At 36.4% G+C, this 66,259-nt stretch overlaps 2 protein-coding genes across 3 annotated transcripts; both read right to left on the reverse strand.

Annotated features, from left to right (window-relative positions):
• Window positions 1-29,483: 29,483 nt before the first annotated feature.
• LOC113231280 lies at window positions 29,484-38,514 on the reverse strand. The gene is made up of 3 exons (XM_026465523.1): window positions 38,123-38,514; window positions 32,534-32,754; window positions 29,484-30,634 (listed from the first exon to the last, which is right to left on the reverse strand). The coding sequence occupies exons 1-3, from the start codon at window positions 38,238-38,240 to the stop codon at window positions 29,726-29,728; spliced, it is 1,248 nt and encodes a 415-aa protein (XP_026321308.1). The 5' UTR covers window positions 38,241-38,514; the 3' UTR covers window positions 29,484-29,725.
• A 1,136-nt stretch (window positions 38,515-39,650) lies between these two features.
• On the reverse strand, window positions 39,651-56,495 carry LOC113231371 (class E basic helix-loop-helix protein 40-like). 2 transcript variants are annotated; one of them, XM_026465665.1, is made up of 3 exons: window positions 56,382-56,495; window positions 41,433-41,581; window positions 39,651-41,071 (listed from the first exon to the last, which is right to left on the reverse strand). In XM_026465665.1, exons 2-3 carry the CDS (start codon window positions 41,568-41,570, stop codon window positions 40,007-40,009), a joined length of 1,203 nt encoding a protein of 400 aa, XP_026321450.1. In that variant the 5' UTR covers window positions 41,571-41,581; window positions 56,382-56,495; the 3' UTR covers window positions 39,651-40,006. The 2 variants fall into 2 exon arrangements, with proteins under 2 accessions (XP_026321450.1, XP_026321449.1); XM_026465664.1 differs by lacking the exon at window positions 56,382-56,495 and adding an exon at window positions 41,766-41,905.
• Window positions 56,496-66,259: the final 9,764 nt, after the last annotated feature.

Here is a 66,259-nt window from a genome sequence, read left to right on the forward strand (position 1 = left end):
CCTGGATTAGGAATGCGGGCATGGCTGACTGAGTGACTGATTTGGAACTTTGTGTATTAATGAGACGCATCGAAAGTTTAGAAGAATTTGTTACTTTTGTCACACCTGTGATTCCTATGTTTAGTATTGTTACTCAACTAACTAAACTCGGCATTCCAAAGATGATCATGGTGTTTGTTATTCAAATTTTGATGAATTATAAAATTAAACCTATTGAGGTATGTGTATAATATTGGATGTAAGATTTCTATGTTTCTTTTACACTTTTTGTTATTTTTTTTTATTAGACGTGACGATTTTATGTGACGGGACGAAGTAGGTGATAGTTTGCCCGCGGTTGCGGGTGATCGGAGTAGGGGCTCCGTTCGCCAGTAACTTTGGCAGCCGCGAGGAGGACGACGGGGCGGTGTGACCCGCTGCGTCGTGAGGAGGGGAAGGGGAGGACGTTGGTCCTCCTAGGTGCTGGTGGGGTTCTGGTGCGCAAAGTCGGTCCCACATCCCTCCCATTAGAGCACCCGAGAACGGTGGCCACCGTGGCCGGTATAACCTCTCAGCTGCCCCCGAGGCGGAGGGTTTTCCCGCAAGAAAAGAAAGGTGATAGTTTGTTATTTCTACATTCGCATATATTAACTTGGTACAATCAATCGCGATTAATTTACAAAGAAAAAGGCATCATGAGACGATGCTCTTTTAGACAAGCAGGTTTTCTTTGATACTAAGTGACTGGACGAACGGGCCCCGGCTGGTTGTAAGCAACACGTCTGTCCACAACAGTTGCAGTGCCACTCAGAGCTTTAAATCACAAAGATCTGAGGCACCGCCACGTGGAGACATAAGTTGACAAATCCCATGTGCTTGTTGTTTCTCCAGTACCATTACCCTTCAATACCGAAACGCAGTAATGTGAGCATTACTGCTTGGCGGCAGAAATAGATATTGTGGTAGCACTTTCCTGGACGAGCTCATTCACAAACAGCTCTACTGCTACTAAAACCTTTAAAAACTAAAATGTTTATGACGTTGTAACTCTGATTACAAGTGAGCTCTATGTTTTTTTGCTAGAATTATAGTTTTATAACAAAAAACTTCCTTTAAATACCACTGACACTTGTGCAAATATTTAATTATACATTAAAATAGTGAACGTAACCAAATGGTAAACATAAAATTAAATTAATTAACTCGGAAACGAACTCAATTTGGTAACGAACATCAAAGTGGGTGGTTTCTTTCAAAATAATACACATAGATAAGCTAACGATGTTTAAACATTAATTCATAATTAACATTTAGATAAGTTTTATTTGACTATAATTAATAAATTTGTCTGAGAAGCTTTTAATCTGACTAATTATATAATTAGTTTTGGCAGTATCAATATAGAGTCCTTGTAACATGTTTAAAAGCAAAAATAGTTATTTGTTTTGTGAGTAGGTACTTTTTTTTTTTTTTTTTTTTTATTGTGACTCGGCAAAATGACTGCACCGCGCCTGATGGAAAGTGCGAATACAGTCCAGAGATGAGAGTAACGGATGGAAAACACAAATATCTTCACTCCGTACTTGTTTTGATTGAAACCTGAGCAAGCGAAGGAAGTTAAGATCTGAAATAGATTTCTGACCATAGCGAGGGTTTCAAGACACGATACGTAAAAACAACTTTGCTGCCGAGCGAAACACACAACTTTTCACCTCACTATAGCGAGTTATATGGTAGATGAAAGAAAAACGATAAAACATCAGTTTTTCTAATTAAAAGAAATGTTTATCTTCGGATGCGTTCTGAATTTACACCTCATAATTTTTTATTCCTGCTTGTTCTTTAATTTTGTGTGATTAAGTGATTATTGAAATTAGTTTAGTTCTTCGACGAATCAATATAATTTAATAAATACAATTAGCTATCATTGTCAATTTAATGTTAACAATAATAATAATAAAATACACCAACGCATTTATATTACATAAAGAAGTAATGTACGACAAATCGCGTAGTTGAACGTGTTATCATCTTTTTTTTTCACCACAGTCCATCGTTCGAATTACAAAAAACCTTTTCCATAATGAGAAAGATAGCCTTTCCGAGCTGGTGAGATGAAAATAAACATTAAATTGTTTAACTTTACGTTTACTTTAACAAAGATAGCAAAATAGAACACAATATTCTGCAGAATCAGCAAAAAAAATATGTAAAGCAAATTAACAATCTCACGTATAATCCCTATCCCACGTCTCAATCGTAAATAACAAAATACAAATAACGGTAAAAGAACATTCAGACGTTCAATTATAGAAAAAAACATTACTCATCCGTTGTCCAAAGACACCACCCCTATAGACATAGATAAAGGTACAAAGTAAATATGAAAGTAAAGGTGGTCTCATTAAAACGACACTATGGTTGTAAAAAATGGTATTTGAGAGGGGATAACAATAAAACCCAACCCTAAGAACGATATCCGAATAAATTGCATTAACCATTTACGCCACACATGCAAGAATAACGGTAGACGCTTTTAAAATAAATCGTATTTTAAGATGCTAGTAAGACGATATCACATCCGTGGGAAACCAAAAAGCTTTGCTAGGAGCCAATCATTTGCATGAACTATAAACTAGTATTGCACAATGAATAGATGAAGTGGTTGCAGTTATAAAGCAGTAATGAGACGGAAATAGAGCTATTGTTGGCGTTGTTAGAATTCATTTGACGGTATTCAAACTGGTTTTGTGATTATTTATGAATATGAAATAGGGATGATATTTGAGCTGTAATTCCTGTTTTAAAGTTGATGATATGGTATCAAAATTATCACTATACCTTCTACTTATATAGTATGTTCTTTTGACTTGACATCGATACACACTTACAATTAATTATCACTTACATTTAATTTCGTTAGTATATGGTATTCTGTACATTTTAATTAACAGTTATTTTTAACTTACTCTTATATTATTTAACGTATATTAATAATAATAATATCATATAACAAGTTTTAGCAGAAGTAGGGCTCCTTGAAAGAGTTCGTCTTGGGAAGTACTACCCAATTTGTGCCGCCAAGCAATAATGTGAGCATTACTTCGTGTCCGTTTTCAAGCGTAAGGGTAGTGATGGTTTTTTTAAAATAAAATCAAGTGACAAGACGAACAACTCGTGCGCCTGGTGGTAAGCGACTTAGGGTCGTATTCTAGAACTCTACTCAATGCTCAAGTCAGGATTGCAAGTGAAACACAAGCACTGGAAATACAACCCTAATGGCAGGTGCTTGAGTATGATTTCAAGTGCTTTAAACCACACTCAAATCCTGACTTGAGCATTGGGTAGAGTTCTAGAATACGACCCTTAGAGTTTTAAATCGCAAAGATCTAAGGGACACTGCCACTGCGCCCGTCACTCAGAGACACAACTCCCACGTGCCTGTAATTTCACCAGCATCCTTACCCTTCCAAACCGGAACGCAGTAATGTTCACTTTACTGCTTGGCGGTAGAAATAGGTAAGGTGGCAGTATCTACTTCCCTTGACGAATTACAGGCTCATGGGACTTGTCAACTAGACGGTGCCCTTCAGATCTTTGCTCTGAGTGGCACTGCAACCAGGGCATTCGTTCCGTCACTTAAAATCATAAACAAAAAAGCTTAAAAGCGGCAAGATCAGCTTGACAACTGTCCATATATTAAAGTATTTACCGACATTTAGTGGTCAAATCACTATTTAGCAACACTATAGCTGTTGCCTTCCTTATCGTAACTAACGTAATCAAAATTTTATCGAAATTAAGTTATTAATGTGTCTGGGATCAGTGAAACGAGATCTACAATTCCCTCTAATCGTTTTTTTTAATATCTTATTTACTTTCAGTTTTATTGTTAAGCAAAGCATTTTTTTAGGTGTCAATAAAACTTTAGGTGCCAATATTTTGAAAGTTACCGATTTTTTTTAAATTTTTATAATATCAAGTACCGGGACGGACAAGTCGTGCGCCTGATGGTAAGCTACATAACTGTCCATAACAGTTGCAGTGCCACTCAGAGCTTTAAATCGCAAAGATCTGAGGGGCACTGCCACTGCGTCCGCCACCTTGAGACATAAGTTGACAAGTCTCATGTGCCTGTAATTTCGCCAACACCCTTACCCTTCAAAACCGGAACACAGTAATGCTGACATTACAAATATGATAACGCAATTTACATTTAGTATAAGTATACTAAATGCTTTTTAAAACTATCCAATTAACCACGTCCGTGTCCAGTAGTAGCCATCCGTGCCCAAAATACCCGGCATCGTGGTTCTCAAATGGCAGCAATTAAATTATCTTTACGGTTATATCAGAACTCGGATATCATATATCACCAACACTTTATCCATCTAACTATTACTCAACCGCCTATCGTCGACTCTCGGTACTGCACGGTAACGAGCCACCTGCACGCCTGCGCGCGCGCGCTAGTGAAAGTGCTCCATTCGTCATAATAGAGATTATTGTTTTTAATGTACGTTTGTGTCTCTTTGTGCATGGGGCTACTGTGTATTATAGATTTATTGATGTCTACTATCATTATGTTGATATTTACGTTTCAAGTCTTGATTGGGTATTCAAGATGTGCTTTCTGGTACTAGCCATAAGGTCGCCTATTGCACCCTCTTATAATAATATGAAATAAAGATTTATAAGGGGCGGTCATTTCCTTTACCCTGTCAATTCTTAATTATAATATATGACATTATAATCATAAATTTATCGCTGTCTATTCGTCAAGTTGCGTGTAATGATAATAATAGTTAGCCTATATATAATCCCAGTGGTGGGCATAGGCCTCCTCTCACAATGCAGGCTTGTAGTTCACACATAATTAAATTGCTTTATAGAAGCATGCAGATCTCCTCACGATATTTTCCTTCACCGAAAACTCATGGTAAATTTCAAATGAAATTTCTAAATGTAAATTCCGAAAAACCCAGAGGTGCTGCTAGCCCGGATTCTTACCCACGCACTCTGCTTGAGAGGCGGTTGGTAATTAGGCTATTACGACTAATTTTTTTATGGTACGATGTGACGCGATGAACTAGTCGTGCCCTTATCTAGTGGACATGCTTGTCCATAACAGTTGCAGTGCCACGCAGAGCTTTAATTTGCAGAGATCGGAGATCACTGCCACCGCTCCCGTTAGACAGAAGTTAAGAAGTCCCATTTGCCTGCAATTTCACCAGCACCCTTCAAACTCGGTATACAGCAATGCTCGCATCGCTTGGCGGCAGAAATAGGTAAGGTGGCAGTACTTCCCTGGACGAACTCTTTCACAAGGAGCTCTATTGCTACAACTACAAATATACCTACCATTTTGAAATGCAACATAGTTTCGTGTGCTTGCGCATGTAATATATGTAAGCACTCGATTTTTATGTTTCACTGACTCAGTCGACAATACGTTATGCTCCGTTTCAAGCGACCACATTATTGACGCAAAACTCACATGTTTTAATTACAAATTAAAACCCAAGTTACCACCTGTAATACAATTACCCCAGGTCGATATCATCTACGTTCAAGCGCAATTTCATAACATTAAATTATACTGCTAACCGAGCCGTGCCAAAATTTGAAGAAAGTTGCGCATTTCTCATTTCGTTTTTTTTTTCATAACGTGGGCTGGTCGCTACTCTAATTTTGGTAAAAAAAACGAATAATACCATTGACTTACAAAATAATACCTTTTCCATGTGTACGGAGAACGTTGTCCAAAAAGATTTTATTACCTTGTCAATGTCATAAAAGTGTTAGGTTTAATTAGTTTTTCGTAGAATTAAAAAGAAAGATAGAGAGAAATTGGAGTCATTTGAAATGAGGTGCTGGAGGCGTATGGAAAAAATGAAATGGATTGAAAATATATCAAATTTGGAAAGGGTTGCGGAGGAGACAAATCTTTTGAATGCAATAGCGAGAAGAAGGGGGTAAATTTTTGGACATTTGTTGACCAAGACACAAAACAAACCAAGAATGGCGTATAGCGAACAAATAAAAAAGAAGATCAAAGTGAACAGCTACAGAGAGGCCAAAGATCTGGCTACTAACCGTGAGGACTGGAGGATGATGATGATGAAAAAACGTAAACAAAGAAGCAGTGATCCTAAATCTTTTTCTTCAGTCCACAAATTACATTATAGGAAAACATCATTGAATTTATTGATAATAAATGACAGTTTCAAATGACACGACATTAAGTATATTATTATTTAGGAAATTAAAATGGAAATTAAACTATTTTTCCGGATTTAAATCGCATATATTTGTTTTTTCAAACAAAGACGTTTCGGGCCCTTTACAGGTCCTATGGTCACGGTTGACTGAGGTGGTACAGTCTTCAACCAGTTATGTCATAACTGGTAATGAAAAGCTGAAGAAAAAAAACTGGTGGTTGAAAAAACAAATATACGCGATTTAAATCCGGAAAAATAGTTTCATTTCCCATGTGTAACAATCGCGAAAACCTAAGAACTCGATATATTATTATTTTCTATAAAATTTCGGTTTAATTTTTGGAAGCTCAATTTATTTAACTTCCTTAAAGTAAGTCTTTGAACAGCTTTTTCTGCTCATGGTATTAAGTAATACAATGAGCAGGTATTAATTAAATTAAAGTAATTTTACAAAATGGCTAAATGAAAACACGCCACACTGGATAATGTTATGAAAAATTAACTATAGTATATTCAATCCCTCTAAACATACGTTTTACTTTTACTGTCATTTATGTTAAATATTCTTTTTGAAACTTTTATGCTTTTCAGGTCAAAGTAACAAAAAGTTTTTCTTTTTAGCAAGGAGTTTGTCTAACAATTTTGTTTGACTGGCCCTTAGTGGTTACAAAAGAAAGTGAAGGCTATTTACAAACAAAAGTGTTTTACTCGGCACGATGTTTGACTGTTTTAATTATTATCGCCATTCATTGCAGGCACAAAGCCGGTGCGCCAGCGCATCCATTACTCTCACTTTCAGCGTAAGTTGTAGAGTTACGAAGAATATATCAAGGTCAAACGAAATTCACGCGATTGTGTCGAAAGTCTTTTAAAACAAAACCTTATTGTTTTAAAGAAGTTTCGGCAGGCGTTACGACATTGATTCAATTTTAGATATAATAATATTCTATTAAATTAACCTATCTTGATAGATAATTACTAAGATGAATTAAAATCACATTTAATTGCGCGTGTACCTTAAGTGGATTCAAAAAAAAAAAAAGAACACGAATACAAAATGCAATCGATTATATAGCAAGGACACAAATGTTTAGAATTATTTGTTACTTCTATGATTGATTTGTATTATAACAACTTGATTAGAACATTGACCGCATTGTTAAGAATTTGATTTGTGACCTTACGCAGAAGTAGTGACAAATCTGAATAATGCATTCCAATGATTTTTATTGAGTTGCAAAACTAGATACTCTATACTACGAGTAATTCTGAGAAAACAAAGAATTTTATATTATCGAGTATTATTACAAATTATAGGAAATGAAACTATTCTTTCGGACCATAACGCACACATTTGTTTTTTCAAAGTTTCAAGCCCTTTACAGATTCCGTGGTCTTGATTGACTGAGACGGGAAAATAATCAACCAGTTATGTGTAATATTAATGCAAACCACCCACCCTAGTTTTAATTATTGTACCATTTGTTATTTATTAAACACCTTAATTATTAATTTTCCAAAGAGCTTTCCAGCTTACTCAATATACGTTTAAAAAAAATATTTTATTTTACTACAATATGCATTTTTATTAAACTAAATTTATAATTAATCAATAATGGAAATTATGTCTACTCCGGATTTTTCTTCAGCTTTTCATTACCCGAATATTTGTTGCAACTCTAGTATTTATTCCTGAGCTATTTACTTCTCTCATAACCATCTGTTGTTTTTTGAAACGAACGTTGGTTTGTTTCATTCAAATTAATTTCCAATGTGTGGCAATCGCGAAAACCCAAGAACTTCATATATATTTATTCTATAAGCAAATTATCACTATTTACTACTCTCTAAACTCTAGTTGCTGCAGCAAGGGCAATAACTAAACGAATTCGTCATTTAGCTACATTTTAGCTACCACAAGTGTAGAAATATAAAATTGGGTAATACATTTCCAGGTTAAGCTTTTTCTGTTTATTTTTATTTAATCAAATTTACGCTATTACTCATTCGTAAGGCAGATTCTCTTGAGGAGAATGTGTAAAACATGTAACGCTATTTTATACGCTATGTTAGCTATTAGCTCACATTTTTCATTCAGAATAATTATTTCAAAATGTCATTTGGCAGAAACAACTTGTCAGCGCTTGGATCACTCCCATGGTATACTTATTAGGCAAGTGTGCAGAAGCTGTACAACACACCTTTTGTATGAAGTTTTTGTCTCACTATATTTTTTAATTTCGCAATTTGTATTGGCAAATGTTAACATCTGTAAGGATCATATTGTAAATCATTCAACACTGTCTCTTAAGTGAATTAGTGACTTTGTGTAGACAGGTCAAAGACAACACAAAAGTATAGAAAACAATACAAAAATGAATTTTATTTGCTTTTAAAATCGGGACTTAATCATGTATAAAACACATTTTATTTACTCCAACTTTCGGACGTGTTTCAACGTCCATGGTCTCAAAGGGACTGAATGTTTTAAGTACGATTAAGTCCCGATTTTAAAATCAAACAATGCGTGAAGATGAATTTGTCATTAAATAATTTTTTTTTTCGTAACATAATTTACATTTAAAATACCTTAATGGTTAATTTTTAATTAACCAAAGAACGACGAACGAAACGAGCGAGATAACGTATTTTTTTTACTTTTGCGATTGAAATTTCAATTAAGAAACCAAGGTTTGTACTTAAATATATCATAAATTAGGAAATTAAATATTGAAGATGATAAACGACAAAAATCGGGTTGTCTTTAATAATTCGTTAATAGCATCCAGAATAAGCTATCACAAGTACAATGCTATTAACAGATGTAAATATTAAACATAATCGACAACAATCTTAATCAATCAATAGGGTTAACATTTACATAACCTCACTTTATAATTAACCTTATTTTAATAAAGATATTACCATTTATATATAGTACTATTTATTATGTACATAGCAAATTTAAATTAGAATCTCTATATGTAATAACAATAGTACATATTGGTATATTATATGAATAAAAGTAATACAATAGGAGCCAATTATTCAACAGATGAGAATATTAATGCACATCACTATACTAGGGCTAGCCCTTAGTGTGGATTTTTTGTGATAAAATCATTGACCTATAAAATACATTGTTTTTGTTACTGTTATTGACATTATGACATAGACAGACATCTCTAGAATATGGCTAACTCTATGACAGAGGTGTTCTACATCACGACAATTTGCGGCGTTTCGCCGCCGTCGTGCGCTTGCGCTGTCGGGATGGAGCTTTCCCGCGCTAATTAACTCCGATTCTTAATTATCGTTCTTGTTTACGCTAGTTGTTTTTTATTTTTGCAATATTAATGGTTGACAATTTGAATGAACTATTATATTATTCTCTATGTGACTGTGTCTGCAATTTCTCTATCTGACAATATTCGCAGAAGAACTACTACTACAAAGATAGCACCTATAAATACATGGCAAGCTAGATATGGCAATGGTCAACTCATATAGTAAATATTTAAAACAGTTTGTGATAGGGAAATAGTTATATTGTGACGGCTGAAGGCTGGAAAACGCCGTTTAGGATAACTATGCTTTAGAACTTTTAAAACTTACAGGTTTATCAATACGTTATGATTTTTTAATTCTAATATCAGAAGAGGAATACAAGCTATGTAATAATAGAGTGGTAAGAAAACTGTAGATAGTATTAATCGCCACAAGTGAATAGCCACGAAAGTCTGAGATCTATAATATGAAGTATCTTATTGACGAAGGAGTCCCAACTAATAACTCCGGGACTCAAGTCAAGGTTACCTTCAAGCGGTACACCCTGCTGATCAACGAACAAGGACGCTCTGACGCCCAATCCACCAACCCACATTGTGCCAGTGTGGTGACTTATGATCCAAATCCCTTCCCCTCAGGAATCACGAAGAGTGGAATAAGGGAAGGGAGGCCTTTACCCTACAGTGGGCAAAGTAATGGCTGAAAAATTAAAATCTTATTGACGACCTATGCGGCCTAGCAGTTTGAATTGTAGGGTCACGAATAGATGAACAAAGAATACGGTTATATGGCAACGTTAATAAATGACCATCTTTCAGAAGTACGTTTGCGTCTTTTGTACAATTTACAAACAAGCACCGACCTAGGTACGCCGGGATATTCTCCTGTCCTTCTGATAGCCAGACACTGACGCAAATAACGACGTTAACCTGTAACTCAATCTGGCCGTGTATAATGGCCACCTGATAGGTTGACTTGTAAGTAGCATACCTACTCATTTTTTACATTTACCTATTTATTATATTGTATGTTTATTCGAACCTTCCGGTTTCTTCCTGGGAAGGGAGGACTTTGCCCTACAGTGGGACAGTAATGGCTGAAAAATTAAAATTTTATTGACGACCTCTGCGGCCTAGCAGTTTGAATTGTAGGGTCGCGAACAGATGAACAAAGAATGCGGTTGCATAGCAACGTGTTCATAAATGACCATCTTTCTGAAAAGCACTTTTGCGTTTTATACAAATTTTCATAGGATCCGTTATGCTGGGCGCTGGATAGGGAGGTCCCGGGTTGGAATCTCGGTAGGACCATTTTAAGGAATGAATTTTTCTAAATTGTTTCTGGTCTCGGTGTTCCGAGTAGTGCCCCGGAGTGACTCCTTTGCTTACACCTTATAATCATTTTGTAAACAATGTAATTGGTTAACAATTCTCGCTAAATAACGAGCAGCAACCCTAAAACAAAAACGCGATTACTTACGTCACACGTAACAATGAAGTCGACTTCTTTCCAACCATCTGATTCGTGGGTTAGTGATTGTTTACAAGTCATAATAACGCCTTTTAAGTTTTTGCGACTGTTTCACATGACCGGTTCTAATTCGATGTTTTTGTAGACATGTTTTTTCTATGATCTCTTTCCGTTGTGTTTTTTTTCCTTTTACGCATTTTTTGGACGTAAAGGCAATTGTGATTGTAGTATAGGTAATGTACTATCTGTACACACTATTCTCTTCGCAGTTTACAAAAATTAGTTTGTATATATTGATGTGTGTCTGTGAATTGTTCAAGTTTGATATGTTTGTGTCTCCTATCGAGTTTTTGGGTTTTCACGATTGTTAGAGCGGTTACGATGCAGTAACTGATTTTATCATATAAAATGTAAGTACGCATTTGACCTCCATCTCACCTGATGGAAAGTGATGATGAGGTCGACGATGGAGCATGCACACCTAAATAATGCCTATTCACTCTTGCCTTGAAAAGGTTCAAGTTATAACGTTCAGGGAACAAGTCTGCAGGCAGGGAATTCCACTCCACAGAGGTTCGCCATATGAATGTGGAAGCGTATCGCTTCGTGCGAATCTTTGGAATAATCACAACATAGGGGTGGATGCCAAACCTACGCCTAGTCCCCTGGTGATGGAAAGGGGAATCTCCGTGATATATCCTGTAAAATACGGTTTGTATCTATGAAGTCGCGCGTATAAATCGCAAGTGTAGCGATGCAATCGCACGTGTATCCCCTCTTACACATAGGAAATGAAACTATATTTCGATTCTAAATCACGTATATTTGTATTTTTTTCAAACAAACCAATGTTTCGGGCCGTGTACAGTGAATTCAAATTTAAATTTTACTACAATATACTGTACGTGTACGTGCTGTCTGACATAATTACATGTTTTAAACAAACTGTAAATAATAATTCAACAAATCGGTTGTATAAGCTATTGTAGTTAATATCGTTTCTTACCGTCGTCTTTTGTTACAATCTAGTCGTATTACAATTGACTCTGTTGTAATTCTATTCAAGTATATCAGGACAGTCAATAATAGCACTTAAAACCGTATACCAACGCAGTGATGCACACAAAGTGCATTTAGTATTTATATTTACTAGCAGTAGAACTTCTTGAGAAAAAGTTCGTCCAGGGGAGTATTCTGCCGTCCGCTAACTAAAACGCGGTTGAGTGATAAATGGTCAAATAACCGTTTTAAATACCGAAAAATATAAATTCATATAAATAACAAAATTCTCTTACATATTCTATCTCGTCATTATTTATTTTTAAAAAACTATTCAAGGCATATTTACTTAACGCCCAGCAATCTCCAGCGTAGCTGTTTATGTGTCGAGTTAGCATGTTAGCAGGTTAAATTATAAATTATAATTTATTTTTCAGTTAATTGTTATTATTGTAATTATGATTGTAAGTTAGTTAAGGGCAATAAATTTAATATTTTATACATTTTAATATATATAATTTGATACAATTTAAAAAAATAATAATTGTTAATTTTAATTTTCAATTTGTATATTTGTGACGTCTACTGTGTTCCGTGCCGCACGAATCATCGCCGAATCCTCTGAAAATCAGCGTCGTACCACACTTTCAGTGAGACGGCAATAGCTGAGTGGATGACGGATTCAGTGGCTGCACAGCACACATCCTGTCTCCCTTATCTTTCTTTCTTCTATTTTTTATGTTTTTGTTTTGTTTGTAAATTGTATGTGTGCTGTGCTTTACATTGAATAAATAATTTCTATTTCTATTTATTTCTATTACATAAACAGTTAAAATTAGTTAACATGTTCGTTTTAGCCGAACTTACCCTAACTATTCATAGCTGAAATATCATTAATCAATTTCAGTATTCTAAAATTGCGTTATGGTTTTTTATGATATCTCAAAAAAATATTTTGACGGCAGTATTGCCACCATAACTATTTTGGCCGTAACGCCACAACAAATCGCGATGAAGGTAGTAATCGTCGACAGCGCAAGAGGGTAGACAGATATGTCTGCTATTAATTAAAGCTGTCATTTGCCGCCGTCCAGTAAACCCGTGACCATGGATCGCGCAACCGTTCCGAAATATCGAAAAAATAAAAAGATGTCATACCGTGGTAAGAAGCCTGAAATTAGTGATAATCATTTAGTGAATAACCACGAAAGCCATTGACTTACAAATAAATGGACGACGGGTCTAATACAAAAACCACGAAGAAAATGTCCCAAGTCAACCTATTTAAACGTAGTGATTAAAGGAATATGAAAAAGCTAAAACGTTGAATTTAAACTGTAATGTCATCGCAGTACTGTCTAATTTTGCTTGCTACGCTGTCAGTCGAACAAACGAAGACTAAAGCGTGAATGACGCTCTGTATACGATTTTAACGCCCTATAAGTTCGGACACTTTTTAGCGCGGACCCGACGTCCATATAATTGTAAGTCAATGACGAAAGCCTTAAAATTATTTCGTAGCCTAGCCAATGGTGCAGTCTTTTAATTCACTCTCGAGCAGAGATCGTGTGTCGTCGGATCCAGTCTCGCACCTCTGAGGTTTTCGGTATTTATGTGCGAAACTTAATTTGAAATTTGCCATACATTTTTCGACGAAGTAAACATCTGCACGTCGAAGAAGGTTCACAACCCTCGGAAAACGTGTTAAGTCCCCAACCCGCATTTGACCAGCGTCTCGGACTATGGCCTAAACGCTCGCCTGAGAGGAGACCCGTGCCCAGCAGTGAGTCGTATAAATGGTTGATGATGATGATGATGTATCTTTAAGCGTCCTCGCGATATTTATATTTACTTTAAAACGAATTACTTATTCCGTAGGCAGTATTTAGCCTAGTTAAAAGTTTAAAAAGACTTACAGCTGGTTAACCACTTACGAAGCATAATTATAACAAGGCATTGAGTTGAACTTTTCCAACAATATATTGCTTTTGACGTATAAATTTCCATGCCTTACGATTAAGTGGCAATGTCGAATGGTTATTCACTTGTTACACGACCTACAACTTCAAGTTGTTAATTGCGCACTTAACTGGCTATAGATCAAGGCAAAAGAATTATTAAGGGTCAGCATTGACCTTTTAAAATCACATAATGTCTCCACTAAAAGTGCTTTTCACAATCAGATTTTTCTTCAATCGCAGCATTTTGGCGTATTTTTAGTATTTATTATAGGTTAGCTATCTAGATTAGGAGCGACTCATTTGTACCACACGCTTGGTTAGTTTGTCATTAAAATGTCCCACCTCACACCTCACCTCATGTCACAGCCTCACTCATGTCACACTGCTTCGAATTCAACAAATGCAAGAGTGATTGGTCCTGCACTGCCCGCTTTTTAGCTGACTTTACATCGTATGATCACGCTACCATAGTACTAAATAAAATTATCGTTTATTTATACTATATCATAACACTTAAGTTATCCAATTGATTGATAATATCAAGTTATGAAAATGTCCTTAATATTCCCTGAATTGAGTCATTGCCGTAGGTGCAAACATTCTTACCACTACCTCACCTCATTTGAAGTAGGACATTGTACCGCGTCATTTTTCGAAGTGAGGTACTCCCTCAAACTCATTTTAATTTCATGTCCTACCCAACACTAATCTAGATATAACTTTGACAACACCACCAAAATTTACCTACTTAAAGCCTACTTTTCATACAATTAAATTCAACATAATTTATTATCTATCTATTTAGTATCAGTAGAGATCCTTGTGAAAGAGTTTGTCCAGGGAAGTTTCTGACGCCAAGCAATAGGGTGAGCATTCCTACGTTCCAATTTAGAACTCAAATTTAGAACGGTTAGGGAAGAGGTGAAATTATAGGCACATGAGACTCAACTTATGTCTCAGGGTGTCGAGTGGAGTGGTAGTGCCCCTCAGATCTTTGTGATTTAAAACTCTGAGTGGCACTGCAACTGTTATGGAAAGCCGTGTCGCTTACCATCAGGCGCACGACTTATTCGTCCCGTCACTTAGTTTTTATATATATAAAAAGAAGCCTTCTTCGCTCTTCTCCCATTCTCTCCACGTGTCCGAGCAGCGGTGTCTCGCAGCGGAGTCTCGCAACTTTAGTTTCTCACGCAATAATGGCGGTCACAATACAGGGCGCGATTTTTTAGGTTAGAAAATGCCGAAATCTTTTGTAAATCCCAGTTTGTTTTTATATTTTAATACCTTTTGACGAAACCTAGTGCTAATATTTAGGTTGTAAATTTAACTACTCCATATGTATTTTATTAACCTATGAAATGTATAAATGAATGATATTTTACATTTATGTAAGATGATCACGTTAATAATCACAAAGATACCCACACACATATACATACGTTCAAAGTTCTCGAAGTGCCGTTTTATGAAGACGGCTAAAAAGGATTTGCAGTTGAATACGTCGTGTGAGCTACCAATGCGGAGTCGCGCGGCACACGCATACCCGGTGTCGCGCAACTAGCATTTCGTTTCCCTGCGCAATTCGTAATCATTGTGTAATGAATGTCTTTTGTCCACATTACCGCTCGTGCTATTATTTCAAGCAGCATCTATTTAATTCCTTTGTTCCTCATGTTAATACTGTGGTGATATGGTTTGATGAAACTATTAAGACAAATAGAGATTGTAAAAGATGGAGAGTAAAGAATACGACAACAAACGTTTTTTATACCAAGTTTTATTTTTAATAATTACAATCTCAGACACATAATTCGAGCCAACTTGCTTTTTGAACAAACTAAGAGGATTTATCCCCTTAGTTTGTTTTGCAGCTGGTGTACTGAATAGCATTCTCATGTCCATGTTGAAATCTTTAAATTGTGAATCCAACATTTTTTTCGTTGATAAGTATATTTTTATATTCTAGCGAAAAAAAAAACAAACTTGGCTCAAATTACGTGTCCAGAGTGTTATAATAGTCAATAGTCAGCAAGTCTCCAAGTATGTGTAGGTTAGAGTAAAAATTGTAAATTTTTTTAACCAGTATCGATTTTTTAACAGTAAGCGCCATTGCATATGATGGAATGGCGCTGTCGAACCTCAAAATTTACACTACATCAACTTAAGTTTTGGGCCTTTCTGTTATGTTATTTGTTTTTTTTACAGAATTCGTTTGTTTTTTTTTGTTTTTTTTTTCGAATTTTCTTTTTGTTTCTCTTTTTTTGTTCACATCATTCAGGAAGCATAATATTAGTAAATAAATATGGCTGTTGAAAAATAACAGAAAACAAAGTCGGTGTAGAGTTAACTGGAGGTATCCTGTTTCAAATTTAAATGTTTTTTAGGGCTGTGTCTGTTTTGTCACAAAATGTAAATAAAATGCATTTTGTTTAATTTCGACTTTCTTTCGTAAAGGTAGAGTAAGGCTGTTGTACTAGTCGATGTTCATATAATTGTTACTTTATATCAATTCTTATTTACTTAATTAATAAACGTTACTATTTCATATTCTCCATTTTTTTATTCCACTATACATACATATGCTGTGTGTATAAAACGTTACTTCTAAATTCAAGTATCCCTACTTTCCTATCCGACATTGATACAAAAACTAATAACTAATGTATTACAAGGTGTACAAGATTGTAATAAGCGGCAGGTCACTAATTACCGGCTAAATAAAAAGCGACTTTCTCCCAATCACACGCTTGACAAATCGTCCTAGAGCCTCCGGTGATGTGGGCGTGGGCGCTGCATACATTACGTTAGGCAATATTGACATTGTGTACTCATAACGTGTGTGACCTGTCTGACGCTACCTTTACCACTGCAATACGTGTTGATCTCGTAGAGATTAACTAACTTACGGTTGGGTTGAAAAACGAAAGTATTTGTTAAAGTTTAAATATTTTAAACTCCAGAAAAGAGTTCTTTAAAATAAGAACAATAAACCGCAATACCAATAACGTACTCTTGGTACAATAAAGCAGCAACAGTCGTGCATGGAGTACTGCTGCCGCCTTTGGGATGGCTCTGCTATATACCAACTGACCACTAGATTCAATTGACAACAGTGCCAATGGCTTATAGGTGACTCGGAATTAGCGGGGCGAAGCGCGGAGCCTTGAACACCGCCGTAAAGTTGTCAGCTTATCGGTATTTTACAGGATATATCACGGAGAGTGTGCGATGGCATTACACGATTTAATTCCGCTTTCCCCTTTCCATCACCGGCAGACTAGGCGTAGGTTTGTGTTCCACCCCTATGTTGTGGATATTTCAAAGATTCGCAGGAAGCGGTACACTTCCACATTTACATGGCGAACGGCTATGAAGCGGAATTCCCATGTCTGCAGACTTGTTTGTGAACATTATAACTTGGGCCTTTTCAAGGCGAGAGTGAATAGGCATTATTTAGATGTGTATGCTCCTTCGTCGACCTCATCATCGCTTTTCATCAGAAGGGGGTCAAATGCGCCCTTACATTTAATAAAAAAAAATAACGTCAAATGTGCTTCTATCGCGTGAAAGTCATAAAAAATAATACGAACTATGTGTATGAAACAAATTAAGTATTTGTGATGTTTTACGAGTATAACTCGTACGCAGTTCGCATCTTCACTGACGAGTCCAAAACCAATTCAGTAACAGGTACTGGGATATTTTCAGAAGACCATTATCAGGATTTCAACTCCACTTGGCAACCAACAGCAGCTCGTCCAGGGAAGTACTGCCACCTTACCTATATCTGCCGTCCAGCAGTAATGTTAGCATTACTGTAATGTTAGCTCTGGTAATCATCGAAATCGGTTCATAATATCGAAATCGGTCGAATTGAGAACCTCCTTCTTTTTTGAAATCGGTTAACAACAGTAGGTATTATTACAATCAGGTAGGACGAACAAGAAATGTCATTGCTCTCACTTGTAGTGGGAGTTGTGTACAAAATGATTGATATTATTACTGTGCACACTCGACCCGTACGGAAGCAAATCTACACATTTACCGTATGTTTTGTGGCGAACATAGAAAGCAATAACACTTTTTAATAATCGAATTTGAAACACAGGAAATGAAAATAATTTATCACCTCACTAGCTCGGAAAAGGTTTATTTCTCATTAGAAAAGGTTTTTGAAATTCGAAGTTGACGATGGGCTGTGGTGCACCTTACTTTTTCTTTCGATTTTCTTTCGACGTTCAACTACGCGATTCGTTGTACATTACTTACTTATGTAATATAAACAATGATATTGACATTAAATTGACAATGACAACTAATTGTCTATTAAATCATTTAATTCGTCGAAGAACTAAAATTATTTCAATAATCACTTAATCACACAAAATTATAGAAGTACAAGCAAGATTAAAAATTGATGAGATGCAAATTCAGAACGCATCCGCATGTAAGCTTTTTGTTTTCATTAAAAAAATGATGTTTTATAGTTTAACTGTTTTTCTTTCATCCACCTTTTTCCTCGCTATTGTGAGGTGAAAAGTTGTTGTGTTTCGCTCGGTAGCAAAGTTGTTTTGCATCTCGTGCCTTGAAACCGTCGCTACGCTCAGGGATCTATTTTTGAATCACTCGCTTCGCTCGTGGTTCAATTTTGGCTTCCTTCGCTTGCTTCAATACAAGCATCGCGTCAAACAGCAACTTTCCAGCTTTGCATAACAAATAACTATTTCCGATCTAAATTTGAACACAGTACTAACTAATATATTTAAAAGGGGGCATGCAATATCCTGCAATCCTGCGGTGCGACCTGCGAGATTCCATACGTGGTCCATATGCAGGATAGTGTATGAGCAGTCTCGTGTCTACGCGCCAGACTGCCATGCAGGTAGCGTATGGGCCGTTTAATACTTATTCGACGACCTCGGTGGCTTAACGGTTTCATTGCGGGCGCTGGATACGGAAGTCCCCGGTTCGATTCCCGGTAGGATTAATTTGGGAAATGAATTTTTCTAAACAGATGTCCTGGTAAGTGACCCAGAGAGAATTCCTTGGCTCTGGTATTCATAGTACAGGGAATCTCGTAGTTTGAGATCAGGCTTTTAATGTGTTTCTAATTTAATTTTAATTAATAAATTTAATTTAGTAAAAATTCATATTATTACATAAAATACTTTGTAAAACGTATGCAGCTTAAATTAAAATGTTCTTTGGTAAATTAAGATAAGATATTTGAATAAATAACTTTTGTAACTTTAATGAAAAATATTTGACATAACTGGTAATTGTTTTGTTTGAGAAAATAAATTACGCGATTTGTATCCGAAAAAATTCGAAAAAACTCATTACTTTTTAATAATCTAAAAAAATGCATAACAAGACATATTAAAACAATGTTTTTTTGTATTGTATGTACAGCAATACGCGCAGTAAACTCGACTTAAAACTCGTCATAATTCATATCCTGATTTTTCCATTGCTGAATTGAATATACATTTCCCGTAGTTTGTGCAGAGCTTTCATACAAATAATAATTAGCTTTTTATAAAAAAAACGTGGAATTACATCGATTTGCCAAGTTTTATTGAAGTTACCGCAAAGTGCGCGAAACCGGATTCATCTCCTAGTTTGCCAGTCTTAGGGTCGTATTCTAGAACTCTACTCAATGCTCAAGTCAGGATTGCACTGGAAACACAAGCACTGGAAATACGACCCTAATGGCAGGGACTTGAGTATGATTTCGAGTGCTTTAAACCATACTCAAATCCTGACTTGAGCATAGAGTAGAGTTCTAGAATACGACCCTTAGAGGTGGAATATTTTCTTCAAAATTTAATGGGATCTATACTGCGGTACCTTCTTTTCGATAAAACGAGAACTTTTAAAATCAGTTCACAAGTAAGCCGGAGTAATCGTGTAACATGCTCAAAAAAATACAGTCAAATTGAGAATCTCCTTTTTTGAAGTCGGTTAAAAATAAAAAAAAGTTAAACTTTTCGGAAGAACACAAACATTTCGGAAGTAATTTCACAAGTTCCTACACCTATTTACATAATGCATCACAATTCATAAAAAACAGAATTGATTTGTTTGTTTACAAACAAAGTTTTGGCCGGATTCGTCGAACTTCATTCGATGACCGAATAGTTGCTGCGGTGATCAACCGAACGGTCGGTCGTCGGCCAAGTGTAACCCCACCTTCATATTCTAAACATCACAAATCACGTTCCCTTCCGTATTGTTTTCTTGTGACAAACAATTTATAAAAATGTATTCTATAATGTAATTAAATGTTAAACATTTGTTAGTCTACTATTCTAGAAAGCCATCGAAATCTTCTCAATATTTCATTTTCTTCATATCTTTGGCATATTATGTTCACCAACGCTTTTTTATATTTGTTGTGTAAAAGAAAGAGGAAATTCTTGCGCCACAGACTGTACAAGTCTCATCAATATCTTCACAGTTAACCGTATTTATGGCTCCGGTTCCAATTCAGGATAACGAATGGAGGTAATGAGTAATCGAGTGGCGTCTCCCATCTATCTCCTGTCGTCTGAGATTAATCGCCTTCAACCTTTTGACTCAGTGAATCTTCCACATGGAATACTGAGTCACAAACGTGACTGGGACTGCTCTATATGAAGACAGACGAAATTCAGCGTTATTTCGATTTACTTGTGATATTAAGTGACGGAACGAACGAGTCCTCTATAAACAATTTATGCCTACCCATAACAGTTATTGCTCAACAGAACTTTAAATGTCAAAGATCTGAAAAACTTGGAGATTGAAATAGGTAAGGTGCCAGTACTTCCCTATATAACTTGGACCTTTCTAAGCCGAGACTGGATAGGCATTATTTAGGTGTGCATGCTACATCTTCGTCCTCATCGTAACTTTCCATCAGGCGAGATAGAGAACAAACGCGTATTTATTTTTTTATAAAAAAAAAGCCAAATGTGTGGTTTTATAACCGCCAAATTTTCCTTGCCTATATTTAGGCATACGCCATAGGTGGTGACGCAATTTATCGACGTTTGGGTGGCTTATTAAATACATTACAAGAACTTTATCCGCGTAGGGATATTTCGATGTGTTGCACAAAGTATTTTGCATTAGTGTAGGTGGCCATGTTATTAGGTGGGCAAACTGTCACCAATTCAAATTTGTTGTCAACACTAGGTGATAGTTTGTTATTTCTTCATTCGCATACATTAACTTGGTACAATCAACCGCGATTTATTATACAAAGAAAAAGGCCTCATGAGACGACGACGCTCTTATAGTTAAATCGCAAATATCGGAGGGGCGTCGCCGTGCCTGTCACCCTTAGACATAAGTTGACAAGTCCCATGTGCCTGTAATTTCACCAGTACCCTTAGCCTTTAAAGCCATAACTTGGCGACAGAAATAGGATAGGTGGCAGTACTTCCCTAGACTAACTAACTTTTTAAACTATAAAACTCTAATAGTTTCACTTTTCTTCCAAACCACCTAATTGTAAGCCCCAGAGAATGAAAAACATACGATATCAGATATATAGGTAGATACTTTCTATTGCGTTCTTGACACCAGCCTCGCATCTGACAATAACTTGCTGTTGCATACACACCTAAAGCTAAAGTTATGGTAGTTTTCACTTTAACCTTTTAGGCATAGTACCTATAGTAGTTAAATGGTACGGTTTTAGCGAACGTCGTAGGAAAGCACTTTATTCTAAACACACTTCACTTTGAAGAGCGTTCACTCGAGAGTTCGATGACGTCACAAGCCAGTATTGATTTAGTGCTATCGGTCGTCTACGACAGAGTTTTAAATAAATTTTGTTACGGCCACATAAACACCTCTCTAATACGATTTTAAGGTACGTTGAGCGCATTTATTTACGCTTAAGTGCTTAAGGGTGTAGCCTAGCTTAAGCGATATGAGAATGCAAAAGTCTTGGTCTACACAATTTGCTGTAAAAAGAGGAACGCACGGGTGGCTTGTGCGGAGTTCACGCGGAGCACGTTCCGTACGGATCAATCCGCGTCACTGTAAAACGATGTTCTAACGCCATACGTGTTATCCCGCTCCGGCGCTGCGCGCGGACGGTTCGCAGATAAATCCGCACTGCTCTGAAAATAATTTACTGTATCAAGTGATATAAAGAAATACAATTAATGTAAAACAGTCCCCATATAAGACTAAATACAATACACAATACACACCCCAAAAGTGCCTATATACCAATATTATTATTTTAAAAGTAAACTATATGAAGTTTAGGAATACATGATGGTGATGATTTATGGGCACGTCCTCTGATATCCAGAATTTGATGGGAGTGACGGTGAAAAGAACGAACGCAAGAATAGTGAAGGAAAAAGGAATTCGAGAACTATTCAAAACTATAAATGAAAGTGGCCAGAATCAGTACAGTGATAACAAAGGTGGCGGTGATATGCGGTTGGCGGCGACTGCCGTGGAATAGATTTAAAATCTAAACCTTACGTATTAAAAAAAATTTGTTCATCCTTAATAATATATTAAGCTAGCTCAACAGACCGCACAAGATTTATCTTTTTTTATTTTTGATAATTAAACATATTTAGTTCTTTTTTAAAAAATGTTTAATCATTAAAAACTTCGTAACAGTCATAGGCGTATTTTATTTTTAAATCAATAATAAATTACAGGCATCTCGCGCTAAGGGAAAAAATAATGGTCACGTTATCCATGCAATAGGAATTGAAAAGATGTTGCGCGTTTTGCTCCCGCGGGGCGCCCCGACGCAGAACGCACTATATTTTATTATATGGATTGAAAGCTTTTTATGGCCGGCTTAGTGCGATGCCGTGTGAACAAATATGGTGACTCCTTTAGTCGAGTTTTGAGTTGCTGTTAAAGGTTAGGCAATGTTTATATGTGTAACAATCGCGAAAACCTAAGAACTCGAAATGTTTCTATTTATTTCATTGAATATCACGTTGTTTTATTGCCATGATATTAAATTATTTTGTGAAATTACTCCACTAGTATGTTGTAATTATTAATACAAAGAAAAATTCCTTCGAGGGGCAAGTGCCAATCTAGGGGAAACCCTCAAAAAGGACGCCCTAGATTGGCATACAGACGCAGGTTCGAGTTCTGTGAAATCGAAGGATTTTTTCTTTATGTTCTATCTTTGTATTATTAATAAAGCAAACGTATGTTTACTTTATTTAGTTGTGCATGTAGAGAGAGGGGTGACATGCAAGAGTTAGGAGACGTAGTGTATCTAGTATGGAACTTCCTTACGTCCTTCCTACTACCTTCCCGGTCAAGGTCGCGGGATCCCGTTAGTGCAGGCCGCTAGTTATAGTGTACTTTTAATGCGAGTTCTATCATGTATGTGTTTTTGTATTGTTCGAAACACATTTAGATTTTTTTTCTAATATTTGTTATATTTATGATTTGGATGAAACACTGTAAATGTTAACATCCTTAATTAAAAATAAATATAATCGACGGAGATCCCAAAAATAGTTTCATTTCCAAGAAATTTTCTGTTTTCCCTGTTTGTAAAAACGATTTGCTAAGAACCTGCTTCTCCGATTTTTATTATTTGTTTTGCTGTTTTTTTTTACTGTTACCTAGGTATAATATACTTTATCTACTTACCTATACTTTGGGTTACCAGTTAAAGTTGACTTTTGTTTTATTAAATTACCCGATGATGAAGCTATGAGTCAAAAAACAAATTACCAGTCACAGCAAACTGATGATAAGAAACATTGAAAACTACTTCCGTGGAAATTAATCACATTGTTAATGGGCCTGCGTCCCACCGCGAACGAACCTGAGTTAACTTAGCTCATGTAGCCGGGGCGTTCTTTCATACTTCGGTTCACACCGCGAACTAAGCTAAACGAAGTGACTAAACTAACCCGACGAACCCGATAGCTATAAGTGGCCAGGTGTCCATATAACTCGATTCCCATCGGCTTGCCTAAAATTTTCCACGTATCACCAAATTTAATAAATATTTTAAAGTAAGCCACTGCTGGAATATGGATATCAAGTATTGAGCCCTTATTTTCAAAAAGACATAAACCATCTTGAAAACTTTCAGAGGAAGGCAACTAAAATGCCACAGGCTCTTAGACGCCAATCCTATGAGAGACTACGCGTATCACTACTCTGGAAGAAAGACGTCTCTGTGGTGACATCATCGAGACTTATAAAATTTTGATGAGTCAGTACCAGCAATACAAAACATCTTTAAAAGAAAAGGAAACTTTAAACCATCACGTGGCCACCATCTCAAACAAGTTCGTGCGCCTTCCAAAAACTCCTGCTGCACACAATTTTTTCAGTAACAGTGTGGTGCATAATTGGAACATGCTGCCGGAAGATGTTCTTTTTTCCCCTGTCTCTGTTAATGCCTTCAAAAACAAGCTCGAGATCTGGCTACGAAAGAGTGCTTAATGCTAAAAAAGTGAACCAAAACAAACGATCTAAATTTCAACACTGTGTGATGTAGACATACCAGCGAAAGCTGCTCGTCGTTTATTTTACGTGTAGAATAATTAACCAGTGAAATAAATTGTAGGTACTAGTATCCTGTGTGCTAATAAGTTTGTTAAGGCAAGTGTTAAGTGTTTTGATCCGACTTTACTAAAGACAATTTGCACGCCTCGCTCCCAGTCGGGTTAGTGTAGAAATTAACTTTTGTTGTATTGTCTAGAGTCTAGGTGTTTGTAGTACCGCGTGTCGTTATTTCCATAACACAAGTGCTTTAGTTACTTAATTTGAAACCTGAGCAATGTATGTAATGTCGGTTTAAAGTCAATTTTATCCATTACTTAAAGAATCGTCTTATTTTTTCTTATAGACCAAATTTCAAGATTCGACTATCCGAATACAAGGTATGCATCTTTATAATCTTTAATCAAAAGTAGTGCCATCTTAATTCTGCGGTCGACAAGCGTTACCGTCGAATATAAGCAAGACTGTCCAACATAACACAAGCAGAGGCCAATATTAGCCAAACATTTCTTCCAACAGAAACGATAAATTAGTATTCTCGTAATAACTGGTAGCTGCAATAAGTCGAGCAAACTCGTTACAATATCGCCGCTTCACTGCCGTACCGTAAGTTATTTATATGCTGTCAAAATTCCACATTGTCCGCTCTAGTTTTTTATTAATTTCCTAACGGGGCCGGGTATAGCCAAAATTATCCGGGACTGGTCATCTATTTGATATTAGACCATTTCAAATGTGTGATTACATATTTGTGCTTAGCAGAATGTTTATATATTTTTTTGGTTATTGGTCCAAGTACATACTTCATTTATAAATTTCATATGATCAAGATTACGGCATTTTGCTTTGGGGTAATGCCGCCGATATTACCTAATAGAATGTTTCTCCAGCAGAAACGTGCGGTTAGGGCAAGAGAAGTTGAGAAGCTTAAATAAATTAAGATTCCTACATTAGAGTCAAAGCATATTTATGAAAATTCAATTAATGTTAAGAAGAATTGTAATATTTTTGCGAAAAATAGTGACAAACGTAATATTAATACCCTTCGTGCTACTCTGATTTTGTGCATGTATCCCTTTGTGAGCGGCCATGTCTCGGCGCCGCGTAAGTATGGGCAGGACGCATTGGTTATAGCCTTTTGTTTTCAGGCTTTGAGGGATTTTAGATTTAAACATCCTCCAGTTTTCCGAAGGCGGCCCATGCCAACGGACAGCTTCTTGCGATCTCCTTGTCTTGGGAAGCTCGGCCAAAAGATAAACAGAGTCCAAGATAAATGTACTTACTCGTCAACTACATGTAGCTGGGTGCTCCCAACGAAGATGGTGGTTTTTGGGCCGGACAGTTGTACATTATCTTGGTTTTGGACTTGTTCATCTCAAGGCTAATGAATGTAGCCATACGCTTTGATAATCAGATTCTGGTTGATATTCAAAATTTTGTCCATTTACGAGGTTTAAAACTATAATGAAACAAAAACTTTTCATTAAAGGTTATTATTATAGAGTTTCCTGCTCGTTCTTCTCTAGAAAATCTACCACGAATGAGTAACATAGTGTAATCAATGTGACCATTTTAAGTTAAATTAGCTTAACTGAGTATGAAATAATATGTAAGTAGTAATCTGTGAGTATTGGGTTCCCGGTTGCGTTTATTACAGTATCCCCTAATTTAACTTAACTTTAGCAGCAGTGTAGCTCCTTGTGAAAGAGTTGTTACCTTGCCTATTTCTGCCGCCAAGTATTAATGTGAGCATTACTGCGTTCCGGGTTTGAAGGGTAAGGTGCTGGTGAAATTACAGGCACATGTAACTTGTCAACTTATGTCTAAGAGTGACGGGTCGTGTCCCGCAAATTTTTAAGGCTCTAAGTGGCACTGCAAAGGACAAGCGAGTCGTTTACTATCAATCGCAAGACTTGTTCGTCCCGTTATTTGGTATCATAAAAAAAACTGCCTCTGAGACCGAACGGTTACCATACTGGTGGAAAAATATTTGTATGACCTACATTTATTTCTCTCGTCTCGGTCTATGCCACTCGCGACACAGTGTTTCCCTAGTGCGGGGTTGTGAGTTTTTATTTATTTAATATGACCTAATAAAGACTTCTATTCATTTTACTAGTGATCGATTAACCCGAACATCTGTAAGCTTCTAATTTTGTCCGCGTCCAAAGCAGACATTGACAAAGTACCCATCAAAAAATTACTTTTAATTCACGAACGAAGAGCGTCTGAAGTAGGCGACCTCATTCGCCAACAGCCGTCTATTGTGTTGTCACACAATCAATTGTTCGTCACTGCTCCCCTAAAACTATGACCCATTTGGGCAACTTCATTCATCAACAACATGTAATAATTTCTTATTCCTTAACTTCCGCTTTCTTCTATAGCTTCATAGAATGAAAAGGTTTCTTCAATTGTAGAAATCTTGTACATAGTTTTATACCATTTGTAACGCTTTCTCATAGGCGTATTAAATAGAACAGATGTTTTTGTTCCTGAGTTATTCTTTTGGAGGAAGAACAACTTAAATATGCTTGGAATCGATAACAGGTTTTATTTAGGCACTCATTATCATATTATCGTTTAGGTAGGCATACTCGGTAAGTGTGAGTATATTTATTGTTATTCAAAAAACGATTTGTAACTTTGAACCGAAGCATACAAACAAATAGGAATTAAAATTAGGTGCTCAAAGTTTATTAGAAACATCTACAAATTATGTTAGTCGTTACTCGAACTTCCCTACGTACAGTCGATGCCTAACATACCTGACCCCTTAACCGTCTGTTTGGGTCCGAGTAGATCAGTGTGAAGAAAGGTGTTAAAGAAAGTGTAAAATTCATTTTGGCATGACTTCCTTATTGCATCATTAGAGAATGTCGTTATAAGAAATTTTGATTTTTAATTATATTATATAAATACAAATTTCAGGCTTAGGGTCAGCTATCTTAGGGCATCTACTGTACCTCCATGTACAATATATGCCACAATATACTTGCTTTACTTCTATCGTCAACGATACGCAATCAAGAGATCTCCAATCTCAACTTTATGTATCATAATTTAAAGTATTTTATATTTAAATCGACATAAGTATCGTAGAGGGGTCCATAATGTGTCCCATTATCGCTATCTATTCCAGCTGAAGTTGGTTCCCAATCACGTTTTCCCATTTAACACAATGACTATTTCTTAACGTCAAAAACATTTACCGCCGTGCTCCAAACAAATGATTTTCATCTATCACGACATAACCAACCTTATTCTGCTCTGTGACCCTGCACCAAGTAGGTACGATTGTTAGGTGTTAGATTGTGTGATAGCCATCAGAAAAAAAGTACCAATCACGTCAAGGCTACTGCATTCACTGTCCGAGTTTGCCGATTCGAATCAGCGTACACCATTGTGCTTGAATAGATTATGTGACACTATAAACATTATACCGAAAACAAATTCGGGAAACTTTCACATCCAATCTATAGTGGATATCTCAGCGTTCAATTAATCAATATTTTGATCACAGTACAAAAACACTGAATTTAGACAATCGAAAGAGATAATTGTTTGAAAACATGTAGGTATGAAGCATAAAAGCAACAACTTAAACACGACGATTTCCTCAGATATGCTGCAGCATGAGGGAACATTATAGCTTGTATTGAAGAAACCTTAGGTTTAATATGTAGTTTAATTAATGGCTGTTAATAGCTTTTAAGTCAATAAAGTGTAATCTTCTAATAGCCTTAATTGAATTAGGTACCTGTAGACCGAGACGGGCATTTTACAATCACCCAGAGTAATCCTTAAAGAAATTTTATACCGTCACCCTAATGTCCAAATCTAAATTCTTTGATCCCCGCTACCTGTATCATCCCTCGGTGCCTTTGTCAGTTTTTTCTTCCCTACTATCTCTTTGTCCGGTGGGCTTTTTTGTTTGATTGAATTACGGGTTGTGAGGTTGCAGCCACCATTCGACACGGCTGCATTCCGGCTGCTAATTTGGTACTATTAAATGGAACATGCATGTCCTAGTGGTGTTAGAAAAGGATGGATGAGATGATGTCCTTTTTTTGACGGGGTCGTCGGATCAAATTCATAGATAGAAGTTGACTGTACGGGTGTGTCTATTGTGTTACGTAGCGCTTTTTAAATTATGATATACGTAAACGTCTATTTAGTACAAGTATATGACTTACAGGACACAATTTGTTACACCATCCCGTTGCAATGTAATGAATGTATAAACGAAGTTTTGAACTTATCTACCAGTACAATTGTTATAATTATTTTCTCAAAACTTGAGTCATTGAACATGAACTTCATTAGTTATCGTAATGCTGACACATCGTGCATTATTTTCGGAAGCATTTCTTTAATCTTATCTTCCTTATTCATTAGTTCGACATTCCTAATTTATTTGTAACAATTGAAGGAACAGACAATACCGTCATCGCTAACTTTCTTATCTGTTGAAACTAAGATTGGAATATCTTGATGTAGGTACTTAGTTGTACTTGTCTTAGCAGGCCGTTGTAGTTGCATACAAGATAAGAGTAAGTATAATCTTATCTACCGGCAAAGACTACAATGGTAAGAAAACATTACATTATTGTGGTCATAGCAACAGGTCATTTGGAAGAATGGCCGAATTATCTCACAAATTTCAACACTAAACACCCACGAGTGACCAACTACTAAGTGTAAACGTACCAAAAGCGTGAATAAGGTTTGATAACAATGGTAAATCGTGGTGCTAGCAGATTTGCAGTACGCTGTTCGTGGATACTCAGCGAATGTTTTGCAAGAGAATGTGCTTTACAAAAGCAAATGGAGGACGCGAGTTTGCGACCTTTCCCGCGCCATTTATCGAGTGACATTTTAACCACCTTTGTCAAAATGCTATTAACTACTATATTGTGTTATTTACTTGTTACGGTTCATCAGACAACGTAACGGCTGCATGCAACTACTCAATAAAAAGATTCCAATTAAATTTACTACTACGCTAGCTTCGCGTGTGCGGTCACAGTAACCGAGATAAAAATGAAACAACAAAAAAGGGTAATAATAGATAATGCATTTTATTTATATTAGGTACTTTTATAAAATACTTTTAACAGTCTTAAAACGAACGACTTAGTGAGACATTCGGCGATCAACGCCGTGAGTCTATCTACAATATGTACAAGGTACTTGCCGCGGCGCATTACAAAAATTGTAATGTCGTATTCAGAGCAGCTTTTTATGTAGCCGACAGAGGCCAGTTTTTGCAAGTGGATTTTTCATTATGCTCAATCGTTCTCAGGCACAGGTGAGTGAAGAGAATGCGCGGGTCACTGGATTAGGCGGAGCGCTATGTCTCTGTAAACCAATCGAGCACGAGCCGCTCGTGCCACGAGCCACAGCTTCAAAGAACTGTCGCAAATCACTAACAGATCTTGTCGGTGGTGCTTGTAAATCGTGTAGCGAGGCAGCCCGTCGCGGTGTCGTTTGTGTTGCTGTGATGGCCCTAGTCAATTGTTCTGTGCTCCGAGCTAAACTGCCTCCACTTTGCGATAAAGACTCAAATAATGCTCTCCGTTCTCGTACAGGAACATATTGGGCGACCGCTACGTGGGCATTCGGCGAGCAAGACCTAGCCCGACTCTCGAGCGATGAAGTCTTGCGTCTCGCCGCTTCCATCACGAAACGGCCACGCTCCGCTCCCCCTGCCGTCCCCTCCCAGTGCTTTAGGTAACGATGTCGACCTTGCTCTAATTCACTAGATCTCGCTGCGCGCGGCAGCGTGTGATGTTGTGTACTTGTGTTCAACTTGCTGCAACTGTCACATTTGATGACCTCGGCTTTCCGTACGGGCGCATCAACCACGTCAGTGGTTTTCAAGGCGTCGAGGGAGAGGTCAAAGCTCCGATCGGACGATGAGTCGTAGTCGTCGTCTTCTACGACGATGCCCTCATCCGTAGCGGCTGGTGAGTGATCTCTTCGCGGCAACAGAGTTTCTGGCGAAGTCAATAATCTCCGTCGCGCTCGTGGGGGCGGCCTGGGAGGGCATGAAGGTGTCTCCAGTTGAGACGTTTCATTCTTTGGTTCTTTACATGTGTCCGCAGCGGGTAAGACGTCCAGAAACCGGACTTGTGGTAGTGGCGTCTGGCGCAGTATTTCGACACAAAGAGCGCGTACCCATCGAGTATATTCCGCCGCGTTGCAAGTCTGCAACAATGAAAGGTTACATTATATATTTGGCTGCAATAGAGACGCAGAATTTACGATTCAATTTAAGCTCAAAATGACTGCGATAATATTGCCATTTCAATAATTTATTGCAGGTCAACCAACGCAACATGCAAATTTGAAGGACAGCTGTCTGAGACAAAGTTACAATTCAAAACGAAAGATCCATATTCCTCTTTTACGATTGGGATCGGATTAAATGTCTACTATTAAAACGTGTTTCTTTACATGTCAACACCTTCGCGAGTCTAGCCCTTCATATGGTAAATTTTAATAGCGCTATCAAAAGGTCGCTAGACACAATGGTCATGATTTACGGGTGTTTCGCTTTATTGAGGTCTGTTAAACCCGGCGAATCGTGAGAAAGATGGGGTCTGCACCGTCTTGTAAGACGTTACTCTAGTTCGCTTGAGGCTATAGAAAATCATATCGCCCTTATCGTAAACAACAACTTTCAAAAATAGAAAAATATACTGTTCTTAAATTGAAATAGTTTTATTGGCCAATATCTGGAGAGAAAGAAGTGAATTTACCGTATGTGAATTGATTACAGTGGGTGTCAATATCCTCTTTTCTACCCTGAAGTGTTTTCTCTTAACAGATTGTGTAGCGCGACAGGCGTGTCACGTCTATAGTATTATCTATACCAAGCGTCCATCATTAGATATGACAGCATTGTCACAGCTAAACAATGACCCGAGCCACTGCGTGACTACAAACTATTTGCAACGTCGTACGTACACGTTTTACCTGGATTGTTATTCGATAAAGATCAGTTATGTTTTCTTCGTTAGCTAATTGTTAGATTGATGCTACTTCCATTGTGATTAAAAGTTAAACATCAGTGATGCGGCAAAGGCATTGACCTTCGACTAAAAGAAACTGTGGGCGTTTTTCACGGCAATGTATTGTTGTAGGTACGCTAAGTTTATTCAAAAGGTTGGTTTTGCAGAGAAACAAGACGTACAAGAATACGATTGGAGTCACGTTATTTCAATAGTACTTAATTTAATGCATGCAGAGAGCTAAGCCGGTAATTAGCCCACTTCTAATGCACCGATGCTGGCAACCGCAAATTGACGGTAATACAAATGAAACACCGCAAAAGTAATGCTTTTCCGCTTTTTCGTCCGCTGCTCTACAATGCTTCCCGGATACTTAAAGAGCTGGTTGTTCGCGGACTTGAAAAGTAGAAAACTATTACGGATACACAAACCTAAGGCACATGGACATTGGACACTGTTAACAAATATTTGAAACTTCTAAAGTTAAAATAGTTAACGCATTATATAAACTGCCTCCGTGGCCGAACGGTTAGCATGCTGATCTGCCACGCGGAAGTACCGGGTTCAATTCCCGGGCCGGGAGAAATATTTGTATGGCCAACATTTGTGTCGTTCATTGTGAAAGTGAATTATCTCCTTGTAATTAAATTTTGAAACAGTAGGAAAAAAATACAAGTGTTCTTTCAGTGTTTTTAAATTTTAATTGTTTAATACAAATCGAAAGTATAATAATTAGTTTATAATTAAAGATATGATGAAAAGATATTTTTTTAAATATTGACTTACATCACTTTTACAATGAAATACTCATTCCTTTCCCTCGTGAGTTTCGGTGTATTGTGAGGTTGCCTATTTGTGTGTCCATGGCACCCGCGATACAGGGTTTCCCTGGTGCGGGGTTATATGTATGTGCATTATTGTAATTAGGTAGGGTTAAGATGGAACACATATGTATTTGGTATCATACAATGAATAATATAATACATAGATATATGAAGAAATTATTAAACAAATACCATTGCCTATGCCTATCTCATGATCCTAGAAAGTATGCGACGAACTGAAAAGTGCTGATAAAAAGAATCTATCATACCTGAAATGTGGCGACTGAAGCGTCGTCCCGGAGCCTTGAGAGCTGAAACGCGTTAGGGAGGGCCGCCGAGGCCCGCAAATGAAGATGTCGCAGCGGCAGTTGTGCCGCTGATCGCCGGGGTAGGGTCCCGTCGCGCCATGCCAATAGGCACCCGTTGTGGACAGCGGCCCGCACCCAGGCCCAAGATTCCGTGTCGTCATTATAGTATTGCCGTAGAACGCCTGCCGACAATAAGAAAGAGTTAGAAAAGAAATTTCAACAAATCTAGTCAACAGAGTAACACTAAATAATCAGTACCTTGCTGATTTATCTGTGCTTGTAACATATTTTTATTTTCGGGTTTAAATTTTTAATATTAATTGTGTCATTGCTATCTAATTAAACTATTAGATCATAAACAGTACCTGTCACAAACTCGAATTTTTTTTCCGAAACAACGTTTGTTCGAATTTTCATCACACCGAAAACCGAATTATAACGAAACTGTTGTTCTTTTAGGATATGTTGGATGTTTATTGCAAAGACACGATTAGGTCATAAATCATAAACGCACTATGTCACGGCATGCTATGTGTGAGGTTTCTGTAATTGGCGTCATGACTACTCATACAAAAATATTTTTTGAACTATTACTTTCTCACAAATGGCGATGGCAAAAAAGTCGTTGAAAACCAGAAACAAAGATCTGCAACAAGCACATAAAAAAATGCGTAAGGTCCGCTAGTTCGTTTTGTGGCTTTTGACTTTGGTTTAAATCCAGCCGGATCGAAAGAATGTTTCCTCAGTGTTCGATCCTTGTATAAATAATGATAACAGTGTGAAGCAATTTCACAAAAATAATCAAATATCATGGTGGTCAAATATAGTGACAACTTCAAAATGGATGTCGGATATCCCGTTGGACGTCCTTTAATAAATAAATAATTATATTGGTAATCGTAGCAAAGCATCGTATTTAGCATAAGATGCGTCTGTACCATAAATTGTAATGTAAATTTTGAGACTAGAGACTATTGACATAAGAAAATAATGGACGATTGCGGTGCTATGCAAAATATTTTTGCGTTCCGTTATGCAACATTTAAAAACACAAAAGTACGCATAGTGTAAGAGGTACTAATGGACAATAAACACTGCGTGTGGCGTATCAGGAAGGCAAGAAACCGAAAGTAGGGCAGATTATAGCCAAGTCAACAGCTAAAGTTGGATTAGCAACTATCTTTATTAGTATACTTTACTAAACAAAGCTAGAATGGGGTTTAACATATATTTCGCTAAGCCTGCTTGAACCATCGAACAAAAGAAAGGGCTTTTGGTATAATCTATGAAGTGGAGTTGCGTGTAGCGTGTTTATGGAAATCTACGTACGCATTATATTCATTATACGTCGTACGTAACTAACAATTTGCAATGAAATGGAGGCATCAGTACCTATTGACGTTTGACATCAAGATTTGTGACTTTCCCTCTTTGAGGAGATCCGTGCGCTGTCGTGGTACGATGGCCGTTGGTAATCATATGCCTCGTTGTCACGAATCGAAAAAAATAATATTTTTAAACGCATGAATTATGTTGTTCTCATTTGGTGGTTTTTATATGAAATGACAGTATACATGTATATGAAATATGTTGAGGTTTTGAAACGTACACCTGCAGACACCTTTGAAGTCCTACCTATCTCTTTGACGATCTCCGTGGCTCAATGGTTTGTACTGTAGGGTTGAATTCCCAGAAGACTAATTCGGAGAAATACATTTTTATAATTAGGTCTGGCTTGGAATTTTCGGTTAGTGCCCCGGAGTAAATTCTAGGCTCTGGTACTAATTGTACAGGACATCTCCTAGTTTGAGACCAAGAGGATTCTTAGTAATAGCAACGCACACACTAATAGTCTCGCACTAGGGAAACTCTGTATCGCGGATGTCATGGAAACATATAGGTAACCATAAATTAACCCCAAATTCAGGAGAGAATACAACCATACAAATATTTCTCCCGGACCGGGAATCGAACCCGGGACCTCTGCGTGGCAGTCAAGCATAGTAACCGTTCGGCCACGGAGGCAGTTAAATCAAGAATTTTTGATTTAAAAGAAGAAAGCTTTGGTTGTTTAAACACTATTATTAATTAATTCTAATTTGTAATCTGCGATTATGATATGAGGGACATAATGCCTTAATACATCTTCAACTTGAGTATTAAATCAAGTAAATTTCACGTCCAAATAGCAGTTAAGTCAAAGTCATAACTTGTAAACAAGTAACAGGACATTTTTAATTTCTCATCGCTGGTGTACAAATCATTGAGTCAGTGACACTGGTCACCATTACACTGTCAAGTTCATCCGGTCAGCGTAGGCTGCGCGTACGCCGCGACCTTATCGCCAACAAGCATGAAGGATGCTCTTTCCTCGCTTAGAATTATTTTTGTAGGATATTTTTAAATGACTATATTACTTGTTTAATAAACATGTTGATATTATTATATCGCACCCCTCATGGAAGAATGGCATAAATACTGAAAAACCTAACCAGTATCCTTTCCAATTGGTGGCGGATATTTGGATATTATTATAAATTTTATTATTATTTTGTATTTATATTTATTATAATTATAAATATAAAATTATTTGTATTTTTTTTATCTGACAAACCTATTACACCCGATATTTTTGAAATTCTTATACATTGAGAATTTAACGTTTGCGATATGGATTTAATCAACTATTTATAATTAATTCAGCTTACGGTGCCTACATATTTTAAGGTGAATTTGTCATATAACGCACACGAAACGAAATATTGTCGTAACTCAAAATTGTGAAATTAGGAAAACGATTTGAAAATTTCACAAATTACCGAATGAAACCAATAGTTTCTATATTCTCCTTTATAAATGGATAATTAAGTATTGTGTATAAATAAAAATAATCACATTATTCGCAAAAAGATTCACTCAGTATTTTTCAAATTGTGTTTTCTCGATTCAGCAATTTTGAGTTACGTTTATTTACAACGTTTGTTTTAACTTTTAAATATAGGTAGGTAAATAATAAAAATTGTCACGGAAATTAGACACTGAACACTAATATGACTTAGGTAGTGAACATTAGTCCGAGAATGACCGATCTATATCTTGTTTAAGATTATAAAGGTAATGCAGTGATAAGAACGTCGGAACTTGTGAAAATTACTTTCTTTTTAAATTTTACCGCCAAACTAGTGGCAACGGCAACACGGCAAAGGACTAGGGATCATTGTTTGGCATTTGAAAGCACATGTTCGCACACAGCTGATGGCAGACTCGTACAAGTTTTTTTTTGTATCAGCCGGTACAACTGGAAACCACCATGGAAGACAGATGTTTTCGATTTAATAGATTGGGTAGATCAATACGCTTTAGCCAGTTCATGGAGAGTAACAGCGTATCGTAAAATTAAATATTAGAATATGCTGTACGGGGTAAACTGTTTTGCTACATGGGTCTCAAAAAACCAACTAACTTACGGGCTTTATAATGCGATTTCCTAGTGCTTTCTGTGATGAATTAGCGATGGACGAAATTATTTTATAGGATTATAAGCATAATCGAAATAATTCGATTGTTGATATCAATTAGTTACTAATTAGTTACTACACTTTTCAATTGTTGATCTAATGTAGACTGTAAATGGAAAAAGTTACTAATCTACCAGTGACTAAGTTTTGATTGTTGACAATGTATCGTAATATTAATAGGATTGATTGTTATTAAATTAGTAACAGGATCGATTGGTACTAAATAAGTAATAGGACAGACTTTTTATTTATTCCGTACCTTAAAGTATAGAGCAGTAACTTTCAGGAAAGTTTTTTGTACTCAATTTTGGTGATGATTTTTATTATTTAATTACTCGAATATATAGTATCGTATATTAAAGAATATTTTAAGTTACCACACTCGAATATTAAACAATTCCTCATGATGATATTCTATAAATATTTAAATAAAGAGAAATTGTCACCAAAATTGAGTACAAAAAACTTACCTGAAAATTACCTTTTATAGACACAGAAAATTTAATTAGTAATTTACTAAACTATTAACTATTTTTTCGTTATTTTTCGGTAAAGAAAACTAAATCGAAAATCGAATATAGGATAGTGCAACTATCGATTTATTCGATATTTTTTAGTAACAATCGCCCATCGCTATGGTGAACAGAAAACTATCAACAGCGTATTGGCAAAATTCAATGATTTGCATACATTGAACATTTTATATTGAATCAATATAATCACTACGGCAAGAAACGTATCACATTTTTGTATGCGCTATTATTTTAGTGCTGTCAATGAAAGGGATAGTACTGATTCTGTTGGATGAAGAGAAAGACTTTGACCAAACCGATAACAAGAATTACTTAATTAATTAAAACAATATATAAACAAGTAAACTAAGAAGTACATTCTTATGTACGAAGACACACAATTAAGTACGTTTTTATTGGTGTCGAGAATGAAAATGAAAATCGATACCTCCCAGGTAAATTCGAAGCAAAATACCATTTTTGCTTTTTAACTGAAATATATCCTATTTTATGTATATTATAGGTTAGTAAGTAGATAAGTAAATATAGCACTAAGTAAGTGATTTGTTTACTTTTAAATATGGAACCTATAATATGTTAATAAATAATAATTATTATTTAATTTAAAAAAAAAATGTATTTTTATTTACATCAATTTACGTGGAGATATCGAAAATACGAAATAACTTTAACAGTGTTCTTATTGAATTAAATACACTCTCGGACACATTTCGAGTCATCTTGCATTTTCAGTATAAATGCCCCAGTATTAAATCGTACGCACCGCACGCTTAATATAAAACGTTTAATGTACATTATGGAATTGTGTCACTACGTTGTTGATCACAGACATATCTAGATTTATATGTCTGTGTTGTTGATACTTCTCTACGGAGAAGCAGTAAGCTGCAACTACACTGAAAGCAGTAATTTCGAAATTGCACTGTGAAGCCCGTAGTTGGTTTTTGAGATCTATAGGAAACGAGTTACCCCCCGTACTGTCAACACATATAATCTTACAGTAAACACCGTATGTTTGATTGGTCAAAAACTATTATGTAATTTTGAAATTGCCGTGCTAATTATATCCATAACTCCTTGTTGAAAACCTGAAATTGTAAAACCGGGGAAAACTGTTTTCTTCGACGATAAGAATATTTTTATATTATATCCGTTTATGTATAAAAACGCAAGGTGACTCGAATTATGTGTTCGATAGTGTATTTTTGATTATAACAAAAATATTATTACAATGGATGCAATGTATAATAAATCTAACAATTCACTAGTTTTAGGCAGATTTTTGCTCCTGAATTCCCTACCTACTATATAAATGGTCCTATATGAATTTACCCACATGTATACTATACATTTTAATATTTGTTGTTCATGAGGTATCAGTATTGTTGTCAAAATAATCGTAACACCTACTTATCTAACTCTAACTGCCTTCTTCAGAAGCCACAACATGTACGCAATATAAAGGTGGGAGAAATCACTAGTATAATACCAATATCAACCTGATATTCTAAAGGTAGGATCAGCTGGCGTCGGCACAGGTCCTGGAGTCAGTTCAGGCCGCAGCTTCCGCAAGCCGGCCACCACCCGCGGCGCCGGTGACTGCTCCCCCACGAGCATTTCACCACGACATCATCGTTTCAAATACACTGAACACTACGCACCAAAATATCTGAACACCACAACAATCCCAATTAATTCGAGTTGTTCAATAATTTATCGCACTAGACAGTTATACCACTTTGAATCCACACAATTTTTTTTTTCAAATCAACATATTTCAACAACGTCAATTTATATTCGTTTTTTCAAACGTCGAAAAAGTTCGTTACAAGCCGCGCGTCAGTTCCATTCAATCTATTTCGAATGCTCTCTGACAACTTACCGGCCGGCCGGCTCGTCAATGAATGAATGAAGTTGATTTGCGTTTGCCTTGCCCCACTCTCCGTGTCGACCACAATCGCCGCCAGTATGAAATTACAAATCAAAAGAGCTATCTATCGTTAACTAGAATTACTAAATAAAATCAGCGCCATCTAGTATCGAATAGTAGTTTCACAGTTTTGTTTACTTTACTTAATATACCGGTGAGTACTTAATTTATAAAAATCACAGATGGCGCTTTTCATGCGCCATCTATTGACAATAGTTGGAACTTAAATAAATTTCTCATTTAGTGACATCTAGTGGCGTTTTAAAAAATGCAAATGAAAATTGTTCTGTGTAAATTAGCCATTGCAGTATCAAAAAACATTTAGTACTTTCTGGACAGAGGTCGCTACTTACAGCTTTTTCAAAAAATGCAAGTTTGTACAAACGACTCGAGGAATAGGTAATGTGAAAACGATGATAATACTAGACTTTAATCAAATACATTACATTTATATGTTTGAGGAAATCTGGGATAAAATATAATTATATAATAAAAGTATTGCCACCTTACACATTTCTACCGCCAAGTAGAATTCTGAGCATTACTGCGTTCCGGTTTTGAAGGGTAAGGTTGCTGGTGAAATTATAGGTACATGGGCACATGGGATTTGTCATCTTAGGTCCCAGGATGACAGGCGCAGTGGCAGTGCCCTGCAGATCTTTGAGATTTAAAGCTCTATATAACAATTAAGGACAGGCGAGTCGCATAACACCAGGCGCACAACTTGTTCATCCCGTCACTTGCTATTATAAAAAAAATAAAAAGGTATGTTGAATGCGTGCTGTTAATTAAAACCTCTTTAATAACAGAAAACGGCTACAGTAGCCGTGGCGTATGTATTTAATTAAAATTTGTGGCTAGTTACACACTTGTGCCCCTTTGTGCACATTTTAAAAATATGGACTGAAAACTTTACGCATGCCTACACACAAAACAACGAAAAGAAAAATTCACCAAAATTTGGTTATAAACCTTAGTCTTTTCCTTAGCGGAAAGAATTTAAAAAAACAAAAACAAGTAACTTTATACACTATTTAGTTTTCGATATAGTTGTTATTGGGGTGCGTTAATTAAGATTGAAATGTCTAAATCTGGGGGTAGATATTTATATTTTTTTTATTTAAGTACAAAAGGTATTCTTTAACATAATAATCACACAGATGTATTATAAAACTCCTTAACACAAGTTACGGAAGACTTCAAACTTTAATAATTTACAAGGAAGACATCGAGATCAAAACAATGGCACATCTAAAGTTAGGTCTTATAAAAGGTCTAAATCTTATAAATAACAAATACACTAGCGCTAGCGCTAACGCTAGGCACGAATGTGAACATATGTAGTACATAAACAAATATGAAATGATTAAACACACTTATAAATATAAATTAAAGCTTTTTCGTGGAAGAGACTAACAATATCACAAATTAGCAACGGCGCGTAAACAATGGCCTACCAAGGGCGCCACTTGTTCCCGTCCGCGTCCAGTTCCGCCGGTGGTCTCTCTCGGTCTTTTTTCTCCGCATAAAAAGCGTCCAGTTGTCGCCTTGCCTCCTCTTGTTTTTTGTACTCTTGGTACTCGATCAATTTCCTTTTCTTTTTTGGCGGCAAATTACTGTAATCCATCGGTAATTCGCATTTTTCCGGAAGAGTGATCGTCGCTTCAACTTTGCTCTCGGAGGAAGCCGCGTCTAACTGATTCGTGCCGTATGCAACTACACTTTTGGGTGAACTCTCCGTAAGAAGTTTCGTTGGAGATCTGACTTTTCTTAAATCTAGCGTAATATTGTTGTTTGACGCATGCGGTGGTGAGTATTGATCGCGGTCTTCATCGCCTGCGTACGCTTCATCTCTGTGTAAATATTTTGGTTCAACTGGTTCCGCGCTTACGTTCAAGTCGCCGGTGTTATAATTTTCGCTGCCACGTTTATCCATAATGTGTTGTCGGATTTTTCGCAAGATTACATCTTTTGCCTCAGCTGGTACTCTATTGAAGTATGCACCATTTCTTGATGGACCGTTGAACTGCTCCGTGTGATGTGAAGACATTTTATCGATTGTCGTGAGCAAGCCGGTGAGGGGTGCGTTGGCATGCATAGGCGCTCTAGCGTTGGTTCTGTACACCCATTGTTTTGAGGAACTATCGCCGGCATACATAGAATCTTCAGCATCAGATGACGACCTGTCGTGGTCGCTGTAATAGTGCTGTCTATCAGAAACAATCGACGATGGTGATGTCGGCGGGGAAAAAGGCGGACGCTCGGGCACTTGAATGGTAAGAGGCTGCGCAGTGATGAGTCTCGACAGGTGACTAACGAGGTTTTGGCTGACATTTGTATCTAGCTCAGGCACCGACATAATAAATCTGCACGCTTCTGCGGCACATTGCCCAAATCCCGCTTGAAACTTCTTCGCTTCTATAACCGGGTCTTTAGGGCGATGTAACTTTGTGAGATGGTTTACAGTTAATTCAAGGATATCAGCCTTCTCCAACTTGCTTAAGTTGTCGTCATCGATCTGTAAAAGAAAAAAACAATGTAGAGGAGCAGGTGCGTCGTGTGTTTCACACGGTACGGCGCGACAGGGTAAACGTCACATTATTATAACTGTGCAATCGACCAAGTAGATACTCCTAGTCCTGTTCGTTAATGGAACTTGTACTTTTATATTCCAGTTTCGCTCCGGGCCGGCCTTTGATAAGTGTCCGAGTAATAAACAGAAGGACAACCGGTCTGTGATAAAAATAAATGGCGTGTGAATGGATGATGGATAGCAGTTTGATGAGCACTGAGCCTAACAATTTTTTATGAATTTCTTGAACGTATTCTATAAATAGGGCTGGGTATCTAGTAATTCATACATTGAAAATGGTACTAACCTCTAGAGCGCCAACCATGAGGTCCTTCAATTCATCGAGGCATCGGTTAATGCGCGCGCGCCGTTTCCTTTCAAGTAGTGGTTTTGTGATCTTCTTATATTTGGCTGTCTTAGACAGCGGTGCTGGATCTGCTGACATCTTGATTAAACCTGACAAAAAAAATATTCATATGTTTTAATTGTTTCAGCATAGAAGTTGATAAATAAATATGAACTTATTATGTCCTAAAACCCTTGATAAATTGTAGGGTTTTGATTATTCAACTTACTCCCATTAAAAACTTAGACCAAAAGTTAAGTAATAATTACACGCAATACTTCTATAAAAACTAACCTTAAAATCCGAACTATATCTCCGAACACTGGCTCTATAATCAATTTAGTAAGTAGCCTCTACAGACACTGGAGCTTAAAAGCTCTGACGCGCGTCTTGGCCCGCGCGCCGCTATGTACTGCCTGAAAAAAGCCTTAGCCCTCACCCTCCGCGCCCCGCGTCTCCCGTCCCCCGCGCGTCCTCGGCCCTGTGCCCGCACCGCCCTGCGCCCATTCATGCGCAAGAGCACGTGTGGCCCAACGATCAAGTTTCAAGTATGCGTAGCATATTTTTCCCAGGCGTCTTTAAAATAGACTACGATTTTTTCTAAACAATATTTCTGTTCAGATTGTGGTTATTATTACAAACAAGTTTAAAAATATCTAGTTATTAACCTATTAGAATTTGGAAACAGATAAGTGCTAAAGCAAAACAGAGTAGTCATTGTATAATAATTACTATTGTATAATATAATAATTGCTATTGCACAACGATGTACCTAACATACATAGATATTATTTATTTTCTACGATTAATTGAAAGTGTTGACTATATCTAAAGTACGAGCAGGTTAATTTTTTTGTACAGAAAAAGCGACCACGTGCTTTAATTGTACTGTTTATTAGTATTAAATATTAGTCAAAGCAAAACATATCGTAAATGCACGTTTCAAATACTTTTATTACAAAGTGTAATTTTTTGTCTTTAGCAATTGTCATTTTAAATGCATTATTACCTACAACTACAATAAAACATATTTATTTGGAGATTTTATGACTTTAATGAGTTTCCTTTGATGTATGCGGTCTTCTGACCTTCACTTTGTCGGCGCCAAAAGACAAGACATAACAAGAGTAGACAAAAACCATTTGGTAATAAATGGCACGGTTCAAAATGGGACAAGTCGAAAAGGTTGTTGCGGTGCGTTTTCTCCAGTCAGGTAAAGATTGGCGCATGCTGGCCCTTTGGTCTTCAAATTTTTTGTTTTCCCCCCGACTACATTAGAGCTGTAAAAGTTACTGTTTAAAAACAAGATAATTGTGGGCTATGTTACAATGAAGGCATATAAAAACTGTATTGTAATGAACTTAACAGTAAATTCCCCCGTTCCTTGGCTCACAATTTTTGACTAAATCAAAGTAAACATCATTTCCCTATCTTAATAAAAAAAAAACGTTAAAACCTCAAACGGATCTGTTTGTTTTTGAAATGCTTTAAAAAAATGTAAATCCAACATTCCATTGTGGATGAAACAAACCTCACGTGTTATCGGGGCGACTTCCGGCGCGGCGAAGCGTGAGTATTGTGTCTACAACAAATGCATACAAGGACCTACAGACTTCGCTGGACCTTAGACTAAACAATGACAACATTCTCTCTGACTCACCGGCCGTTGCAAGCTTGAGAAAAGGCGATCACACGAGGTAGTCACTTCTCGTGATACGTCATATGACACGTGAAATTCACACCGGTTTCTACGACCTATAAAGGACGTTGACGCTGTCTAGAATATCATAGAACTTTCTAATGTTTTACAGACATAAAGAGACGCGAAAAAAAAACTGAATAATTTGCATTCGATTTCATTCTGAAAGCCTCAATTTTATAAAAATAATTTAGTATGTCAGTTGTTTGTGAACATACCCGCTACGTGTATTCGACCGTACGCTATCGAACAGGCTTGCTTAAAAAAATTACATTATAACTTGCTGTAATTACGAGCCTACAGATATTATTTATGATTCCCGTTCACTATACTCAGCACGACTTTACATTACCAAGTTATTGTTGAATTATATTTAAAAAAAGTGTAAGTGCATACTTAGCACGTTTACTGTCTGACTCACCAACCAGTGGTATCTCCAGAAAAAAACCATAAAACAATCGAGCAATATCAAATGATGCTATAAAATAAAAAATCTTGTAATCGTATACCTTCGTCATCGTCACCGTGGTATTTGTATAGACCCGACTTGTTTTAGGTTGACGTCATTAATAAGTTTCGTCATCAATTTACATAAACGATCGTGGTTAGTCACAATTTGAGAGGGCTTACTTTATTATATATAATCAATTTCCATAAGCGATTACTGCAAATTAAAACAAAAATAACAAATATGTTAGTTATACGTGATACATTAAATAACTTATGAAAATAAAATGTGATTAAAATTTAATATTCATAATTTCATACACTATTGTAAATGTTAATTAATATAACAATACTAATATATATACATATATAGTATAAACAAATTAAAAGCACAACACAAGTTTTAAAATCGTAGCTTAAATATAAAATTGGCGTCGATAAAAAGATAAAAAAAGTTAAAATCCTTGTTCGCACGCTCGGAGTAACGGTGCCATCGTATATCACCGTACATAATTGCTTCATTATCATTAGCTAAGAGCACCGAAAGTGTGGGCGGCTTTGTTTATAAATACCACTAGTGACGTCAATCTTTCGGATATTTTTTTCGGATTTCATTAACTATAATGTTAATTTTCGTTCTTTGAATACGTGTGATGTTTTACGTTCGTCAAGTTTGTACTTATAGGCAGGGTTCGAAGTGAAAATTATCATTTATAATTAGCATGATAATTATAAATGATAATAATATTTTTTGTAAAATTAATTCAAAACAACTAAATGCTACCGCTAGCAATGTTGTGTCACATATTCGTATCCGAGACGTTTCAAATGTCAATGTCAAAAAAATCATACATCCAACGACTTAATCTATAGACAAGAACATTCATATTATACACGTTCCAAATAAAACATTATCAATAGTGAAAGCGTTTTGTTTTAGTGTTGAATTTTGTTAAAGAGTATCAGGTAGTACCATGGACTGACGTGACAGTATTGGGAATGTATTGGGAATGAATTGAGCTAGACAGGCAGATAATATTAAGTGTTTACCAATGATATTTATCCATAGTAGGGGAATCAACGTAAAGGCCCTGGCAAAAAAGCTATTAGTTGCACAATACTTTTCATTTTGGTTTGACCCAGGGACCTTTCGCTTACTATTTATATATACTATACTACTAAAAAGAAAAACTATTAACTAAAAGAAAAAATACAATCGAGTTGTTGAAATTATTCATGTTATGCTATGTACTTTTCCTTGCGGAAAACAGCGGTCTTAGACCATGCAGGCTAATCTTTTTTTTTTTTTAATTTATATATGGTATAGTAACTATTTTATTCATATCTTCTCTAATCTGTTATTATGAAGTCAGAACACTATGTTGCTAATTAATCCATGATATTGAAGTGTTGTGTATTCCAACGCGGCGTGTGTATAGTACGCTAGTACATAGATATCGTTGCACACCAAATTGCTTTTCCAAAGATTTTCTTCGTGTTTTGTTTGATTGAGGTTTCTCACTGTTTGACATGTTTAGTCAAAAATTAAAGAGACAAAACTATGAATCAGCATGAATAATTCTCGGTTATGTACCGGATAATTATTAAACAATTATCATGATATATCGATTTCTTAGGTTTTCGCGATTGTTACACATAGGAAATGAAACTGTTTTTCCGGATATGATCGCGTATATTTGTTTTTTCAAACAAACCGACGCTTCGGGCCCTTTACAGGTCCCAAGGACACGGTTGACTAATATTATCATGATAATTATCAAAGAAAATAAAAATATTTATAATGTCGAACCGTGCTTGTAAGCAATAAGACAATTAAGGCGTTTATCCAATACAATTTCTGACCAAGAAATTCGATCGGCAATACTCTGCTAACATAATTTATTAAAAAACTTTTAATTAAAATTTGGAGAAGGCAAAACTATACTTTAATCTATGATTTTTCTAGAAATTTTAATTAAAAGCTTGTTCTCCTACATTTGTTGAATTTGACAAAACTGAAAAAAGTCATTTAGTAGTGATTTTGCATACAAATATTATTATTGGTTCTCGTTCACTATACACAGTCCGTTGTTACATCTATAAGGCAGTCACATTTTCAGCAGTGGCTTACCTTTTGCTTGATCATAATAATATTTACTTAATTAGGTACTCATGCAAACAGTTACGTGATAAATACCACAATTATTAATTACGTGACACCAAATAGTTACTGTCTAAGACATCACTAGCGCGCGACGCCACAAGCGCCGCGTGGCACGCGTGGGAATCGAACACGGATATCTTCTCACACTCCGCTCCGGACACTTCTAGCATGTGGCACTTTGTCTGATTCGAAAATCTAAATAAACAGTTTTAAATTGAAAGATCTGTTGAGGTTGCCGAAAAGTGATCGGCTTTTTAAATTGTCACTCGGTAGGAAAGGTGAATGAAATATGGAGGTTAGTATCCGATAGTGGGTCAGATGAATAAATGACATTTACACGAGATCCGGACGTACACTAAGCAAAATATGTGCAAAATTGGTGCTTACAAAGAACGATTATTATAGAAATTAAATGAACCTGCGCCCAGCAGTTTATAACGCACACACTCAACGTAACCCCGCACTAGGGAAACCCTGTGTCGCGAGTGTCATGGATACACACATAGACAACCACAAATTAAAAAATACAAATATTTCTCCCGGCCCGGGAACCGAACCCGGCGTGGTAATCGTTCGGCCACGGAGGCAGTTCGAAGTTGGACGAATAATGAGCTCATGATAATTCAAATGAAACAAATTCGGTTATTTATTGCCTTCGTAACCAACATTCAGTCGATACTCGAGCATCTTGCAAGCGGGCAACAATTTTGCGCAATAAACTGTCATTTTACTCCATATTCAAAAAAGACAGACTATAACATGGGGCGCACTATAAGTTTCCGGAACTGGCCACTTACATAAACAATATTCAAAAAGTAAACATTTGAAAATGAAACTCTTTGGCTGTAGAATACAGTTTGTTTCATCTGACTGTCACTTATTTTTACATTGTGGCGTCATTTTAGAAATTGGTTGTCTACATCACCATGGATTTAACTCGTGAAAATTTTCGTAGTATGATTTTCTATGACTTTAAGTGTAATTTAACAGCTCAGCGGAACTTCACTCGGCTTCAAACTGCTTTTAGCGATGAAGCACCATGCAAGACGATTATTTATTGCTGGTTTGCAGAATTCAAACGCGGTCGTGCGAATCTCAGTGACGAATTTCGTGATGGTCGCCCGTCCACTGCTGTGAACAACAAACACATGGATGCTGTGCGCCGTATGATCAAAACAGATAGGCATGTGACATACCATGAGATTCGGGTATCTTTAGGCATAGGCATGAGTCAAATACAATGAATACTACACAAACATTTGGGTGTGAAAAAGCTGTGCTCTCGGTGGATCCCACACAATTTGACTGAGGCTCAAAAAACGGATCGCGTCTCTTGGTGCAATACGATGCTTACCAGATCCAATGAAGGGGCGTCAAATTTGGTGTGGGACATAGTAACAGGTGACGAAACATGGATTTATAGTTACGATCCCAAAACAAAGCAGCAATCGAGTGTATGGGTCTTTCGAGATGAGCCGAAACCAACCAAAGCGGCGCGCGCGCAAAGCGCCTTTAAGCGCGTGACTGCTTCTTTTTTTAATAAAACTGGACACGTGGCTACTGTTGCTTTGGAGAATCGTTGTACCGTGAATAGTGATTGGTACACGACCATTTGTTTGCCGGAAGTTATTGACAAACTCCGTAAAAGTAACCGTAAACGTATCATCTTGCACCACGGTAATGCCAGTTTTCAAACGGCCAGACAGACAAATTAATTTTTGAAGGTGAACAACGTTGACGTTATGAGCCATCCCGCGTACAGTCCCGACCTGGCACCTTGTGACTTTTATTTATTTCCAAAAATTAAGAACCAGTTACGCGGTCTACGATTTTTATCACCTGAAGAGGCTGTCGAAGACTATGAAAAATATGTATCAGAGATTGTCACGGAGGAGTGGCATAAATGTTTTCAAAATTGGTTCATTCGTATGAAAAAGTACATTAACGCTGACGAAGAATATTTTGAGAAACAATAAATTCATTTCTGACCAATTATAGTATTTTTTTCTTATTCATTCCGGAAATTTATAGTGCGCCACACGTAGAAGAAGAAGCGACGTACAAGACAATTTGTTCTAGCGTAACGTATGGGCTCTAAAGGCTATTTTTGTGAACAAGAAAAGACACTCCAAGGTAAGCGTTTACAGTTGGTTTATCCACGGGATGATGTATAAAGATGGTACAGTTAAATAGGGAGTTGTTTTAACCAAGCGGTGGCTACAAAGCCGGCGGATAGCTTCAAGAACTAGTCCGCGGCGCCCGCGCAGCTAATTGCCGGTCATTCTACCCCAAAGTACTGATTGCAAAAAACTTTATTAATGATTTTAAACAATTGTTTCAATTTTGTTATTGTTAATCGAGACTACAGTCAAAGTCAAAGTCAAAAATAATACTTATTTCATAGGTAAGCAAAATTTACTTGAAATCGTCATGATTAAACTCTACTGCTCATTCGTAAGGCAAATTCGACTGAGAGGAATGAGCAAGAAACACTAGGGGTTCCTTTTTTAAATATTGTATAATATTTAAAAAAAATAATTCAAACTTAAAATTTAATTCAAACATCTTAGATCGAGACTACCTGCAAGAGATAAACGTGTCACTGGCACGGATTTTTGTCATTCAAGTACGCAGAAGCTGTATAATATAACCTTTAGTATAAAAAATTTGTTTCACTGTAGTTTTAAACCTTGTAAATGGCAAATTTTGAATTAAAAATGGAAATCTTATTATAGAAGCGTAAACATTGCCCCTTAAATGAATTTGAGACTTTATGAAGACGACTGTCAGAACTGCTAATTCATTTTTATTCCTCGTATATTAATACGTACAGACATAACATTATTATGTCTGTCACTATTTTCATTAAAAAAATAACATTTTTCTTAATAATAGAATTAATTGCTTGCTATATTAAATTTTATTTTGAAATTATAGGAGATTAGCTGGTGCCCACCACTTTGTTTGCGTAGAGTAAGTACTTCGAGAGCCTACTCACCATACCAACTTTCATAGTTTTATTGGTTCTCCATACAAGCTTTCAGCCCCTATATCACCCCCTTTAAGATTTATTTTTGTGATAAAAAGTAGCCTATGTCCTTCTTCTAGGACCCATCTATCTCTGTACCAAATTCATCAATAATGGTTCAGCGGTTCAGGCGTCAAAACGTAAGAGACAGTGCTACTTTCGCATTTACAATGTCAGTTTGGATTTGTGAGATTATCTTTGTAAAGCAATTGTTACCTAATCGTAGTTGTGGAAACAACCGTTAGATATTTTCAATCGATTAACGATGTATAGTGTTCTTTAATGCCGATGGATGCCGAATGCTGTCTCTATTCATTGTCACCTAACGTGTCAAATACCAAATCAATTAAAGATCAAAAGGGCGCAAATTATTGTTCAATTCAGTGCTGTGTTCTATTACCCCTTTCGGGGCAAATACTCGATCAATCATTTAGATAATTAATGTTGCAGTACCTTGGACAATTCATTTTTCCTAGGTAATAGTTTTGCTGTCCCTACATAGTTAAAGATTCCGTGGATATCTGTCAAAATTCGCCGCGGCCGGAAGGCAGGCCGTGGGAACGGGAGTCGATCTGTTTTCTCAATAAAATCACTAAATTTTTTAAATAAAAGTTCCATTTTTTTGTACCAGGCAGTCGCCTTTGCAAATCGAAGTTCGATGGAAATGAGACTAGCCGCCATCATCACGAAATTGTTTTTAAACTAACGACGTATGTTGCGGTACTGGATAAGTTTTGAATAAGGCCACTTTTTCATGATTCCAAGTAACGGAACGAGCAAGTCGTGCGCCTGATAGTAAGTGACACACCTGTTCATAGCAGTTGCAGTGCTACTTAGAGCTTTTAATCGCAATGATCACCCTAAGACATAAGTTGACAAGTCCCATGTGCCTGTAATTTTACCAGCACCGTTAAACCTTCCAAACCGGAATGCAGTAATGCTCACATTACTGCTTCGTGGCAGAAATAGGTAAGGTGGCAGTACTTCCCGGACGGACTCGTTGATAAGGGTCAAGGAGCTCTACGGCTACGTGACTGCTACTAAACTGCCTATAAAGCATTGGGATTACAGCAATTTCTCTATTTTTGGAGGGGGCCGTGGAAAGTAGGTTGGTATTAGACCGCTCGGCGGCGGCTTTTAATAAAATGAAAATTTTACATTTCTTTTGGGTAAGATTCAACAATCGAGTTTAAAATATCTACATTGTGTACACTACACTTGAAATCATCAAATTGATTAAACTCTACTACTCATTCGCGAGGCAGATTTTTTGAGAAGACTTTCTAAGAAACTTAAGCGGTCGCGCTATACATAGATGTTTGTTCAATAACCATTTATAATATTTGTTTGATTGAGAGGAGTTTATTTATCAAAGTACGCGAAATAACTTTTGAATTAACTTTTTGTTTGATGACAATTTACTAATCTTTTTGTCGAAGTGTAAATCATTGCCTTGTGTAGACAATTTCCAAGAACATTCAGTTTATGTTTGGTACTTATATTAATAGGTATTATGCGTATATTCACGAAAAATAATAGAAGTTGTATACATCCACCTTCTGTATATTAAGTTAATTATATTATGTCGAATATAAATATAAATATTAAACAACATCACATAAATTGCTCCGATACTAACGTAAGTAATTAAAGCACTGTGTTATGAAAATCGGACACAACGACGGTACCGCAAACACCCAGACCCGCGAAATTACAAAAAAGTTGGTTTAGTTAGATAGTTGGTACGTTCTGTGGCTTAATTGTCAGAGCATGTAGCACGGATTGCCTGAGGGTGACGGCTCCAGACGGATTGAATGAATTTTTCTAAATATTCGATCGTTGTTATTTCTAATTCTAACAAAATAGTGGAGTCATTTCACAAAAAAAGAATTGAATATCATGATAGTAAAACATAGTGACATACAATAAAATTAATAAATAAGTTTTCTACATTTTACCGACCGGTGATCCAACCCGGGCCCTCAGATATGGCGAAACCCTGAAAACCGATGTGCAAGCCACTCCACCACGGAGATTTAATTTTAATTAAACGAAGAATGTCATAGTATTCCTTTACTTTGAGATACTATGTTAATTAAAAGAAATTAATCCTTATAATTGACCCTTTCGATTGGTATCATAAAAAAAAACAGGTGTTTATTTTTTCACATTTGGTCGGTTCCATTCCCAGATGAAGCAGGCAACTTTATAAAATGCAGTATTACTTAATTTTAAAAATAAAATATTATCTCCTTGAAGCAAAATATCCTATATACAGTATTTAAAGTACTTTCCTTTCGTATCCCACAACCGCGGAACGACCTGTACACATAATAATATATAATATAAAATTTAAACGCGCAGGGGAAGAAATATATAACTAACTCCACTTCAATCACAACTCCATACCATCCAAGATGAACCACCAAGACAGCGAATCCCAACACCGTCACCGCTGCTTTCTAAGAACATTACCTAACTACCTACTCCAATTACCTAGCTACATTACTACCTAAATTTTTTAGTTGCAGTCTCTAATGCTTGTGAAAGAATTCATCCAGGGAAGTACAACCCTACCTAGTTCTGCCGCTAAGTAATAATGTGCGTGAAATTACATGCGCATGAGACTTGTCACCTTATGTCTCATGGTGACGGACGCATTGGTAGTGCCCCTCAGATTTTGCGATTTAAAGTTTTGAGTGGAACTGCAACGCTATGGACTGGCGCATGACTTGCTTTGGTTTCATAAAAAAATCTGTTGGCGCGGGAGGTTAACCTGCCCTTTAATTGAGCCCCTTTTTACATATACCCGGCTTCTCCGGGCCTAATTTATTCTGGCTGGATATGTTTATTTATTTATTGTTTGGGAAACAGTTTACAATTTGTGTACAAGATTATAGTACAAAAAAGTTATCACTTAAACCAGCAAACTTTCCACTAATAAACATAATTTGAAAAAGAACGATAAAGTACTTGGTATTCTTTTAAACACAAATAAAATAATAAAAAAGAAACGTGAAAAGAAATGAACTAAAAAACAAATGGTTTGGTGGTATTAAAAAAATGTTCAATGTGTAATACCACCAAAATAAAAGGTCTCCGTAAATATACGATATACTACATTGTTAACACTACTGAAAGATGGTGTGTAATCTATCATTTACTTGCTAGCTTTTTGTTGAGAAATTTATCCAACTTTCATCATTATCATTAAATACTCGCGTAATGGAAGCCATGTTGTGGCGTATTTTGGGCAGCCATTTAAATTAGTAAGTAAGATTAATAATTGATTAATGTGCACATTGAAGCATTAATCACCGTCGGTATTAATTTTAAAATCAATCTATCGTACTTTCAGCTCCTGACCGCACTTACCAGGAAATAAAGATACATTAATAAAAAAAAATTAATTACTTTGTATATGAGCTCGATTATTTACAAAATCAATTAATCTGTCCATAAGGGAAACGATTGATTGATTGCAAAGGAAAAGGCTTTCAATAATAAAAAGCTGTTTAAGAAAACCCACAATATTTATTGACTCGTTAATAAATAAGCTTTGCATACATAGTCGTTAATAATTCACTGAAGACGTAAAAACACAATACAAAAAACATTTTCATTGTTTTTTATTTTTTTTATAACACCAAGTGACGGGACGAACAAGTCGTGCGCCTGGTGGCAAGCGACACGCCTATCCATGACAGTTACAGTGCCGCTCAGAGCTTTAAGTCGCAAAGATCTTAGGGGCACTGCCACTGCGCCCGTCACCCTGAGACATAACAAGTCCCATGTGCCTATAATTTCACCAGCACCCTGACCCTTCCAAACTGGAACGCAGTAATGCTCACATTATTGCTTGGTGGCAGAAATAGATAAGGTGGCAGTACTCTCATAGCCATACCATGGAACCCCTTCAAAGGTAATCAAGTTCCTTTTAACATATTGTGTAGTACGGCTTGCAGAACCTGTCCGATTCCTAAAATTTTGATTCCCGATGCTAGGCTCAGCTCTGTACCGGTAGTCCCGGTATTCCCGGTACTTCTTGAAAAGCTTAAACTGTAACCAGTAAGTATATTTTTTCCGGGTTATCTATTCAATAATTTACGTAATAATAACGCCGTAAATAATAAAGAAAAATTTCATTTTCAAATCAAAGTAAAGGTTTTTATTTAAAATATCTATTTGAGAGATAGTTACTGTTAATTTTAACATAACATAATATAGTAAAATCATATTGTAGTTAAGTAATCAGTTTAAGTAGCATTAAAATGGCAGTAACGTGCGACCGAGCGAAGTTGCCAACAGGCTATTATTACTTATAGCTCATTAGGTAGCTATAACCGGGAGTACCGGGAATCTATAATCCGGTACCAGGACTGATTGCACCTAGCCAGTTCCGGGATTTGCCGGTGTTTCCGGAACCGGGAATTCCCGGTGGCAAGCCCTACTGTGTAGTTATTCAAATTAATTCATAGTTAAAGATTCAAAAACACCCAAATTTAAGTTTTCAAGAAATCTAAAACCGGCTTCTCAAGTTTCGATTACGCTTCCATAATGAACAATTCCTTTAAGAAGTCATTAATACCTGTATTGATCAACTTTTTTTTCTGTGAACGAATACTGACTTTAATTTAATTTAAGTCTTACGTTATGGGCGGGACGAGAGAATCATAATGATCGCGTAGACGCTTCTTTAGTAGACAAATTATACCCTTCGAGATGCCAGGTAATTGTAGCTTTACGAAGATAATTTTACAAGTTTTCTTTTTTACTTTCAAAATTGACAATCTTTTGGAAATCATGCCGATGGTTTAGTCTTTTACCATAATAGGCCTTTACATGAAAAGCACCGCTGTACTTGAGAAAATAGGTAAAATCATTCATCCTCTGACGACGACCATTCCTTTCCTGTCAATCTGGCACACCCTGGCACAATCGGCAAGTACTTTATACCGACTGGCAAACCTTTCACCACGATGGCAAACATTTTAGTGAATGTCATGGATACGATAAGAAAAAGATTAAACATATTTAATAATCTAAATCGCAAATGCATGTAGCACCTTTAGAATGAAAGTAACTTTTTTAGGGATTTAGAATGAAAGTTACTTTTTAGGGATTTAGGAAGAAATTGACTTTTTTAGGGATTCAGAATAAAAGTGACTTTTTAGGAATTTAGAATGAAAGTGATTGTTTTAGGGATTTAGAATGAAAGTTACTTTTTTAGGGATTTAGAATGAAAATGAATTTTGACTCAACACAAAATTTCAACCTTTTGACAATTGACAAACGCAAAATGAATGTGATATTTTGACCAAACAAGGGACCCATGTAGAATCTTAATGAGTCAGTTCCAAGTTAACGACCTTATGAACCTTATTTTTAAAGTCGTTATAAGGTAGTAACTAATTTTTAAAAATTTTTTAAGTCACTTTCTTTTTAAAGGTGCGTTGTATATTTATAACCGACTTTAAAAAAAGGAGGAAGTTCTCAATTCGACTGTATGTTTTTTTTATAACGAGAGCGATAGTTTAATCTTTAATAACTATTTGTAAACCGATTTTGACGATTCTTTTTTGTTAGAACCTCTTTCTAACAAAAAAAATAATAATCAAAATCGGTAGTGGTATCTCAGTAGTGTTCCCATTTAAATTTGAAGAAAATCTAATCCACCTCTAAGGGTGGCTAACTAGTGGTGGTATTAATGGCTTTTGAGGTCGGTTTTTTCGGCACTCTGTACTGAGATTATTTGAACAAACCAACGTTTCGGATCCTTTTACAGGTCTTAGGTAGTAAAAGATCAGAATGAAATAGTTTTAATTCTAATGTGTCTACCTAATCTAATCTGAATCTAATCTAATCTAAACCATCGCGAAAACCTAAGAACTCGGAAAATAGTTTCATTTTTACGTACAACAAAAATGTACTTATGACAAAATGCAATACAGTTATTCTAAGATTGCAGATTATGCACACAATTTGTGATTATTATTGTGATACAAAGGTCGAACAAACACAAAAAAATAATTCCTCCGATCAGCTGGATTCGAACCAGCGACATTGCCATACCGGGGAAATCGCTCTCCCATCTGAGCTACGGAACGAATCACGCAGATCTTACAAATTTCCCCATATGCTCGTTGTAGATCTTTGTTTTAAATTTTTAACGACTTTTTTGCAGTAGCGCCATCTATAAGAAACCTTTGAAACTTTTTTCTTGATTCGGCCATTATGTGTTCATTTATTGGACTATGCTTTACTTAAATACACACTGCTTATTCCAGTTTCTAATAATCATTTATCAAATAAGGAATGCATGGGTTAAACACTTAACCCATTAAGCAGGTGATTGTCTGTCAAAAGTTTGACTACCAGTTTGAGAAGCCAGAAAGACGTAATACCAATAATGCCAATGCACTGTCTTTCACTTTACGCGGTTAACCGAAAATCTTCAACTAAATAAGAAACTTAAGAAGCAAATACAAAATTAATAATAGTTTATTTTGCATTCGTACAATAACCTTAAAGTTTAAGTTGGAGAAATCGGTATACATTATGGACATAAAAAAAACTTACCATTTAAAATTATTTTGTCAGAAACATTTTTAAACACTGATGATGAAAATGGATATACAACATCAAAGAGACCGCTGCAATGATCTTATACGGGAATACGATGATCGCTTGAAAAACTTCTTTGGAAAAACTTAAGTGGATGAGTGATTTTATCAAGTACACTGCTTAAAATTAACAATGGACTATCTGACAGTGGCTTACTAGAGATGTTCCTGTTCAAAGTTCCGATTTGAACTGTGCGCCCGTAATCAACGACAACATATTATGTATTACAAAATAAGCCACTGTATAGGATGTGTCGGTAATGGGTATTACAACGAAATATGTTCTGATTGCGATATTTTCAACTACGGTGTCCCTACTTTTAAAAGGTCACTTCTTGCGTTGTTGTAAGGTGAATAATGTATTATTTTTGTTTTTTTTATAATAATAATAATTAATTTAGCGTCTGTTTAAGTAATTTTGAATGTTGCCCACAGTTATAATTGGGCACAGATATGAGTACTGTATTAATTTTTCTTATGTCCGATGTCTGTTATTGTGCCATAAGTAAAAAATAAATATACTTTGGGTTGCGGTATATTATTAAGTACATTAGGGTGTATGAACGGAGTCTCCTCGTAAGAGGTACTATTCAAAATCCTTGTTCCTTTGGCGAACCGTGGGCAACATTCAGCGAGAACCTTACACCGATTGGCAAATTCTTTCTCCACAATGGCAAACACGTCCCATAGTTCAGGGCGGCAAGTTTATGCCACCGATACAACAAGAAAAAGAAAAAGTACATTATGTTTTGATGTTTAATGTAGTAAAAGTGTCATTTTTCTTTGTTATTTCCTTTAAACAATAAAACTACCGCCATTTTGCTTTATTCAAAAAGATATTTCTTTAACATTATATCGAAAACAGATTAATAATCTCAGGTCCAAAAAGAGTAAATTGTAAATAGGGATAAATTACAACAATGATGACTTCTTTAAATAGACCACTTACTTCTTCTCAAGGCTTTCTGTTGTTCTTGCGCTATAGAAAAATGAACGCATGTTCTCAGATGTTATGCAAATCTTGTGTAGGTACAACCTTCTCACCACGGCGATCACGTCGGCATCACTAATGGTAGACGATAAATCACTACGCAGCACCTATCTAGTTTAACCAGTACACATAAGATCTTGGTCATCTATTATGAAATGAATTGACCGTCGGTGATAACCCTGTCGAGTGTAAAAGTGTGTTGCTTACTTTAAAATGATTGTAGATGGAGAGTGATGCTATCTGGTCGGGTAATACGGTAGGAGTGAGGGGCGGGCATGCAAATGTCGGGCTATACTTGGCCGCCGAGCGGGCCGCCGGGGACCGTGGGAAAACTATCGCCTGTGGCGAGCTCTGCACAGGGCCTCACTTGACCGGTTCGAGTTTTATAAAAACAAAATTAATCTGGCTTTACCGTTGCGTGTGTTTTTTGTTCTCAGGAGACTAGTTTTTGATATCGTCGCAGAATATGGATTGTGGTTTTCATCCGAAGAAGGACAGTTAACTTCAATTGAATGTGCAACTTCTAAATAAATAATGTGGCACAAATCGATATCTCCAATGAACACTACGCCAACTTTATATTTTGGTTTTCTGTTATTTTTGTAAACAGACATATTTATTTACTAGTATTATGCTCTCCGAATTTTGTGAAAAAAAAACATAGAAACAAAAACAAAATTGGAAAAAAAAAACAAAAAACCGAATTTTGTGAAAAAAAATAAAGAAACAAAAAACAAAATAGAAACAGGTCCTAAAGTTGGAATAGTGTTCGTTGGAAGTATCTAAAATAAACCTTTAACATAGATTTATATAGTAATGGCTCTAAGCTCCGTTTAAATACTAAAGTTAATATCGAGTTCATAGGTTTTCGCGATGTTACACTTAGGAAATGACACAATTTTTTCGGATCTAAGTCGCGTATTTTTCTTTTTTCAGACAAATATACGCGATTAAGTGAGTGAGATTGAATCAGCTGTGACTATGGGACCTGTAAAGGGCCCGAAACGTTGTTTTGTTTAAAAAAACAAATATACGCGATTTCTAAATCCCGTCCAAAGAAAATAATAGTTTCATTACTTATAATGTTGAATTTATAAATTCTAGTAATATACATATTATTATAAACAAGAATGTTATCATTAGAAATTCAACAAAATACCATATTATAGTCGTCTTAGCCATTATAATTATTTATAAAATTCTGGTACTATAGATTTTTTATAAAAGGGACATAATGTTGTGTTTGACACAAATAAAAAAAAAGTTATTTATTCTGTTTGACAATTAGGATAGCATCGTAAGAGTGTAATCTTAAGCGAATAACTTTCAGTGAGGATTCTTGTAGTTGACTGAATTTTGTGCTGCTTTGCAGAATATTTCACCGTAGCGAATTCGTATGAATCAGGGGTTATTTAACTATATGCTTTATTAATTTATAGTGTTGTTTTTGCACAAAAAAGCAATACGTACTTCCTTGTTAATAATGCTTTGCGGGATACAGAATGACATTGACTCCACCAACTTAAATCTAAGAGAGAAAGACTGATTTCAAGCTAAGTCCGTGTCTGTTCGCTCGTGCAGAGGGCACGGCGCGTGACGGCAGCGCGCGCGCCGCAATCACGACCGCCGACCGCTCAACGATGACGCTCCGACGCGAGACCGCCGCGCCGCCGCTGCCGCCGACTTCTCGACGCAACAGCAACTTGCCCGATCGCCAACACACCACGTAATCGACACATCGGAATATTCTTTTTGTTGCTTTTATTGTCCGGTTTCCAGTGTCCAGTTACATCAAAGGAAATTTAACAAAATGCACTACAAAAATACACACTTTACCGTAGTTAGAATAGTGGCCTACCTCAAAAGCATCTAATTCACTAGAAAGATAGTTTTAAAATCTTGATACGTTTCTCCGATGCAAAATTGAGAATTGTTAATATTGTAGTCTCAACGTTGTCATGTGATTATTTTAACAAATGAAAAACTCGGTGTCCCATTCACAATAAAATTCAGTATTTTCTAAATACATCTCAGTAATAAGTGAAACTCAAACCCAAAACATCTTTATTTTAATCACACTTGAAATAGTCACATTGATTATAATCTACTCGCAGTACTCATCCGTAAGGCAGATTTCCCTGAGAAGAATGAGCAAAAAATTCTAGGGGTTGCTCTTTGTAAATATACATTTGAATGCGTTTATCATTTGCAATATTTATTTCAATCATCTTAGACCGACAATACCTACAGCTTAACGGGTCACTACCACGGATTTTTGTCATCCAAGTACGCAAAAGCTATTTAACTTAATAGTTTTAAACCTCATAAATGGCAAATTTGAAATATCAACCGGAATCTTATTATAGAAGCGTACATTGCTCCTTCAATTAATTTGTGACTTTGTAAAGGCGACTGTTGAGAACAGCTAGTTTATTTTTATTCCTCGTATTAACGTTATGTCCGTCCACAGACATACATGTCCGTCACTACTTTTCATTAAGCCATAAAGGAACTATTGTGGATTGGGCCACTATTTTTGACCAACAGCGAAATTATACAACTCGCTTTCTATGAACGAAGACTAATCAATATGAACATCTACGGCAGCACTAAGGCAATACCATCAACAATATCTTCAACCTACTCAAATAACTAACTAACTTACTACCTACTTTTTGTCACGCGTTGCATAACCGGCAGAAATCTGGCCATCGACTGCGGCTGATTGATCTTTTCCTCCACAATACCAATGTCACTACCTTAACTTGCGCCCCCTGATATATCTGACTATCCCGGATAACATATCCAGTTATCCCGGATAATATATTCGGATCAGATTTACACTTGCTGGGTGTGGTGTCAATGAGCAGTGGTGAAACCTTACAAATGGAAAATAATAATTTGCCAGAAAATCACACCAACTGCCTGGTCTCAAACTAGGGACCCTATATCAGAGCAACGCAATTCACGCTAAGGCACTTTCCAGAACACCCAGACCAGATCCAGGAAAGCCCTACCAGGATTCGAACCCGCGACCTCCTCATCTAGCGCCAACGTCCATATAAAAAAAGCCGTTGGGCCACCGAGGTCGTCAATAAGAATAAATATTTATTTCTACTTTCCCTGATGTAATAGTGTCTTTGAGAGTAAATTACACCTTTATTATCTTGTTTCCTGTAAGTTGGAAACCAATGTTAATTACTTAATTACTAAAATTATTTCTTATATTTCTTTATTGTTTTTCTATTTATAGTACAATAATTGCATCACAAAAATAAAAATGATATTTCTCAACACGATTCTCTAGGTTTTGTGTATTTTATATAGATTTTTTTTGTATTTTCTGTTATTTACTTCGTCCGTCTCGACATTAAAAAACCTGTTAAATTGTAGTTTTCGAAACCGATTAAACACAGTGCAATCTCTTTGGTCGCTTTTTGCTGAAATTTGTCGTGTGGCTGGTTTCTAAAACGATTGCTCTAATTCCTTCATTCACGTAACAAACTTGTGCGCTGTTCTTTTGTTCCGTCAACTCCTCACTATGCAATACATTGCCGTTTACAGAGCAACCAGTCGCGTCGGCACTCGATCGGAACGCAATGTATATCCTTTTATTCCCTTGTAGTATAAGAATTGTTATTGTTAAGCACCATGTATTTACATCAATGTTATTACTTATTATATTCAGTGTTAATCAAGCATCGAGTTGTCTCATTCGTCTCCGTCGTACGCTCTCCCTACACCCTTTTCAGCTCTTTAACGCAACACCAGCTGTGCAGTCTCGGTTTGTCTTAGTTTTAGAGTCTCACTCTATTTTTACGCAATCAATTCGATACGTTATTTTTTTTGTTATTTAACCGATCTATACTTTTCGAGTTCATATTTATTTGTTCGTATTATTCGTGATGGTGGCATTTTTAATTAATCTTTTATTTGGAGCCAAATATGTAAATTTGCTGGTTTTAAACATATCGATACAAATCGTTTTCGATATAAGGTTCTTTATTATTATAGCCCTTAACTAGAGTCTCCCAGCCTTATTCACGACGCAGTCTTTGAACTTCTTTGCTTATTAATAAAACAACGCTGTCTTTATTTCATAATACGCCATCTTATTGCGTTGAATCTGTTTGTTTCACACCCGTTGCTCGAGCGGACGTAAGAAAAAACTTATCGACAGTCCATAGTAAATTTTGCTATACAGTTTTTTTTTCAATCAATTAACTCTATTGCAGAGGTCGGCACGTTTTTATCAGCTTTTTGTTTTTATTACTTAGCGCATGCGCGTAGCCCATTTAGTTTTAAATAAACCGTTTAGATTCAATGATAAGATTTGGAAACAATTCTTCAAATGCATTAAGGTGTAATGATCTGTTAATTGAAATCTTAACTTGGGAGTTATGCACGAGTGTGTACTCATATGTAGGTACGTATTATGTGCTTTATTGAATAAGTGGAGTTGTTTGATATTATATTCTGTTATTGAAAATACTATTCTCATATCAATTGTAAGAAAAGAGAAAGGAGAACATACCTATTTCTGCCGCCAATTGCTGATGTGAGCATTACTGAGTTCCGGTTTTGAAGGTTAAGGGTGCTGGTAAAATTACAGGCTATTGGCACTTGCTAACTTTTTTTTAACGTTTTATTTATCGTTGGACGACTGTCGCGTCTAGCTTGTTCCCATATCACGACTGTCTATCGTGACTGTGTTGACGACGTTTATTTTATTCTTGAAGGACTGTCGTGTCTAGCTGTTCCCACCTCGTGACGACAATTTATCGGTTCACAGCAGCCGCCTTGTCGTTTGCACGACAGAATCGTTTGAAGCACCGATTATCGGTCGTCATATTTTTTCGTGACGTTTTATTTATTGTCGGACAACCGTCGTTGTAGCTCTTCCCACTGTCACGACAGTCTGTCGTCGTAACGTAAAAAAAGTCATGAACGACAGTTAATCGCGTTGTGTTATATGTGAACAGCTTCATTTAAATATACAATTCATTTAAATGTACAAGCTACGACACTTTAAACTGCACGACTATCTGTCGTCACGACATAATGTGAACGCGCCCTTAGTGTAGTTAAGTTATAGTGAATATAACAAATATTAATGCCAGTGTTAATTAGACTATGAACACAAATAAAGTGTCTTCTTAACTAATATCAAAAGGTATTTTGTCGATGGACAATTTCTATAAATAAGTAACTTTTATTTCAGACAATTATATTAAATTAAATTAAATTTGCTTATTAGTTTTGTAAAATGGTTAGATTGTAATTTGTTATAAAGATTTGTTTTGCTGTATAAAAAAAAATGTGGCGTTACGAAAATTGTACTTACGTTCTAATGATAGACGATATTATAAACGCAGATCATAATCTCTCCGTAGCCTACACTCAAAACAAGCTCATCAATTAACAATAAAACATCGTGAGTGATGTTTTTCGCGGATCGTGATTCGATCCGTGACTTCCTACGCGTAACGTAAGACAATCGGCAGCGCGGGCACACGATTTTATAATACTAATTCTTAATACTCCATTTTTAATAACAAGCATTAAAAATTCCCCAGAAATAACTTATTTTGATCTCCAGACAAGAAGGAATAATGAAGGAATTAAAACTATCATACTGTAATTATTGTATTAGTTGCTCATTTAGGGCTTCAGTGGCGTCAGCAGTCAAAATTGAAAGGGTCTTACGTAAACCTGGAAGCAAATTCGACGAAGCCGATAAAAAGGCCCCGACTTTTACTTTTTGTCGGTAGTTACGCTTTCGGATAACCCAATGATAAATTGTTTATATTTTTGTCTATTCTGAATTATTTTTTGTTGGAGCACGTTTCTATTTGTGTGCGTTTTGATTTCAATTTTGTTCACTATTATCGAAGTTTACTTTGATAGCAAATTTAACAACAAAATATTGTGATTAATTGATTGTGATTGAGACACAGAATGACGTCGAAAGTTGCTCCAATAACGACGAAGAGCCGTTCATGGACTTTGCTAGTATAATTTTGCGTTTTAGTTTATGCCTAGTTATCAATATATTTTTAGTAGTCGGGAATAAAAAAATTGTAAAACATTGTATTTTAGAATAGATACAAGAGCACAACGCTATTGATTTAGTTCGACCATAGATTAGGTAACGTTCTTGTACATACGTTTCATTTTAAGCATCATTGAAAAAATTTTTACACACGTAAAACATTTAAGCTATAAAAGACTAATTAAATAATCAATTTAAACAGTAATAACATAAAGCAAAAAATAAAACACAATGTGACAAAAATATTTAGACAATATTTAAATGAGAGATAATGAAAGTTGCAAAGGTACGTTTTGACAAGAGACCGCTTGCCAATGTCAATGTCTCGTTGATATTGAGAACAGTGTGACCATCTGTGGCAGATTTCTGCCATTTGGGCAGATTTAATTTTTCTTCATTTTCATTGCTGCAGAACATGATATGTTATATTAAATGTGGCTGAGTTTGGCGGATTTGGGAATAAACTGAAAACTTGTTGTTTTCTGCTACTACGAACAGACATTTGAAGCGAAATACAAGACAATGTTATAAACATAACCTATATCAACTATATAACCCCAGCTTCTACAGTCTGAACTCAATTAGCTTTTTTGATGCTTTGATTATTGAATCACAAGTATTGATAGGTCTCCTTAATGCACGTCGTCAAAAACACTGGGTCACAAAATACACGGGATGTCGCCATCCCACTATAAAGCCACACTGTGGAAATAATATTAATTGTGATACCTACGTGTCTAAAACAGTTATGTCGTTATTTAATGTAAGATTCATAAAGCCGCATAATAAGAATAATTTCTAAAAGCAGTTACATCATGCGCGTTGGTAGACAGCGTGTGAAGTGACAATGGTATTCATAATTATTGTAAGTACTTACAAGTCCAAGTAACAGGAATTAACAAATCGTGTGGTTGGTGGTAAGCGACACGCCTGCCCGTAACAGATTTATATAAAAAAATCTGTTTATGCGCCCGCCACTCTGAGACGTTATGTAATTTCACCAGCACCTTAAGGGTGCAATTATTCGACACTAATTTAATCGCGCTCACCCCGCGCGGCCGCCGCGCGGTCTAAGAGCGGAGTCCGCGTTCGTGCGTGCAGCGACTGCGTGCTTCTCTGTAACAGCAAAATACGCTCTATTTGTTTAGCTTTTGCGTTTGAACTTAAATGAGCGTTCCGGGCACGCAGGCGAGTCTGGCTTGAATTCGGTCTACGCGGCAGCCTGCACGGTGGCCGGGCGGCAGCCGCAGGTTTGTATTATTCAGAGGAATTTAAATATTGTTGCCTAGCAAATAGAATTCAGACTCACCATTAATGTACGTGAAGGCGTGATAATAGGGCGGTCGCCGCGCGGCGGCCTCGCGAAATCTTTCGCCTCGTGTAACTGGGAGTTTACTCTTCAATACGGAAACGTAGTAATGTTCACACTGCTTGGCGGCAGAAATAGGTAATCTGGCAGTACCTCCCCAGACGAACTCTTTCACAAGGAGCTCTACTGTTACTAAAACTCTACTGCTTTACAAAAGTACATGGAAAATCTTCAAAACTACATATTTTAAATGCAAACAATTTTAAGGCGAAATTGCCACGATCTAATTGACGACGACTTAAGGGAGGTCAGGTCAAGAATAGCCTTAAATGACCAGCGTGTATAAAAACATTGATGCATATTAGAGAATGAAAAATGTGTATCGGAATTTAAATACTATAAATTTAATATAATTATTGGTTTAGGTAGGTGCCCATAATACAGTAATAGCTGTTTCTTTGCGCAATTTTACGTGGGCCTTCATTTAGCAAAAATAGTTGGTTCTTGAACGTTATGGAGAACCAGAGTACAGTCAAAGAAATAGAATTCATAAGAATCCATCGAAAAAAACAAACAATAGATGGTACCTACTAGGAATAATCAACAGCCTAGTATCAATCACGCAAACGTCATTAAGTGCTTGTGCACTTAAACGTTAATAGTGATGATATAATTGACTCTTTTAAATAACATCAGTTATGATGACGATATGGTGCTGGTGGGTCCAACGGCTGGCTCAATTGCGGATCTCCTTAGGTTCTTGAGCAATATACGAGTACTCACGGCCTTGTATACAATTATGTCAAGAGTGAGTTTATCGTTTTTGCGATCCCTGTAGGGCTAGCACGACCGACGAGTTGAAAGTGCGCGATATATAAGTGAGAATAGCAGTATCTTTATAAGTGAGTATAGCAGTACTGGTAGAGTGATGTCTTATGAACCGAGAATTAATCTTAATGAGGTGGCACTAAATAGGGTGTGCAAATTTAAATACCTAGGACATCACTTGACGGAGGATCTTAAAGACCAAACTGATATTGATCGGGAACGTAGGGCGTTAGCTGCCAGATGTAATACGTTGGCACATAGATTCGCCCGATGTAGTGAGGAAGCCAAAATAACTTTATTATTATTGGCATATTGTCAATCCTTCTACACGGGTGGTTTGTGGGTTAACTATACGCACAAGGCACTCGGCGCCCTGCGCGTTCAATATAATAACGGTTTCAGGATGGTGTTGGGACTATTGCGACACTATAGCTCATCATCAATATTTACTCAAGCGGAAGTAGATGACTTTTTTGCTGTGATGCGAAAAAAGACGGCGTCACTACTCTCTAGACTGCGTTCTAGTCCTAACAGCGTCCTGAAAACGTTTGTGGCTAAGTTCGATGCGCCGATGCTTCGTCATTGCATCCAGGTTCTGGTGAGATGATGGGGTAGTCAGCGCCTCGAGTGTAATAATGTGTGTTTTATGTTTTATCTCTGTGTTTTCTAATAATAGTCATAAGTTAAGATTGTCTGTGTTTACTAACAGGTGGGCCTTGGATGCCAAATAAATTATTTACTTATTTATTATTATTATTATTAAATTGCAAAGAGTTTTCTATTGTAATTAGCATGAGATATAATTTTCTTTAAGAGGACTAGCACGAAAAAACGTGTCGTCATTCTTATGGCAGGTCTACGCTACTAAACCTTAGTACTTCTAATAAGTAAATATGTTGTGGAAATCCATGACACAAGTGCTTTAAAGCTCTGAGTAAGATCTAAAGCTCTGAGTGGCACTGCAACTGTTATGGATAATGGATTCTATATACAAATTTTGCAGGCTGATTTCACATCACATTTCCTTCATATTCACACACTGGCTTATTATCTATTCTTAAAGTAAGGCATCCCAATTAACCCCCTTGATAAGAAATTTAAAATAAATAGAAAGTTCTGCCACCTTCTGAATAATCTCTTATCTAAACTCTTTATAAGATACGAGTTTGAGAAAGTAAGGCGACGACATCTCCTTTCCCAGTAAATAATTCTTTGCAATTACCAGAGGAATCCTAAAGATAACAAAATCAATGTCATGAAAACGTATGAATATTTAAAAGAAAAGGACACGCCTAGCGGATTGTTTTGTGTTCGCCAACAATGGCTTGTTATCGTCAAACTTGACACGGTTTCTCGTCTCTGGTCGCCGATTAGCGACTTTTTGTCGCTACCATTTATGTAAACTGTCCCGCACTACTACGCCCTCGGTACACGTAATGCTGTCATTCTATCGGAATTGTTAGAAATTTTATAAGGTCCAACAGCATTCTTAAAAAATAAATTTTAATTGGTACATTATAAATAGAGTTCATAGATATGTATCATTTTATTAGTTCATAGAGTTACATAACTGTAAATTACTGATATAAGTTGGCGTGTATGTGTGTGTGTGTGTGTGTGTGTGTGTGTGTGTGTGTGTGTGTGTGT

The sequence above is a fragment of the Hyposmocoma kahamanoa genome, unplaced genomic scaffold, assembly GCF_003589595.1.
Source record: "Hyposmocoma kahamanoa isolate Upper Pololo Valley unplaced genomic scaffold, ASM358959v1 65, whole genome shotgun sequence".
NCBI lineage: Eukaryota > Metazoa > Arthropoda > Insecta > Lepidoptera > Cosmopterigidae > Hyposmocoma > Hyposmocoma kahamanoa.

Bases quoted from the DNA above. Each gene is read 5' to 3' on its own strand.
- LOC113231371 (XM_026465665.1), bottom strand. From the start codon at position 41,570: ATGTCAGCAGATCCAGCACCGCTGTCTAAGACAGCCAAATATAAGAAG. The intron at 41,072-41,432 runs GTTAGTACCATT...TTTCTTTTACAG, and splicing joins TCATGGTTGGCGCTCTAGAG to ATCGATGACGACAACTTAAG.
- LOC113231280 (XM_026465523.1), bottom strand. From the start codon at position 38,240: ATGCTCGTGGGGGAGCAGTCACCGGCGCCGCGGGTGGTGGCCGGCTTG. The intron at 32,755-38,122 runs GTTGATATTGGT...TATTGTCGGCAG, and splicing joins TCCTACCTTTAGAATATCAG to GCGTTCTACGGCAATACTAT. The intron at 30,635-32,533 runs GTATGATAGATT...TCATTGTTGCAG, and splicing joins CTTCAGTCGCCACATTTCAG to ACTTGCAACGCGGCGGAATA.